Source organism: Myotis daubentonii, chromosome 11, assembly GCF_963259705.1.
Source record: "Myotis daubentonii chromosome 11, mMyoDau2.1, whole genome shotgun sequence".
In the NCBI taxonomy this organism is placed as follows: Eukaryota; Metazoa; Chordata; class Mammalia; order Chiroptera; family Vespertilionidae; genus Myotis; species Myotis daubentonii.
In genome coordinates this window covers 66,000,559-66,072,647 of record NC_081850.1, presented here as the reverse complement: position 1 = coordinate 66,072,647, position 72,089 = coordinate 66,000,559, and the positions used below count along the sequence as shown (strand labels likewise).

Below are 72,089 nucleotides of genomic sequence, written 5' to 3'. Positions count from 1 at the left end.
CCCCCCTGGGTTTCCGATCACTGTCAGTGGCAGGGGGCTTCTTCCTGCTTTCCCTTTCGCCTCCCTGCATTGTGCCTACATATGCAAATTAACCGCCATCTTGTTGGCAGTTAACTGCCAATCTTAGTTGGCAGTTAACTGCCAATCTTAGTTGGCAGTTAATTTGCATATAGCCCTGATTAGCCAATGAAAAGGGTATCGTCGTACGCCAATTACCATTTTTCTCTTTTATTAGATAGGATGGCCAAAATGTTATCCAAAGTTATTCTATGATTTTACATTTCCAGCACCAATATATAAGACTTTGAGTTGTTCCAAATCCTACTGAAATTTTGTATTGTCTTAAATTGTAGTCATGCTATTGAGTGTTTGGTGGTACAGCATTGTGGCTTTAATTTGCCTCTTTCTGATCAGTAATGATGTCAAGTCCCTGTTTACACTGGATCTTGGCCATTTGAGTTTCTCCTTTTGTAAAATGTCTGTTTACGTTTTTTGCCCATTTGAAAAAAACGAGTTGTATGCTTTTGCTTATTGATTTGCATGAGCTCTTTATATATATTCTGAATATGTCCTGTAGCAGATATATGTACTGTAAATATTTTTATCTTTTCACTTTCTTAAGGGGTCTTTTGACTAGCAGAAGTTTTAAATTTTTATAAAAGGCAATTGAATAATTTTTCTTTTGTGGTTAGTCCTTTTTTAATTGACCTATCTATAGTGCAGGGCAAACTTCTAATTACTGAGCATCTCTTTTTCTTGTCCTACTAGAGTCCCAATGCATGAATGTCGTGCACTATGTGGGGGAAGGGTAGATCCCTCAGTCTGGCCTGTGCCCTCTCACAGTCCGGGACCCCTCAGGGGATGTCCAACTGCCAGCTTAGGCCCGCTCCGCACTGCTCGGAGGTGGGAGAGGCTCTGGCCACCACCACTGTGCACGCCAGCCATGAGCCTGGCTTCTGGCTGAGTGGCACTCCCCCTGTGGGAGCGCACTGACCACCAGGGAGCAGCTCCTGCATTGAGCGTCTGCCCCCTGGTGGTCAGTGTGCTTCACATTGACCAGTCTTTCCGCCGTTCGGTCTATTTGCACATTAGCCTTTTATTATATAGGATACATATATTCAATATACATTTGTGATAATATTTCAATATGTTAGATTTCTAAGGGTGGGAGTTTCTGGAATAAAATATTAAATCACATCTTTTTAAACATTAGCTTTAGGATAGATGGAGTGAAGAATGGTTCTAACCTCCCCACTGTGAAATGGATAATGTTATCACTCTTAATTCTTGTTATTCCTGGCCATTAGCATTTTTAAATTGTATGGTAAAAAATATGAGAGAAAATTTAAAATAAATAAAGCCATAGCAATATGGTAAAGTAAGGATAGACAGAAAAATGATGGCGTGAGAGGTTTCCCTAGACAGAAAGATAAAAGTTTTTAGAAAAAGTACAATAAAGCATTATAAAAATCCTCAAAATGATAAAATTATCTAAAATGAAACCTTTTACCTCCTCCTCTTTCCTCTCTCCATTCTTTCTCTCTACAAGTATTTGCAAAGGCATTCAATAGCTATACATTAACTAATGATTTTCAGCAATATATTGAAATGTGAAGGGCTTTGGAGAATGACTTAATAAAAAGAAAGAAATTCGTTTAGGAAATATTTGGAGGAAAAGAAATATAACAGTATTTGGAAGATGAGAAAGTGAAGAATCTACTTTGTAGGAAAGTGGAGGAATAGTGAGGAAGGGTATCATATGAGCGGAGGCAGGGCCAATTGGTGGGGTTGTCATCAATGGATGTAATTGCCCACAATAGCCTCGTCTCACATAGGTTAAGGGTGCTAACCTCCAACAGTGTGACTGTTCATCAAGAGCCAATAGAAGCCAGATCCAAGGGGAGCAGATACCAGTGGGTTTGTCAGGAGGGAGCTGCCTGGGCTTTCCTCTTGCCCATCAGCTTCCTCAGGCCCTGTTTCAGGTCTTTGTTTCTCAGGCTGTAGATAAAAGGATTTAGCATGGAGGTTAAAACTGTGTAGACAATTGTTGCTATGTGGTCCTGGACAGTGTAGGTGGAGAGGGGCTGTAAGTAGACATAAAAGATGCTTCCATAAAAGAGTGTTACTGCGGTGAGGTGAGAACCACAAGTGGAGAAGGCTTTGTGTTTCCCAGCTGCTGAGGGGATTTTGAGCACTGTGATGAGGATTCGCAGGTAAGAGAAAGTAATGAATAGAAAAGGGGTCACCAAAACAATAGGTCCCTCTGTCATTATCACAATTTCATTGATAAATGTGGAGGAGCAGGACAATTTCATCAGGGGACTAAGGTCACAGAGGAAGTGGTGGATAACATTGGAGTCACAGAAGATGAGATGATTCAACAGAAGTGTGTGTAGGAGTGAGTGCATGTGCGTAAATGAGCAGGAAAAGGCCACCAGCAGAACACAGCGGTGATGGCTCATGGTGGTGACATAGTGGAAGGGGTCACAGATGGCCACATAACGGTCAAAGGCCATGACTGCTAGGAGGAAGCTGTCGGTGTTGCCCAAAGCATAGATAAAATACATCTGAGTTAGACACCCAGCATAAGAGATGGTCTTCTCTGATAGGAAGTTAACTAGCATCCTGGGGACAATGGTTGTTGCGAAGCAAATGTCAGTGAAAGACAGGAAAGTCAAAAAGAAATACATGGGGGTCTGGAGTTGGGGGTCAGAGTGGATGGCCAAAATGATGAGTAAGTTCCCTGTTAGAGTGATGAGGTATATGATGAGGAACAGAATAAAGAGCGGCTTCTGGCCTTCGGGCCTGGAGGAAAGTCCCAGGAGGATGAACTCAGAGACACTGCTGGTTTGGTTGACTCTTTCCATTGACTTGGGTCTAGTTATGTACAAGAAGTTTTGTTATTTAACATGCTCCGATTCCATAACCCAAATCTTGAGAACCCAGAAAAGTCTTTGCTTCCTCTATTTAATCACAATTAGCTGCTGTGCAGGGACAGCTTGTCAACCTCATAGTTCTTGATGTGGTCCTTCCTTTCCAAGCCCATGAGCATCACAAAGTCTTTATACAGAAAGCTGGAGGGAAAGAATAAGAGTTTTCCTTTAGAAACCATCAGAGATGGACCTCTCAGATTCAAGTTCATTCATTCCTATTCTTCCCTTGCGGGGACATAGCAGTAAAAACAAGTCCTTGCCTTTGTGTAGTTCATGTTCTAGTTGGAAAGATAGATGATCAACAAACAAAATACAGGATGTAACATAAAGTAGGGATAAAATCTGTGAAGAAAATAAAGTAGTATTTAAAGGAATGGAGATGGATGGGGAGTGTTGATGGAGGTGTTTTAGATAGAAAAGTCTCAGGACACTCGGTCCTCTATCAAAGCAAATTTAGGTGTGTCTTGGGAAAAACAAGGGTTTGCCAAAATTGCCTACAGGGCAAATCTAAGGGGAATGGTGAGCCCAGTTCAATAAAGTGTTGATTTTTTTTTCCTCCTCTGGTTACAGAGTGAGAGGTTCAGCCTCCGTAACTCATGACAATCTATCATCATCAGTCTGTGTAAGTCTCCCCTTTTTTGTTAATTGTTTTTCCTTTCTTTAACCTCCTGTCCTAAATCACATTTATACAGGATGGGCATCAACTGTTGAGTATTCAAGTCATGTTTTAAAGTTCATCTTTCATATATGTATCTAAAAATATCAATGAGAAACATGTTAATTTTTAAGCTACAGTATATATGTTTTTTTTTTCTAGTCATTTCTAGCTACCTGGATGGACATCAAAATGGTCTCTGTTTCTTGCTACCACAAAAACTCTGCAATGAGAGATCTGGTATCAGCAAAGTGTTTTAAGTCAATTTTTTAGAGTCACCATATTCATCCATACCTTTGAATGGACACATTACATAGGGAATTTCCAATATTTTGAGACATTAGTTATTTATATATTCTTGGTTACCATAAAAATTTCTACAGGGAACATATTCTTATCACCAAAGTGTTTAAAATAATTTATTTAGGGATAGCATATTCTTTCACACACTTTGAATGGAGCATATTACACTGAAATTTTCATGCATTTAAAAACACCTCCTACAGCCCTAACCGGTTTGGCTTAGTGGATAGAGCGTCGGCCTACGGACTGAATGGTCCTAGGTTCGATTCTGGCTAAGGGCATGTACCTTGGTGCGGGCACATCCCCAGTAGGGGGTGTGCAGGAGGCAGCTGATCGATGTTTCTCTCTCATCTATGTTTCTAACTCTCTATCCCACTCCCTTCCTCTCTGTAAAAAAATCAATAAAATATAAAAACAAAAAACACCACATATAATATATAATAATATATTAATTCATTTAACACTGATATATTAATATATTAACTCATTTAACAATTAAAGGCTGTAATTTTATTAACAATGAAATGATAGTTAATAATACTAATTACATATTTGAAAGTTGCTGAGAGAGTAAAACAAAGCAAAAAAAAAATGATTACAGTTTAGTTGTAAGACATTAAACATCTTTAGACCTCAGTTTCTTCCTGTGAGATACTGGACACATATCCACATTCTCATGAGAACCTACTGAGATAATGCATTTAAAGCACTTAGAGATGCCGAAACCGGTTTGGCTCAGTGGATAGAGCGTCAGCCTGTGGACTGAAAGGTCCCAGGTTCGATTCCGGTCAAGGGCATGTACCTTGGTTGCGGGCACATCCCCAGTAGGAGATGTGCAGGAGGCAGCTGATCGATGTTTCTCTCTCATCGATGTTTCTAACTCTCTATCTCTCTCCCTTCCTCTCTGTAAAAAATCAATAAAATATATTAAAAAAAATAAAAAAATAAAGCACTTAGAGAGAGAGAAGCATATTGGAAACACTCAGGAGAAACTGTTGATCCTCATCAGTCCCAGCATCACCTTCCTTCTCTACGATTCCTGATGTTCTCAAAATCAATGATATTACACGCTTAAAATATCATATCCCTCACTGCCAAATCATCAGACTAATTTCATGATTTTGCAGATTTTATATAAGGAATATTTGCACTGAATGATTTGAGTGCATCAGTAATTAAAGTTAATAATAATGACCAATATTTATTGAAAATTTATTACATCTCACTAAATCCATGATGAGGGATTATGAGGCATGTGTTGCTATCAGGAGACGGAGGCTTACAGAGGTTACAGAGGTAAAGTGCTTTGCTCAAGATCACTAAGGAAGTGAGTAGCAATCAAACTTGAACCCCAAGCTGGACTCACTCTGAAGCTCATGCTTTTAAACCTGATGATCCACCTCCTTGTGTTTTGGTGTCTATGTTGTTTTCCTCACTGTGGTCATTTCCCCATGAACTACCCTTCCATCCCCCTCGACTAACAAGCTTTCTACTCCCATGTTCAGAATCTGTGTCTGTAGTTCTAAGAGAAGTGACCTATGTTTCTGTGTTGTACAGATGGTGGAATTTGAAAACTTGAATATCCATGATTAACTGGCCAAAACTGGGTGGAAAAAATTGGCCATGCATGGGGTGTGTCTAGTGTATGGAATTATGGTCATGCACTGGACAGTGCCCTGGACTTACTACAAAAAATGGGGGGGGGGGAGGAAGGGGTCACCTGTCCACAAGCTGATGCCTGAAGTTTTATGACTAGTGAGGGAGACTCCATGTCTGAAAATCAGTTTGTCAAACCCAGGTCAGTTCACAAATGAGCCAATTGTGAAAGGGCTGCCTGGGGAATGCAAAAAATGAGCAGAGATTTGGGTTCATTAATGAAGTCGAGTGCTCTGATTGTAGATGTGAGGCTCACCCATGCTGATGACTAGGAAAAAGGGAAGAAGGTCTTGGATCTGAGGATCAGAAAGAACAGTTCTAAAAGCACTGGTGAGTGGATAAGGCTGAGAATACAATCGTTTTTTTGTTGTTTTTGTATATACTGATGGGGTTTTGCCTCCACAGAAAGGTACAGCGTAGACGGCCTAGAGATCCAACTGGATGGACTTAAAACCTAAAGCCAGATGGAGGCTTTAGTTGCACCCTATGACTTCTTAAACCATGACATATTTGAAATTTTCAGGGAGGGAAGAATAAGCACCAAAGTGAATACTGCATAACCAGCTTCCTGAAGCTCACCTCCATATCCAGATGCTTTTCTTTCCTTCCCAGTCCAGAAGCTGATCTGTACCACCTCCGCTAATCAGCTCCGAGTCTGCTCTCAGCCGAAGCTCAGCTCCCTTATGTTTCTCCCATGAAATCCTGAGCTGATTAACCCAGAGAGAAACAGGAAAGGAGGGAGGAGCTGGTGGACTACTCTAAAGGGATAAGACAGTTCCACTCGCTGGCCTCAAACCCCCATTTCTTTCCTAAAGTCTGGTCCGAAGCATGTGGCTGCTTTTCTCAGCTCCACATCTCAGAAGGCAGAGATGCCCTCATTCAATGGCAAGGACTCTTCACTCAGTCAGCTCCTCATGAGTTTGAGCTCCATTCTGCTGGCCTCTGGGGCTCCTGTTAGGGAAGGGAGTTGTGCTGTGAGCTCTCTCAGGGGAGTTTCTCCTGTGATCTCTCGGGGCAGAGAAAGCGGACAGGGAATCACAGTTAGAGCTGACTCCAAAGGGGAAAGGGGACCTCCGAGACTTCCCGTTTAGATGTTTAGATGTTGGAGCTAATCTCAGAGCTTCTTAACCTCTTAACATCTCAAGGGCATGCAAATGGACCTATCTGTATTTCAAATGAATGCCATAATTAGACTAAAGGGGGAAATGAAATAAGTAACTAAGTTAATTTTTGAACCCCACATTTTGTCTATATACTCTCACAAGTTAAAAACAACACTTGAAATAAAGTTTTAAGCCGTATTTAATGTCATTGACAGTGGTGTGAGTTCAAGATTCTGAAACAACTCACCATGTATCCAAAGATTCAGCAAATAAGTAAACATTGAGGAAAAAGTAGTCCCTCTCACTCTGGGGGAAAGGAGCTCTGTACATGGGAAAGGAGAGGCTGCAAAGAACTCTGTGGCGTTAAACTAGAATTACAGATATCAATTCGAAATTATGGGTTTAAAATGTATAAACAGATTGCAACTTATAGCTTATATGTCAACATCTATACTGTTCCCATTCCCCATTCTTTCTGTCCCACTCCAGACCCACCTCCTGTGAGTAAACTTTCCTTTAGTTTCTTAGTTTCTAGTTTCTATTCCTTGTGTTTCTTTTATATATATTTCCAGTTGGCTTCTCTGAGATCATTTAGAATCCTTGCAGGCAATAAACACACCTAAGGCTTCAAAATGAATAACTACAGTAATGGATTATAACTTAGAGAATAAGAATACACAAGTCCATAATGAAATAAATAAATAAATAAATTAAAATAAATGAGGGTGGAATATGGGCAAGTTCCTTCTTATAGGAGAATACAACTAATAAATATATAAGAAATGATACAATTGGAACAATCACTATTTGGCCACCATATTTGTAATCATTTTCTCATGAAAATCACCAATGGATGTTAAGTATAGTAGGTGAAATTTTAATGAGCAAAAAGTTATGGTTACATAGTATCAAAATATGTACCTAACTGATACCTACCCTATATAATAAAGAGATAATATGCAAATTGACTGCACAAGATGGCCACCCCTATGTCGGCACAAGATGGCCACCACAAGATGGCCAGCAGGGGGGGGCAGTTAGGGGTGACCAGGCCAGGAGGGGAGTGCAGTTGGGGGGGACCAGGCCAGCAGGGAAGGGCAGTTAGGGGTGACCAGGCCAGCAGGGGAGAGCAGTTGGGGGGACCAGGCTGGCATGGGAGGGCAGTTGGGGCAATCGAACTGGCATGGGAAGGCAGTTGGGGGCGATTGGGCTGGCAGGGGAGGGCAGTTGCAGGGTATCAGGCCTGCAGGGGAGAGAAGGCAACTGGGGGTGATCAGGCCAGCAGGGGAGGGCAGTTGTGGGCGACCAGGCAGGCATGGGATGGCTGTTAGGGGTGACTGGGCCAGCAGGGGAGGGCAGTTGGGGGCAACCAAGCTGGCAGGGGTGGGCAGTGGGGGTGACCAAGTCGGCAGTGGAGGGCAGTTGGGGGCTACTGGGCCAGCAGGAGAGCAGTTAGGCATTGATCAGGCTGGCATGGGAGTGGTTAGGGTGTGATCAGGCTGGGAGGCAGGCGAGCAGTTGGGAGCCAGCAGTCCCAGATTGGAGAGGGTGCAGGCTGGGCTGAGGGACACTCCCGCTCCCAGTGCACAAATATCGTGCATCAGGCCTCTAGTTAAATATAAGGTTAAAATAGTAACTAAAAAAAAAATGGCAGGTTTACAGTAGAGAACCAGGCACATACTACCTTAGCTAACTGATCAAGGATAACTTTTTATGAATCCAGCATTATCCTAATTTCAAAACCAGATAAAGACACAACAAAAAAAGAAAATACAGTAAATATCCCTGGTGAACATAGATCCTAAAATCCTCAAAAAAATACTAGCAAATTGGATCCAGCAAACATATTAAAAAGATCATACACCATGACCAAGTGGGATTTATTCTAGGGATGCAAGGCTGGTAAAATATTGGCAAATCAGTAAATGTCAGCACATAAACTGAAAGACAAAAATCACATGATCATATCAGTAGATACAGAAAAAGCATTTGACTAAATCCAACACCCATCCTATCTAATAATAGACAAACACGGTAATTGACTGTACCATCGCTATGCCTCCCATTGGCTAATCAGCGTGATATGAAATTAACCGCCAACAAAGATGGCGGCTAATTTGCATACTGCAGGCAGGGCAGGACAGCACCATCCCGCCTTCCCTGCCGCTATCTGGGCCTGCTATCTGAGACCTGGGGCATCAGGCATACCAGGGCAGCCGGGTGGTGCAGCAGTGATGAGCTGGCCTGCCCGGCCTCCATCCAGCCTTCCCATGGCGGACCCGGGGCCGCCAGTTGGGACCGCAGCGATCCGCCACCCTCCTGGCCTCCATCAGGCTGGGCTGCAGGCCGGCGCCTGTGTGCACCCACAGAAGCCACCTGCCTACTGCATCCCACCATGATCCACTGAGTTATGAGGCCAGAGAGCAAGGAGAACTTCTGCTCCTGAGTCAAAGTGGGGAGCAGAGGACACGGCCTCCCCTCCTAAAGTCACCAAAGGACAGGACCTATCCTAAGCCACATCCTCTGAGACTGCCTGCAGGCACCACTGACCCTCCCTGCAGGCCGGGCCCCCCTCCTCCTTCCCCTGTCCCTGCACAGCTCCCATAGGCCCCACAACAGGTTTGCAGCCACAGGGGCGATTTAGCAGCTAATGAAAAATGCAAGAGAGAACAAATGAAGCAGCTACTGCGGTGGGGAAAAGACATTCATCAAATTCTTCTTCTCTGAGAAACTGAGGCAGCCAGCACAGGACCCTGCATGGGATGAGGCTTCTGCTTCTAAAGGAACATCCTGGGGTTAGAGGTGACAGTGTGCTGCCTTTCCTCTCTCAGAGCTCTTAGAGGAGTCTGTGCTCCCCCTCCTGGTATTCTTAACACCCAGAGACCCCTCCCCAATCCAGGGCAGGAATGTTCCACGCTGACTGCCTCCAGAAAGCAGAGAACAAAGAGGCACTTCTTGACTTCAAGCCTCTAAACCAGTGGTTCTCAACCTTGGCTGCACGTTAGAATCACCTGGGAATCTTTTTAAAATCCTGACTTCTGGGCCTCATCCTCTGGAAATTCTGTTTCTTTGTTATGGGGTGAGGCCACAACATTAGTAACAAAGAAACAGAATTTCCGGAGGATGAGGCCCAGAAATCAGGATTTTAAAAAGATTCCCAGGTGATTCTAATGTGCAGCCAAGGTTGAGAACCACTGTTCTAAACAGACTTGACCACTGCGAGCAAAGACCTGCAGCTGAGAGGGGACAGGTTCTGGGTGTCGAGGTCCAGAGCGTGGAAGGCCTCCTGGGGGAGTAGTGGATTTGGAAGCCTGTGTGCTGGGTCAGAGACACCCCTGCCTCCTACCCTCCCCTGCCCTGCACATAGACGTGCCTGGACTGGGGTGAGGAGGAGAAGGAGAGCTAGAGGGAAGGAACACTGAGTGTTTGTTGGCAGCCATGTAAAAAGGACTGTGACCCTCCACTCCCACTGAGTCACTCCCTAAGGCAGCAGGAGACAGAGGGTCTGAGAGCAGCCACACAGCGTTGTGGCCGTGACCCAGGCACCAAGATGGTGTCCATGCAACAGGGCTGAGGAGGTGTCAGAGGACCTCACCCCAGAAAGCCCAATACCTCTTTGTGTGAGAGAGAGAAGGTGGCAGGGAGGGAGGGAGAGAGAGAATTGGACTCAAGAGGCCTCAAGGCCCAGATGAGGAGAATATACCAGGGATCAGCATGGACTTGAGCTCTGAGGTGAGGGTCAAGGGCAGCTGGGTGGGGGCCAGCCCAGACAGAAGACTGAGGTCCAAATGTCCTTGACCCTGCTCGGTTCTTTGGCACCTCTGCCTGAGATATAAACTGTCTGACATGGAAGTACAAATCCAGAGAAGGGAGTGGGGAACCTAAGTTAAATAATATTTTTTTTTTTTTTTCACTTGGCAGAATGGGGCCTGAAGTTGAAGTTAGGTTTGGTTACTAAACAATAAAGAAAGCAACATTTCTTGCACACCCGACTGTGTGGTCTGAGTTTGCTGCTGTCTATAAACTGAGAAAAAGTTATAATACTAATCTCTAGGGTTTAGGTCAGACTGAGGAGTAGTGCCACTCAGCCAGTGCAGAGGTGGTGGCAGGAGCCTCTCCCACTTCCGTGGCAGCACTAAGAATGTCCAACTAATGGACATTAGGCCCCTTGGGGGCCTAAGCCGTTAGTCAGACATCCCCCGAGGGCTCCCTGGCTGCCAGAAGGATGTCTGACTGCAAGCTTAGGCCTGATCCCACGGGGAGTGGGCCTAAGTCAACAGGTGGACATCTCCCAAGGGGTCCTGGACTTTGAATGGGTGCAGGCCAGGTTGAGGGACCCACCCCCGAGTGCACAAATTTTTGTGCACCGGGCCTCTAGTTTTTAATAAAAACTCAGCATGGTGAAGGCCTGGGCTAGAAAGGGTCCTTAGGGAAAAAAGGGGATATATGTAATACTTTCACCAATAAAGATTAAAAAAAACTCAGCAAAGTGAGAATAGAGGCATCATACCTCAACATAATAAAGGCCACATATGACCAACTTATAGCCAAAATTATACTCTATGGGCAAAAACTAAAACCATTTCCCCTAAGGACAGGAAGAAGACAGGGATGTCTGCTTTCATCACTCTTATTCAACATAGTACTGGAGTTTTAATAGCCACAGCGACCAGACAAGAAGAAAAAATAAAAGGCATCCAACTTGGAAAGGAGGAAGTAATAAAAGGAAGCAAGACATATGTAATACCCTTTGTAATACTTTAAGCAATAAAATAAATAAATAAATAAAAAGCATAGAAATGAAAAAAAAAAAGGAAGCAAGAGCATACAATGGAGTAAAGATAGTCTTTTTGTTAATCTTTAATTTCTTTATTGGTTAAGGTATTACATATGTGTCCTCCTCCCCCCATTATACCCAAACCGCACCCCGCCACTCATGCTCTCATCCCCCTGTTGTCTGTGTCCATTGGTTGGGCTTGTATGCATGCATACAAGTCCTTTGGTTGATCTCTCCCCTTACCCCCACCCTCCCCTACTTTCCCTCTGAGGTTTGACAGTCTGATTGCTGCTTCTCTGTCTCTGGATCTGTCCATGTTCATCAGTCTATGTTGTTCACCATATTCCACAAATGAGTGAGATCATGTGGTATTTATCTTTCTCTCACTGGCTATTTCACTTAGCATAATGCTCTCCAGGTCCATCCATGCTGTTGCAAATGGCAAGAATTCCTTCTTTTCTACTGCAGCATAGTATTCCATTGTGTAGATGTACCACAGTTTTTTTTTTTTAAATCCACTCATCTGCTGATGGGCACTTAGGCTGTTTCCAAATCTTAGCTATGGTGAATTTAAATAAATGGTGCTGGGAAATTGGACAGATAGATGCAAAATAAAACACAAAAAAGAACTACTAACTTACACAACACACAAGAGTAAACTCAAAATGTATAGAGTACTTAAATATAAGTCATAAAACCATAAAAATATTAGAAGAAATCATAGACAGCAAACTCTCAGATATCTCTTGTAGCATTATGTTTGTAGAGACATCTCCTAGGGAAGAGAAACAAAAGAGAAAATAAACAAATCGGACTACATCAAAATAAAAAGCTTCTAACAGCAAAAGAAATCATAAACATAATGAAAAGGGAGCCTACTGCATGGGAGAACATATTTGCCAATGATACATCTGATAAAGGATTAATATCCAAAAAATATAAGGAACTCATACAATTAAACAAAAGGAAGACAAACAATCCAATTAAAAATGGGCAAAAGCATCAAAAAGCTTCCATCAAACAAAAGCCCAGGACCAGACGGCTTCACAGGGGAGTTTTACCAAACATTCAAGGAAGAACTAAAACCTATCCTCCTCAGACTACTACAAAAAATTCAAGAGGAAGGAACACTTCCAAGCTCATTCTATGAAGCCAGCATCACCCTAATACCAAAACCAGGTAAAGTCAACACAATGAAAGAGAATTACAGGCCAATATCCCTCATGAACATAGATGCCAAAATCCTCAACAAAATCTTAGCAAATCGGATCCAGCAGTACATCAGAAAGATCATACACCATGACCAAGTAGGATTTATCCCAGGGATGCAAGGATGGTACAATATCCGCAAATCAATAAACGTGATACATCACATAAACAAATTGAAAGAAAAAAACCACATGGTCATATCAATTGATGCAGAAAAAGCATTTGACAAAATTCAACACCCATTTTTGATAAAAACTCTCAGCAAGGTGGGAGTAGAAGGATCATACCTCAACATAATAAAAGCCATATATGACAGGCCCACAGCCAACATCATACTCAACGGACAAAAACTAACACCATTTCCCCTAAGAACAGGAACAAGACAGGGATGCCCCCTCTCACCACTCCTGTTCAACATAGTACTGGAAGTGTTAGCCATTGCAATTCGGCAAGAAGAAGAAATAAAAGGCATCCAAATTGGAAAAGAGGAAGTAAAACTGTCCTTATTTGCAGACGACATGATATTATACATACAAAACCCTAGAGATTCCATCAAAAAGCTACTAGACTTAATACATGAATTTGGCAATGTAGCAGGATACAAAATTAACCCCAAGAAATCTGAGGCATTTCTATACACCAATAGTGAACTTTCAGAAAGAGAGATTATAAAAACAATCCCGTTTACCATTGCACCGAAAAAACTAAGCTACCTAGGAATAAACTTAACTAAAGAGGTAAAAGACCTCTACTCAGAAAACTACAGGACGTTGAAAAAAGACATAGAGGAAGACATAAACAGATGGAAGAACATACCGTGTTCATGGATTGGTAGAATCAACATCACTAAAATGTCCATACTACCCAAAGCAATCTATAAATTAAACGCACTTCCCATTAAAGTACCAACAGCATACTTCAGAGATCTAGAACGAACTTTCCAAAAATTCATCTGGAATAAAAAAAGACCCCGAATAGCTGCAGCAATCCTGAAAAAGAACAAAGTAGGTGGGATCTCAATACCAGATATCAAGTTGTATTACAAAGCCACTGTTCTCAAAACTGCCTGGTACTGGCACAAGAATAGGCATATAGATCAATGGAATAGAATAGAGAGCCCAGAAATCGGCCCGAACCAATATGCTCAATTAATATTTGACAAAGGAGGCAAGAACATACAATGGAGCCAAGATAGTCTCTTCAATAAATGGTGTTGGGAAAATTGGACAGATATATGCAAGAAAATGAAACTAGACCACCAACTTACATCATACACAAAAATAAACTCAAAATGGATAAAGGACTTAAATGTACGACAGGAAACCATAAAAATTCTAGAAGAATCCAAAGGCAAGAAAATCTCAGACATATGCCGAAGCAATTTCTTCACTGATACAGCTCCTAGGGCACTTGAAACTAAAGAAAAAATGAACAAATGGGACTACATCAAAATAAAAAGCTTCTGCACAGCAAAAGAAACCATCAACAAAACAACAAGAAAACCCACTGTGTGGGAAAACATATTTGCCAATGACATATCTGATAAGGGCCTAATCTCCAAAATTTATAGGGAACTCATACAACTTAACAAAAGGAAGATAAACAATCCAATCAAAAAATGGGCAAAGGATCTAAATAGACACCTTTCAAAAGAGGACATTCAGAAAGCCAAGAGACATATGAAAACATGCTCAAAGTCACTAATCATCCGAGAGATGCAAATCAAAACAGCAATGAGGTACCATCTCACACCTGTCAGACTGGCTATCATCAACAAATCAACAAACGACAAGTGCTGGAGAGGATGTGGAGAAAAAGGAACACTTGTGCACTGCTGGTGGGAATGCAGACTGGTGCAGCCACTATGGAAGACAGTATGGAGTTTCCTTAAAAAACTGAAAATGGAACTCCCATTTGACCCTGTGATCCCACTTCTAGGAATATATCCCAAGAAACCAGAAACACCAATCAGAAAGGATATATGCACCCCTATGTTCATAGCAGCACAATTCACCATAGCTAAGATCTGGAAACAGCCTAAGTGCCCATCAGTAGATGAATGGATTAGAAAACTGTGGTACATCTACACGATGGAATACTATGCTGCTGTAAAAAGGAAGGAACTCTTACCATTTGCAACGTCATGGATGGAACTGGAGAACATTATGCTAAGTGAAATAAGCCAGTCAATAAAGGAAAAATACCACATGATCTCACTCATTCATGGACAATAGAGACCATTCTAAACTTTTGAACAATAATAGATACAGAGGCAGAGCTGCCTCAAACAGATTGTCAAACTGCAGCGGGAAGGCCGGGGAGGGTTGGGGGGCAGGAGGTAGGGGGGTAAGAGATCAACTAAAGGACTTGTATGCATGCATATAAGCATAACCAATGGACATAAGACACTGGGTGATAGGGGAGGCTAGGGGACTGTCTAGGGCGGGGGGATAAAATGGATACATATGTAATACCCTTTGTAATACTTTAAGCAATAAAAAAAAAATTAAAAAAATAAAAAAAAAATGGGCAAAAGACCTAAATAGACACTTTTCCAAAGAGGACACACAGATAGCCAGGAGACATAGGAAAAAATGCTCAAAGTCACTGATCATCAGAGAGATGAGATTCAAATTCAAATACAATAAGGTATCACCTTATACCTATCAGAATGGCTACCATCAACATATCAACAAATGAGAAGTGCTGGCGAGGATGTGGAGACTAGGGAACCCAAATACACTGCTAGTGGGAATGCAGATCGGCACAGCCGTTATGGAAAATAGTATGGAGTTTCCTTAAAAATTAAATATGGAACTACCATTTGACCCCGCAATTCCACTTTTAGGAATATATCCTAAGAAACCCAAAACACCAATCAGAAAGAATATATGCACCCCTATGTTCATAGCAGTGCAATTCACAATAGCTAAGATCCAGAAATAGCCCAAGTGCCCACCAGTAGATGAGTGGATAAAAAAGCTGTGGTACATTTATACCATGGAATACTATGCAGCTGTAAAAACGCAGGATCTTTTACCCTTTGAGACAGCATGAAGGGACCTTCAGAGTATAACACTAAGCAAAAAGCAAGTCAGAGAAAGACAAGTATCATATGATCTCACTTAAATGTGGAATCCAATCAACAAAATAAGCTGATGAACAAAATAGATCCAGCGACATAGAAGTATGGAACATACTGTCTAATCTCAGAGGGAAGATAGGCATGGGTGGGTGGGTGGGAAGAGATCCACCAAAGAACCTGTATGCATGTATGCATAATCAATGGACTCAGATATTAGTATGGTGAAGGTCTAGGGTAGGGAGTGGGGCAAGCTAGAAGGGTTAATGGGGGGAAAAAGGGATATATGTAATACTTTCAACAACAAATTTTTTTTGAAAATTTGTTAAAAAAGGATAAAAACACTAGCTACTGGAAACATTATCATATGCCTTCTGATAATATGCACTGTGGTATATCAGCTATAAATCTAAGTCTGAAATATACATACAAACATACATACATATATAAATATACACACACAGAAGGTAGAATGTTAACCATTGGGGAATTGGCTGAAGATTGCCCAGGAATTCTTAATATCATTATTACAACTTTTCTATCTCTTTAAAATAATTTCAAAATAGAAAGTTGAAAAATCTTTCTTCCCAGCAGGAGCAATGCCCAAGAACAAAGCAGTCCAGGGCATGACTGGAATCAGGGACACTGTCCCCTAGGACCCCAGTCCCTCTGGCTTTGGACACACAGCTCCCAAAGGGCAGTCAGAAATCAGCCACAAGCTTGGGGACTTGGCTGCAGTCTCTCATTAGCAGTTAACTGTCATTTGTGGACTCATTTTTCTGGAGTCAGATAAGGAAAAGGAAAGTCTGTAGAAGTGCAAAGGCCCCAGGTATTTCCTCTGTGTCTGGATGTTAGGTCTCCTGAAGATAACTGAGGAGATGGGCAATAATTTGGAGCAGAAGGTGTCTGAACTCACCAATGACGAGCCCAGGTGAGAGGAGCTGGAAATCTGCCCTTGGCTATGGACCTGCCTGTGTGCTAGTGGGTTCATGTGTGAGACTCTGAGTCCATGGCCCTGTGTGTGTGCATGTATTGTGTATGCTTGTATATGTGCTGTTTGATAGTTGTATGTATGTGCTATGGATCTGACTCACAGTCTCATTTTAGTGTTTGTAGACCAAGTTCTCAGCCTCCTGGTGTGTGATTAAGGACTCCTGATTCAGGTCTGTCATAGTAAACACTGGCATCACAGCTGAGCACCGGGAGTGAGACTGTGGTCTCTGTTCCTGGACAAGGAGATGCCGACCTCATAAGGTACCAAGGTCAGCTCAGAGGGAGCTCAGACCTCAGCTCAGCAGTGTGTTGTGGTGCACATGTGAGCAGTACGTGTAGGTGACACTTTTGTGTATGAGAGCTGGAAGTTATGTTATTGATTTTCTCTGTGTGTATGTGACCATGTGTGTGTGAGACCATATGCATGGGTGTTGGTGGTGGTTTAATGACTGTGCCTGTGACTGAATAGACTTAACAGTCCCATGCTGACTGCCCTCCCCCAGCAAGGGGAAGGTCAGAAGGAAGGAAGCTCATTAATACACTCTCATTAATAGGAGAGTATATACTGTTTGTTGTAGCGAGTGTGGCTGGGTGTGCATATGTGTTGTGGTGTGGTTGTCTTGTAAGATTTTTGAATTGTTTGTGGTCTTGTGTGTTTTTGGTGAAGTGTGTGTAGTGTTTGAGTTATGTATATGTGGTGAGTTGAGTGTTCACCAGGTGAATCATGAAGCAGGTGTGTTGATGTGCTTTGTGAGTGTGTTTGGGGGTGAGAGGTATATTATTGTATGTGTGTATGTCCGCTTTGTGTAAATTCTGACTTGTATGTATGCATATGGGTGTTTAGGAGGTGAGCCACATATTGGCTATTCTTCCTTTAGGATGGAAATTTGGTCAGGAGTGACTTACATTCTGCAATCAGCAGTGTGTGTGCGTGTGTGTGCGTGTGTGTGTGTGTGTGTGTGTGTGTGTGTGTGAGATCTGTATCCATGACTCAAGTATTTCCTGAAGTGTCCTCCTTCTGGGGCAACATTACCTGAGGTACTCAAATTCTAAGTAACACCTTGTTTCTTGAAATGGATCTGCTATCATTTTTATGTACCTGGATGTGACTGAGTTGTTCAGAATTTTCCAACCTTTCTTTATTTTTTACTGAACATTCCAGGGAAGCAAACAAACAAAAAAGTAAGCATAAAATCCAGGCATCATGATACGTGGAAGGTATTGGGTAGAATTAGATTTAAATAGTGATGAGACCTTAGGGAAGTTATATAAAGCATTGGTCTCACTTTCACATTATTAAAATGGAAAGAATGAATCAAGTTTTGTGAATCTTGCAGACACTCTTAGTAAATAGTTATTGCATAAATAGACCTTAATGTATTTGAGAATTCTTTGTTAGTAGGAAAGTAAATAAATATGAAGGACTATAATTATCTAGTAAAGGGAATTAAAAAATTTTGGACAACTCTGGGTCCTCACAGCTCTAAAGTAATATATTGTGCTTTGCTCCTAAGCAAGAAAAGGGGACTTTCCCTGTGTAACACTTAAGAGCATGGGTTCTGATCACACAGATATATTAGACTGAACCCCATGAAGTAGCCAACAGTTGGTGATTTTTAATTTATAGAAAATTGTAATACATATATATCAAGTTATAAACATCACATATCACATATGTAATAGATACTGATATACACAATGTGTATTTGTGTACCATTCTGTCCCTGCTGCACTGCTGTGTGCCTACAGAATTTGTGTCATTTATGTTTCTATTTCTTAAAAACTAAAATAGGTCAAAGAATACAAATCCTTAGAGCAGCTGTGAAGAGGTTTTAAAATCTGGGAATGTAAGGCTGAAGTGTGAATTTAATTGGGAAATGTAGGTAAAGTCCTTAGCCTGGTACCCAAATATTCATCTAAATGTTCAGCATTATTATGAAAGACTAGAGGCCTGGTGCATGAATTTGTGCACATTGAAAGGAAATTAATTAGAAGAAATATTTTAATATCGCTATTTGCCCTTTCTCTATAATAGATGTGTCAACCCAAATCATGATCGGTAATGACAGATAGAAACACAGGTGTGCTATAGGTGCCAGTGAGAGCTTTATATTTATATATATAAACTTGCTTAATTAGACCTGTTTTCTATTTAAACTTTTTCCAGACCAGTGAAGCACTTCAACTTCTCTTTCAGGTAATTGTAAGCAACACAGCAAGAAATATCAACACGAAGCAGATTATTAATGTATATCACACAGGGAGAACAAAGAGTAAAATATGTAACTGCTGCAGTGTTTGACTATATTCTGCGCAGAGAGAAAACCTAAAGTCATTTTATTTATTTACTTATTTTATTATTTATTTATTGATTAAGTTATTACATATGTGTCTTTCTCCCCACGTTATCCCCTATCCCCTCCCACTCATGCCCTCATCCCCCTGTTGTCTGTGTCCATTGGTTAGGCCTATATGCTTGCATATAAGTACTTTGGCTCATTTCTCCCCCTTATCCCCACCCTCCCTTACCTTTCCTCCAACCTGAAGTCATTTTAAAGTTCTACCATTTATTACTTCTTTTTAGTTGGGTCAAGTTTCTAAACTTTCTAAATCCCCATTATCCAGCTAATGAAAAGAAAATAGGATTCTACCAAGTCTCCTATCTACCTACTCCAGGACTTCTGTGCTGATCAAATGAGATGAGGTCCCTGAAAAAGCTTCACAGACATTTGGTTAAAGTGTAAAATGTTTCCACCTGGCTATAAAGCAAGTTGTGCTCCTGCGCTGAAGAAACTCCAAGGAGGCTAGTCCCTGGGAAGAGGAAGCCAGGTGTTGCTACGTGACATCATTAAGTCGGGTGTTGCTACGTGACATCATTACCCAGCGCCCACAGCCACCATTTCCGGGCTCATCTGGACTGGGCTGGGCTGTGGGCTGCAATTTGCACCTTAGGGTCTCAGCAGCTTTGGCCGCAATTTGGTGGGCTGTCACTCTGGGGTGGTGGCGGGGCCTGTATCCCACTTGGGGGAAGCCAAGTGTTGCTTTGTTGGTGCCAGGTCCCTGGAGCCATTTCTTTGGAAATGGCCAGTGCACATCACAGCAGCTCTGGTATTGAGCGTCTGCCCTCTGGTGGTCAGTGTGCATCAAAGAAACCAATCACATGGTCAGAAAGACACTTAGCATAGCAGCCTTTTATATATATAGATATTTTGTGAACTATCCTGGTTTTGCAGATATTCTGGCATCCAGTGGCTTTCAATAGCCACCTATTTCCAGAGTGTTCCTGAGTTTACAGCTGAGGGTCACTGGGTGCCAGCAGGTTCACAGGAGGTCTGGCAATGCTCCAACAACACCCACTCAGCACTGGAGTCTCACATTACTTTCAGGCAGAAACAACTGACACTGGTTTGCAGGGGCTCACCTTCTATTCCTGCCACAGTGATTCATTATGGTTAGGCTCTGGCTGGTGTAGAAATAATCTCTCCATGTTCATCAAGATATAAACTCATAGAAGTGGGCACCTTGCTTTTCTTGTTCACTGCTGCCTTTCAGTCCTTAGTAGAGGTCTCAACTCAGTCTTAATGTTATTAGTAGTATTTGAATGAACAGTGAACCCCTCTTACTTCTATGTGATGAGGTCTTGATGATTACTTTGGGGTTCAATGTTTTCCTGGAGCCAGACTAGAATAGAGGGAAGATGCATACATCCACAAGTGTGTGATATTAATATGAAAGTATTTAAAATGATTACTTTGGGGTTCAATGTTTTCCTGGAGCCAGACTGGAAAAGAGGGTAGATGCATATATCCACAAGTGTGTGATATTAATATGAAAGTATTTAAAAATTAATTGTTTTCCCAGAGAATGACAGTATGAGATGTGATGGTTCTGGTCTTCTTTCTAGGTTCCTGAGATTCTGACACTTTTTTCATCCCCAGCAGACAGAAGAGCAGCATGAGGCCTGAGAACCAGAGCAGCGTGTCCGATTTTCTCCTCCTGGGGCTCCCCATCCCGCCAGGGCAGCAGGGCGTGTTCTTCACCCTGTTCCTGGGCATGTACCTGACCACGGTGCTGGGCAACCTGCTCATCATCCTGCTCATCAGGCTGGACTCTCGCCTGCACACGCCCATGTACTTCTTCCTCAGCCACCTGGCCTTCTCTGACCTTTCTTTTTCCTCTGTCACTGTCCCTAAGATGCTCATGAACATGCAGACTCGGCAACAATTCATCCCCTATGTGGGATGCTTTTCTCAGTTGTATTTTTTCATGCTTTTTAGTACTCTTGACAGTTTTCTTCTGGCTGTCATGGCATATGACAGGTATGTAGCCATCTGTCAGCCTCTGCACTACACCACCATCATGAGGGAGGGGCTGTGTGTAATGCTAGTGGCTGGATCCTGGATTCTCTCCTGTGGCCAATCCCTGTTGTACACCCTCCTCTTGGTCCGACTGTCTTTCTGTGCTGACAATGCCATCATTCACTACTTCTGTGACCTTGCTGCACTCCTGAAGCTGAGCTGTTCAGACACCTCCCTCAATGAGCTGGTCATATTCACCGAGGGAGCAATGATTTTGTTTTTGAGTTTTGGTATTATTTTGGGCTCCTATATTCGTATAGGGACCACCATCCTGAGGGTGCCCTCCACTAAGAGACTCTTTAAAGCCTTTTCTACCTGTGGCTCCCATCTCTCTGTGGTGTCTTTATACTACGGGACACTTGCTGGTGTTTACTTTTCCTCCTCATCATGGGGTTCCAAAGACATAATTGCTTCAGTCATGTATACAGTAGTTACCCCCATGCTGAACCCCTTCATCTACAGCCTGAGGAACAGAGATATAAAACAGGCCTTAGAGATGTGTGTCAATAGGGTTAAGTTCTTTAAGCAGCAATCACTAGATCCTCCTGTTGCAGTCAGGAGCACAGTGAGACAGATCTTCTAAAATTATTGTATGGTTGACATCTGCATATAACTTTTATAGAATATACTTTCTGTCATATATACAGTGTTTTTAATCTGTCATCTATGTAAGTTTGCTACTTGGATTATTAATAATTCTTTATTCCAAATCAATATTTTTCACATGCCTATCATCTCTTATAATATATATATATATATATATATATATATATATATATATATATATATATACATAACCTTATGGAAAACATGTTGTATGATTATAACTGTGGTTTTGTCTCATTCTGTTTTGAGATATGTCACTTTTTGCTTACGCATTTTTAAAAATTTCATGTTATCAAATAGCCACTTATTAAGCATCAGGATCTGCTCCTTGTAATCTTCCCTTTTTATTACCTGATTTTTTTAATGCTGCCTTTTGTTGGCTTCTGGCTGACTGTGCACATCTCTTCCTAATGTTGGCTGACTGCCATCAGGCATGATAAGAATAATTACACTATGAAAATTGGTATGTTCTACAAAGCAAGGATGTTGGAGAAAGAGACTTTTAGGAATGCATTTAAGAGCACACCACTAGTTTTATAATTAGGAAGAGTTTCTAGCAATGGGTCTTACCTTAATACCTCATCTACTTCTGATATTAATATAAATATGTTATATCTGTATAGAGGTAGATACATATACAGATAGACATACAGCTAGATATATAGATACTACTATAGCATAGAATAGTAAAGTATAGTATAGTATAGTATAGTATAGTATGGTATGGTATGGTATGGTATGGTATGGTATGGTATGGTATGGTATGTTAAGGTATGGTATGGCATGGCATAGTATAGTATAGTATACTATAGTATAGTATAGTATAGTATAGTATAGTATAGTATAGTATAGTATAGTGTTAGTAGAGTGTAGTGTAGTGTTGTGTGGCATGCTATGGCATGGTATAGAGTAGTATAGTGTATTGTAGCATAGCATAGCATAGCACAGCATAGCGTAGTGTAGTGTAGTATAGTAAATATGGTATAGTATAGTCAGGATGCAGCTTTCTCCTTGTTGGTGTTTAAATGGTATTTCTTTTCCATCAATTTAAACATTTCTTTTTTCCTTATATCTGTGAGGTGTGCATTGTTCAATATGTAATGCTGGATATTGTTCATTTTATGTAAAACAACAATTATATTTCTGGATATACTGTCTATGGACATCTACTATAATTATAATACATTAGAATTTATATTTTCCTTATTACTATATTTTCCATTTGATCCATCTGTTTCACATATACTCCTCTTGTCTTCCTCTGTTTTAAGTAAATACATATATTCAGTTCCATTTTCCCTCTATTAACATATTAATCATACATTATTATTATGGTTTTATAATTCTTTTCTGCGCTGTATGCAGGCATCACTTTTTACTTTCTACTTAGGTATTTGAGGTATACAATTCAGTGGCATTTAGGACACATATCAACAATATCTCATTTCATGACCATTAAAGAAAACTATAAAATATCAACTGAGTATTTTTCAACTGTGAGGAAATAAGAACAAAGATATCTATAAGTCAATGTGGAGAAATATTAGAACATATTGCTGGATGAATAAAGCAATGTGTGAAAGAGTATAGCATGCTACTTCTTATGTAAAAACAAAGGGGAATAAAATATACATGTGTCTGCCTATTTGAGCAGAAAGAAGAACAGGAAGAATGAATTAGAAACTGATGAAATTGTCTACCGACAGGAGTTGTGGCAGAAGAGATGAGGAGATGAGTAAAATTATTTGTGTAGTCTGGACTATGCTACTTTTGCAAGTAAAACATAAATATTAAAGGTGTTTAATAATGCAAAGTGGATTAAAACAAATCAAATGTACTTAAGTATTTTTCAAACTCCAAAATTAGAGTAACAGGGAAAATTAAATAAATACCCTAAGATATTGTTGAGTCCAGAATTTATATTTATCTTTCAATTAAAAATAAAACACTGAAAACAATGTCTTAAGTTGTACATTGTATGGCATTAACAGTTCAAGGTTCTGAATCAAGTCACCATGTATCCAACAATTCAGTGCATAATCAACCATTGAGGAAAAGGAAGTGACCCTCACTCTGGGAAAGGAGCTCTGTACATGGAAAAGGAGAGGCTGGAACGGACTCTATGGTGTCAAGCTAGAATTGGAGCTATCAATTCAAACTCCTGGGTTTTAAATGTATAAACAGATTGCAATTTATATGTTATATATCATCGTCTATACTGTTCCCATCCTCATACTTTCTGTCCTGCTCTGACCCACCTGCTATGGGCAAACATGCTTTTAGGTCTTAGTTTCCAGTTTTTCCTTCCTGTGTTTCTTTTATATATATTTCCCAGTTCGCTTCTCTGTGACCATTTAGAATCCTTGAAAACAATGAACTCACCCAAACCTATAAAATGAATAAAAACAGTAATAGATTATAACTTAGAGAATACGAATCAAAAAATACATAACAATATAAATGAATAAATAAAAAACTAACAGGTGTTGGATAAGAATAATTTCCTTTTTTAGGATAGCACAACTAATAAAGAAGAAATGAAAGAATTAAAAAATCACCATTTGGCCTTCACATTTGCAATAATTTTCTCACATAAGAAGCACCAATGACGGCTTCACAGGGGAGTTTTACCAAACATTCCAAGAAGAACTACTAACACTTTGTCTTCAAACTAGTCCAAAACATTCAAGAGGAAGGAACACTTCCAACCTCTTTTTATCAGGCCAGCATTATCCCAATTCTAAAACCAGATAAAGACACTACAAAGAATGAAAATTATAGGCCAGTATTCCTGGTGAACATAGATGCTAAAAATCACAATAAAATATTAGCAAATCGGATCCAGCAATATATTAGAAAGATCATACACCATGACCAAATGGGATTTATCCCAGGGATGCAAGGCTGGTACAGTATTCACAAATTAGTAAAACTGATACATCGCATAACCAAACTGAAAGACAGAAATCACATGACCATATCAATACAGGTAGAAAAAGCACTTGACAAAATCTAACACCCATTTTTGACAAAAACTCTCAGCAAAGTGGGATAGAGGGATCATACCTGAACATAATAAAGGCCATATATGACCACCTACAGCCAAAATTGTACTCAATGGGCAAAAACTAAAACCATTTCCAGTAAGAACAGAAGCAAGAGGGGATTTACACTTTTACCACTCTTATTCAACACTAGAGGCCTGATGCATGAAATTCATGCAAGAGTAGGCCTTCCGGCCCCCTGCTTCCAACACCAGCTCCCTCTGGCTCCTGGGACCCGGGCTTCCCTCATCTTGAAGGTTGTCTGGAAGGTCGTCTGGTCAAATTAGCATATTAGATTTTTATTATTATACATAGTACTGGAAGTGGTAGGTCAGTGATCAAACAAGAGGAAAATATAAAAGTCATCCAAATTGAAAGGGAGGAAGTATAATTCTCATTATTTACAGATGACACAATATTGCACATAGAAAACTGTAAACAGTCCACAAAAAAACTACTAGATTTAATAAATTAATTAGGCAATGTAGCAGGATAAAAAATTAACACCCAGAAATCCATAGCATTTTTATACAACAATAATGATCTATCAAAAAGAGAAACTTAAAAACAATCTCATTTACCATTGCAAGAAAAAGGTAAGGATTTATTAATAAAAATTTGTTAATAAACTTAACCAAGGACGTAAAAGACTTGTCCTTGAAAAGCTACAAAACAATGCAAAAAGATATAGAAAAAGATATAAACAAGTGGAAGAATATATTGTATACATAGATCCGTCGAATTAACATTATTAAAATGTCCAATCTACCCAAAGCAATCTATAAATTCAATGCAATACTTATTAAAACACCAACGGCATATTTCGCAGATCTAGAACAAACACCCCAAAAAAACTATGAATAGCTGCAGCAAACTTGAGAAAGAAGAACAAAGTTGGAGAGATCAAAATACCAGATACCAAGTTATATTACAAAGACTCTGTAATCAAATCAGCCTGGTACTGGCACAAGTACAGGTATACAGATATGGAACAGAACAGAGACCCCAGAAACTGACTCAAGCTGTTATGCTCAATTAAAATTTGACAATGGAGAAAAGAGCATAAAATGGAGTCAAGACAATCTCTTCAATAAATAGTGTTGGCAAAATTGGAGAGATGCGTGAAAAAAGAAAAAGAAAGAAAAGAAACTAGATCACCAACTTACATTATACATAAAAATAAACTCAAACTGGATAGAAGACTTAAATGTGAGTCATGAAACCAAAAAATCCTAAAAGAAAACAAAAACATAGGCATCAAAATCTCAGACATTTCACGTAGCAGAAATTTCACAGGTAGAGAGCCAAGGGCAGTGGTCGGCAAACTGCGGCTCGGCAAACCCAGGCTCGCGAGCCACATGCGGCTCTTCGGCCCCTTCAGTGTGACTCTTCCACAAAATACCGATTCTTCCACAAAATACCGACTTCTGCACATGGGCCACAAAGTTTCAATTGCACTGTACATGTGTGCCCACACGTGGTATTTTATGGAAGAGCCACAATGAAGGGGATAAAGAGCTGCATGTGGCTCGCCAGCCACGGTTTGCCAACCATGGGCCTAGGGCAAAAGAAATAAGGAAAAAATAAACAAATCAGACTACATCAAAATAAAAAGCTTTTGCACAACAAAGGAAACTAGTGTCAAAATAAAAAGGGACCCCATTGTATGGGAGAACATATTTGCCAATGATACATCTGATAAGGGGTTAATTTCCAAAATATATAATGTACTCATGCAACTCAACAAAAGGAAGCAAACAATCCAATTGAAAAATGGGCAGGAGACCCTAATAAACACTTCTCTAAAGAGAATATGCAAATGTCCAAGGGATGTGTGAGAAAGGTTCATTAGAGAGATGCAAATTAAAACGACAATGAGGTACTACGTCACACCTGCCAGTATGACTATCATCAGTAAGTCAACAGACAGCAAGTGCTAGTGAAAATGTGGATAAAAGAAAAACCCTAGTGGGAATGTAGACTGGTATAACCACTATGGAAAACAGTGTGGAGTTTCCTAAAATAATTAAAAATGGAACTGTCATTTGACCACATGATCCCACTTCTAGGAATATATCCTAAGAAGCCTAAAACACCAATGAGAAACAGTATGTGCACCCCCATGTTCATAACAGCATTGGTTATAATAGCTAAGATCTGGAAACAGCCCAAGTGCCCCTCAGTAGATGAATGAATTTAAACAAACAAAACACAGTCACATATTTCACAATGGAATACTATGCAGCTGTGAAAAAGAAGGATCTCTTAATCTTTGAGACAGCATGGAGAGACCTGGAGAGTATTATGCTAAGTAAAATAAGCCAGTCAGAGAAAGATAAGTAATACATGATCTAACTTATATGTGGAATCTATTAAACACAATAAGCTGACTAGCAAAAGAGACCCAGGGACATTGAAGCATGCCGCAGACAGATGTATTTCAGAGGGAATGGGGGACAGGGAGAGATTAACCAAAGAAGTAATATGCATATGTGCATAACCATGGACACAGACAATAGTGCAGTGAAGGCAAGGGGAGGGGGTGGCAGTGGGGTGGAGGAGATCAATTGGGGAAAAGGGGACACCTGTAATACTTTCAACAATAAAGATAAATTTAAAAAATAAAATAAAATAAAAAAGAAGTTACAAAATAGTCATGAAGATATAATTTACAGCATAGGGAATATAGTCAATAATATTGTGATTAACTGTGTGTTGCCCGTTGAGTACTGGAAATATCAGGATGAACACTTTATAAAGTATATGATTGTCTAACCACTATGCTGTACATGTGAAAGTAATACAAAATCATATTGAATATAAACTGTAATTTAAAATTTTAATTAAATTATTAGTAAAATAAAAATAGGTATCATATGATTTCACTCAGATGTGGACTCTAATGAACAAGATAAACTAATGAACAAAATAGATCCAGAGATATAGAAGCATGGAATAGATGATGTATCTTAGAGGGAAGGTGGGGGTGGGGCTTGTGGGAGTTAAGAACCAGGGACCTTATATGCATATATGCATAGCCCATGGACACAGACAATAGTGTGGTGAAGGCCTGGGAGGGGTGGGTGTGGGGTGGAGGGAGTCAATGGGGGGGGGGAAGGTGACAACTGTAATACTTTCAAAAATAAGGATACATTTAAAAAATAAAGAGTTTTTTTTGAGGTTTAAGTGAATACAAAATACTTCATATATTTAAAATACACAATTTGAATACTTATGACTTATGTATACACCCATTAAGCTGTTAGGACCAGGAAGTTTCCCCAAGCCTACCTCCTGCTCCTTCTTTGCTCCTCACCTCTGTCCCCCGGGGGAACCACTGATCTGTTTCTGTCACATCAATTAGTTTGCACCTTCTAGAAGTTTATGTAAATGGGATCATACAGAATCTATTCTTTTATTGCTGCCTTCTTTCACTCAGCATAAGCATTTTGAGATTGTTTAATGATGAATATGTATCAAGACATTTTTATATTCTTTTTGCTCTTTAGATGATTCTTTTATTGGCAAGTACTATTCCACGGTACAGATATACTACAGCTTTTTTGTTCACTCACTTGTTGAAGGGGCTTTGTGTTCTAACAGAGGTCTGTATAGGTTTTGGGAGCCTGCTGAATGACATACATTGAAATTGTGATGCAGAGGCCATGGGCAACTGGGAACCTTCTGCTTGCCATCTGGAGACTTGGGCAGAGGCCCTAGGTATCAATGACATTACGGACACTGTCTGCTGGGATTTCAGTTGCAGTTCAGTCTCTCTGGCCCCTAACCACGTTCCTTCCAAGGGGCCTGCAGGAAGTTGGGCTATTATCCTAATTGACTGTGAGTCTTGGGGCTGTCTCCCTCTGGGGTCTCTTTCTGAAGCTAAAAGGAGATCACCTGCTCACTGTTTTGATGCTGGTTAAGAGACATGAGAATCTGTAAAGGTCCTGGACCACGGAAAGTTGTTCCCTTCCCTTTAAGCCTGGGTCTCCTGCACAGAAACTGAAGATTTGGGAAACAGCACAAAGCACAAAGTATCAGAACTCATAGCTCTGGTATAGATTAGAAGGGACCCAGATATCTCCATAGTTGTGTGTGTGTGTGTGTGTGTGTGTGTGTGTGTGTTGTGTTGTATGACTTTGTGTGTGTGTCACTGACTCACATTCTGAATATCTCCACTGAGGATAAGTATAAGTCAGGGAAGCCTGGAGTTTCCTCTGCAATGTCTGCCTTATTTTCCTTGGGTTTTGTTGCCTGTTGTGTTGCATGGAAGACCTTGTGCATCACTTGTGATTTAAATGTGTGACTGCCCTTGACTGCAATGTGTGTGGTGCAGGATACTTGATAGTTATGTGTGTGCAACTGTGTTGCACACATGTGAGTGTATTTTGTGTGAGGTTTGCATAGATTTGAGTGACATTGACTCACACTCTGGCTGTATTTACCTAGCTTGAGTGTAAGCCAGGGAAGTCTTTAAGTCTCCATCTGGCAAGGCTGTGGCTGTGATAGTGTGTGAGTGCTCTTGTGTGTAACAAACTCACACCTTGACTTCCTTCACACAGAAGATATGTAGGATGGAGACTTAAAACCAAGATACTGAAAAATGCCAACAAATATCTTGCTTTCATATGTTTGGATTCACCATAGCTACAGACCAGAACCCACACAGGCAGCTCCAAGAAAAGCCCATTTGGAAGATGTGATGGGGGCCATTTTTTAGTGATTTGAATACAGGAGCATCCCTGGAAGCCCAATGTTTTTGAACTTCTTCTTCAACTTTGTTACATAGTTTAGAAACTAAATGCTCATATCTGAGGTTATATATGTCTACACTCAACTTAATAGCTCTGTGGTCATAGATGCTCAGCAACCTCCACTGTCAAATGGGAATAATGACAATTACTGGAATCTTGTCTGAAAGGTGCTTAAGTTCTAGCACATTGTAAGCACTTAGTAATTTGTAGCCTGTAGAGGCCATGACACCTGACTGTCCATTTCTTGAATGCTAGGAGATAATACCTGGTACACTGAAAGGAAAATTATCCAACCAAAGACTCCCCTGGACCTCCAGGCAGCCGCTTCTCCTCTCTATTACTGAGTGTCTCCCAGCCACCTCTTTCACTCATGGTGCTGACAGAATCAAGGTACCATTTCTGTATTGTTCCCGTCCCTCAAAATGGGTGTCTTCCAGGAGGTATTTGAGATCCTAGTTATTTACTGAGATTACTTACATTTGTCACACACACACAAGATTAATGCCAAGTTCCTCTTCCAAGCTTATGGGTATTTTTACATTCAACTTTAGCTTAACCTTTCTACCTCCCATGGGAAGAAATGAGTGGATTCCTTTCCTAATGAAAAGATGACTAGAAAATCTACCTTAGAGACCAGGTTCTGCTGGGTAATGTCTATGTGAAATTGTGTAAGCCATCTCACTACTGTTAGTAAATGAAGGAACAAAAATCACAGTCTTCTCTACTTCCCAGACACAGAATAAATAATGGTAGATTGAGTGAAATTGAAGGTACATGAAAGCCATTTGCAAAATACTGGGCTGCAGAAATATGAGTACTGACTGCTATCTGAGCAGAAGGACATCCTGAAATCCTCAGACTATATTTCTTAAGGTCCTGGCTCTTTTGTCTAATTAAAAAGAGGGAGAGAGAACAAACCAAGATGGCGGCATAGGTGAACACCGGAGTTTGCTGCCTCGAACAACCACTTCAAAAACACAACTAAAAGACAGAACGGACATCATCCAGAACCACAGGAAGGCTGGCTGAGTGGAAATTCTACAACTAGAAGGAAAGAGAAAAGCATACCACCGAGACTCAGAGGAGGCGCAGTGCAGAAGTAAAATACTAAGGTACAGAGGAGCACACAGAGCGGGCTGGCGGCTGAGGGCATGGTTGCCGTTTTCAATCGGGAGGGAGTCTCAGGCTCTGAGCTCTAGTTCTGGGTGAGTCTCTGGGGACCCAGACTCATACGGGAGAAGCGGGACTTTCTGGAACTGGCCAGAACTCGAGGGCAGCTTCCTCTCAGAGGGGCTTACAGCAATTGCTGGGACACTGAGAAGTGGGGCCTCTGAGAGCAGCCATAACTGCTAGTCCTGCCCTGTTGATCCCGTGGGACCTGCCCCCCGCCCAAGCCCTGCAAAGAGGCTTTTGCTGGATAGCCTAAGGCAGAGGCTAGATTAGCACCTCCCTAGAGATCCAGGAGCCAGTGTACCCAGAGGTCATAGTGGGACCATCCAGTTTGCAGCTCCATGGAACCATAAAGGACACACTCAGGGGGCAGACTCAGTGAGCACCAAAGCCCCACTGAAGCAAGTCTTGCCCCGGAGGGGTGTCTCCAGCACAGAAGTTCTCCCACTGCAGACACAGCTGATTCTCACAGCCAATTGGCCTGGAGGTCAATTCCTCCCAGTGATACCTACAACAATCAAGGCTTAACTACAACAAGACTGTGCACAAAGACCACAAGGGTGTGCACCAAAAGTGTCCTCCTCAGGTAATTGGGGAGGCTGAACCACTGGGCCCTAGAGGACACTTAGCACAGAAAACGACTTTATCAACACAGGGAAGCATAAAAAATGTGTAGACAAAGAAAAAGGACACAAATGACAGAAATGGAGGAAAGCAAACTACTGGATATAGAGTTCAAAACCACACTTTTAAGGTTTTTCAAGAATTTTCTAGAAACTGCTGATAAACTTAATGAGGCCTACAAGAAATCTAATGAGACCCTCGAGGTTGTGATAAAGGACCAACTAGAAATTAAGCAAACACTGACTGAAATAAAGAATATTATACAGACTCCCAACAGCAGACTAGAGGATCGCAAGAATCAAGTCAACGATTTGAAATACGAAGAAGCAAAAACACTCAACCGGAAAAGCAAAATGAAAAAAGAATCCAAAAATACGAAGATAGTGTAAGGAGCTTCTGGGACAGCTTCAAGCATACCAACATCCGAATAATAGGGGTGCCAGAAGATGAGAGAGAGCAAGATATTGACAACCTATTTGAAGAAATAATGACAGAAAACTTCCCCTACCTGGTGAAAGAAATAGACTTACAAGTCCAGGAAGCGCAGAGAACACCAAACAAAAGGAATCCAAAGAGGACCACACCAAGACACTTCATCATTAAAATGCCAAGAGCAAAAGACAGAGAGAGATTCTTAAAAGCAGCAAGAGAAAAACAGTCAGTTACCTACAAGGGAGTGCCCATATGACTCTCAGCTGATTTCTCAACAGAAACTATGCAGGCCTGAAGTGAGTGGCAAGAAATATTCAAAGTGATGAACGCCAAGAACCTACAACCAAGATTACTTTATCCGGCAAAGCTATCATTCAGAATTGAAGGTCAGATAAAGAGCTTCACAGATAAGAAAAAGCTAAAGGAGTTCATCACCACCAAACCAGTATTATATGAAATGCTGAAAGGTATCCTTTAAGAAGAGGAAGAAGAAGAAAAAGGTAAAGATAGAAATTATGAACAACAAATACACATCTATCAACAAGTGAATCTGAAAATCAAGTGAATAATCTGATGAACAGAATGAACTGATGATTATAATAGAATCAGGGGCTAGAAAGGGAGTGGACTGACTATTTTGGGGGGCGGGGAAGGAGTGAGGGAGATATGGGAAGAGACTGGACAAAAATCATGCACCTATGGATGAGGAGAGTGGGTGGGGAGTGAGGGAGGAGGGTGGGGTGGGAACTGGGTGGAGGGGAGTTATGGGGGGTAAAAAGAGGAACAAATGTAATAATCTGAACAATAAAGATTTAATTAATAAAAAAATCCTTAAGAATCTTCAAAAAAAAAAAAAGAGAGGGAGAAACAGGGTCATAGGAGCAGAGATTGTAATCAATCTCAGAAACATGAGAGAGTTGACACTACAGCAGTTACTGTGTGATCCTGATAGTTCTCATTCCTTCTGAGTATGTATATAATGAAGTTTTATAACACCCAGCTCCTAGGACTATTGAAATTTAATGTGTCAATGAATGCAAAAATGTATTGGTTTGACAGAGTGTGCACTAAATGTCAATTATTATAAGCTAGGAGCCCAGTGCATGAATTTGTGCACCTTGAAAGGAACTATGGGTCATTAGGCTGCAGTGGGCATGGGGTCGGGTCTCGACCCATCCTCGGAGCCCCTGCCATGCCCCCCCTGCCACATGCTCCTGGTCCCCTGTTGGCAGCAGCCCCTCTCCCACCACCACTGACAGCATGGAGCGATTTGGGCCAGCGCCAGCTTCTGATATGAGCAGGGCCAGTGCTAGCAACAGATGAGAGCAAAGAATTTTCAGTAACCACCAAAGCCTCGCCCCAATGACAGCAACTGGTGGCACACCTTGGTCTGTCACTCCCACTCACCTGGTTCATCATCCTGCCGTGGCCGATGCCCACCATATTCTGTGCCCTGCTGCCTGGTGGTCAGCGCAAGTCATAGCGATCAGTTGTTCGGTTGTTCCACCATTCAGTCTATTTGCATTGTAGCCTTTTATTATATAGAATGTGAAGATCGGTACTAGAAATAGTGATGGTTATTCAGGTAACTGTGAATCATAATGGGCATTTCCCATGCTTCAGGGTCCCCAGTTCTTGCATGCCAGATCTCAGATCTCAGGTGTTTCCTGCCAGTGGATCCTCATTTCTGAGCCAGCATGAAGCAGCAGATGCAGATGGAGACAGATGCACTGAGGTAAGTTTATTTCTTTGCAAAAAGATGAATGTGCATTTAGACTTCTTTCACCAGAATATTTACCCAATGACCGGATGTGAGCTCCGAAATGCCTCTTGAGAGGGTGAGAACTCAGATAAGGTAGCACAAGGACTAGGTCAGCTCTTTGGCCCTTTGTGCTGATCTTCTCAAGATGCTGTCTGATTAAATTCCTACATTTGATCTTGGCTTTTTTGGGGTAGTTAGCATATCATAAAAATAATGGCTAAAATTTTGTGTGTTCATTTTACACAGGCACTGTTCTTAGATATTCATGTGTCTTGAATTAGAACCCTCTTATTGACTCTAGGAATGTGTGATATTGGTATCTTCACATACTGTGGCACAACATGTAACCACGATGGAATCAGCTCCTTAAGTCAGCCAACCAGAGAGCGATGCCACCAGACTCCCAGCACAAGGAATCTGGCTGCAGAGCCTTACCTTTACTCAGTCCTCTGTCAGGTGTGCCCAGAGGGTCAGGGGGCAGAGGAAAGAGTTCCTGTGTTTACCATTTATTCCTGCATCTCTAATCGGTAACCCAAAGCCAGGAACCTGGGTGATTAAAAAAATAAGGATGAATTCGTTGTGGTTTCATTCGAAAGAAGCCATATTGGGCATTGAAGGTGTGTTGCTTGCAATGAAAGCTCTAGCAGATTATATGAATGCAAGGAGGTGTTATTTTTCTCCAGGAGAAAGTAGGAACCCCTACAGTAGGAAACCCATAATCACACTTTAAAAGTCTCTGGCCTTTTTCACTGTCCTTTCATCCCCAGGAGAGAGAAGAGCAGCATGAGGCCTGAGAACCAGAGCAGCGTGTCCCAGTTCCTCCTCCTGGGGCTCCCCATCCCGCCAGGGCAGCAGGGTGTGTTCTTCACCCTGTTCCTGGGCGTGTACCTGACCACGGTGCTGGGCAACCTGCTCATCATCCTGCTCATCAGGCTGGACTCTCGCCTGCACACGCCCATGTACTTCTTCCTCAGCCACCTGGCCTTCTCTGACCTTTCTCTCTCCTCTGTCACTGTCCCTAAGATGCTCATGAACATCAGGACTCGGCAACAATCCATCTTCTATGAGGGATGCTTTTCTCAGTTGTATTTTTTCATTCATTTTTCTGGACTTGACAATTTTCTTCTGGCTGTGATGGCATATGATGGGTATGTAGCTATCTGTCACCCTCTGCACTACACCACCATCACGAGGGAGGGGCTGTGTGCATTGATGGTGGCTGGTTCTTGGATAGTTGCCTGTGTCGATTCATACCCTCCTCTTGGTCCGACTGTCTTTCTGTGCTGACAATACCATCACCCACTTCTTCTGTGACCTCACTGCACTCCTGAAGCTGAGCTGTTCAGGCACCTTCCTCAATGAGCTGGTCATATTCAGCGAGGGAGGAATGATTTTATTTTTGTGTTTTGGTATTATTTCGTGTTCATCCTGAGGGTTCCCTCCACTAAGAGACTCTATAAAGCCTTTTCCACCTGTGGCTCCCATCTCTCTGTGGTGAATTTATACTATGGGACAGCTACAGGTGTTTACCTTTCCTCCTCATCATGGGGTTCCAAAGACCTAATTGCTTCTGTCATGTATACAGTAGTTACCCCCATGCTGTTAGCCCCTCTCACTCTGGGGAAAGGAGCTCCGTCCATGGAAAAGGAGATGCTACAAAGAACTCTATGGTGCCAAACTAGAATTAGAGATATCAATTCGAAATTATGGATTTAAAATGTATAAATGGATTGCAACTTATAGCTTATATGTCAACATCTATACTGTTCCCATTCCCCATTCTTTCTGTCCCACTCCAGACCCACCTCCTGTGAGTAAACTTTCCTTTAGTTTCTTAGTTTCTAGTTTCTATTCTTTGTGTTTCTTATATATATATTTCCAGTTGGCTTCTCTGAGATCATTTAGAATCCTTGCAGGCAATAAACACACCTAAGGTTTCAAAATGAATAACTACAGTAATGGATTTAAACTTAGAAAATAAGAATACACAAGTCCATAATGATATAAGTAAATAAATAAATAAATTAAAGAAATGAGAGTGGAATATGGGCAAGTTCCTTCTTATAGGAGAATACAACTAATAAATATATAAGAAATGATACAATTGGAAGGATCACTATTTGGCCACCACATTTGTAATCATTTTCTCATGAAAATCACCAATGGATGTTAAGTATAGTAGGTGAAATTTTAATGAGCAAAAAGTTATGGTTACATAGTATCAAAACATGTACTTAACTGATACCTACCATATATAATAAAGAGGTAATATGCAAATTGACTGCACAAGATGGCCACCCCTATGTCGGCAAAAAATGGCCACCACAAGATGGCCAGCAGGGGAGGGCAGTTAGGGGTGACCAGGCCACGATGGAGGGCAGTTAGGGGTGACCAGGCCTGCAGGAGGGGTCAGTTGGGGGGGACCAGACCTGCAGGGGAGGACAGTTAGGGGCGACCAGGCTGGCAGGGGAGGGCAGTTGGGGTGATCGAACTGGCAGGGGATGGCAGTTGGGGTAATCAGGCTGGCAGTGGAGGGCAGTTGGGGGGTACTAGGTTGGCAGGGGAGATAAGGCAAGTGGGGGTTACCAGGCCAGCAGGGGAGGGCAGTTGTGAGCAACCAGGCCAGCAGGGGAGGGTAGTTGGGGGCGATTGGGCCAGTAGGAGAGCAGTTAGGCATTGATCAGGCTGGCATGGGAGTGGTTAGGGGTCATCAGGCGGGGAGGCAGGTGAACAGTTCGGAGCCAGCAGTCCCAGATTGTGAGAGTGATGTCCGACTGCAGGTTTAGGCCTGATCCCAAAAGGGCCTAAACAGGCAATCGGACATACCACAAGGGGTCCCAAATTAGAGAGGGTGCAGGCCAGGCTGAGGGACACTCCTGCTCTCAGTGCACAAATATTATGCACCAGGCCTCTAGTTAAATATAGGTTGAAACAGTAACTAAAAAAATGGCAGGTTTACAGTAGAGAACCAGGCACATACTACCTTAGCTAACTGATCAAAGATAAATTTTTATGAATCCAGCATTATCCTAATTTCAAAACCAGATAAAGACACAACAAAGAAAGAAAATACAGTAAATGTCCCTGGTGAACATAGATGCTATAATTCTCAAAAAAACCAAACAAACTACCAAATTGGATCCAGCAACATATTAAAAAGATCATACACCATGACCAAGTGGGATTTATTCCAGGGATGCAAGGCTGGTAAAATATTTGCAAATCAGTAAATGTCAGCACATAAACAAACTGAAAGACAAAAATCACATGATCATATCAGTAGATGCAGAAAAAGCATTTGACAAAATCCAACACCCATTTTTAATAAAAACTCAGCATGGTGAAGGCCTGGAGCAGAGGGGGGACAGGCTAGAAAGGGTCCTTGGGGAAATAAGGGGATATATGTAATACTTTCAACAATAAAGATTAAAAGAAAACTCAGCAAAGTGAGAATAGAGGTATCATACCTCAACATAATAAAGGCCAAATATGACCAACTTATAGCCAAAATTATACTCTATGGGCAAAAACTGAAACCATTTCCCCTAAGGACAGGAAGAAGACAGGGATGTCTGCTTTCACCACTCTTATTCAACATAGTACTGGAGTTTTAATAGCCACAGCAATCGGACAAGAAGAAAAATTAAAAGGCATCCATCTTGGCAAGGAGGAAGTAATAAAAGGAGGCAAGGGCATACAATGGAGTAAAGACAGTATTTTTTATAAAATCTTTAATTTCTTTATTGGTTAAGGTATTACATATGTGTCCTCATCCCCCCATTAATCCCCAACCCCCTTCGCCTCACTCATGCTCTCATCCCCCTGTTGTCTGTGTCCATTGGTTGGGCTTGTATGCATGCATACAAGTCCTTTGGTTGATCTCTCCCCTTACCCCCACCCTCCCCTACTTTCCCTCTGAGGTTTGACAGTCTGATTGCTGCTTCTCTGTCTCTGGATCTGTCCATGTTCATCAGTCTATGTTGTTCACCATATTCCACAAATGAGTGAGATCATGTGGTATTTATCTTTCTCTCACTGGCTATTTCACTTAGCATAATGCTCTCCAGGTCCATCCATGCTGTTGCAAATGGCAAGAATTCCTTCTTTTCTACTGCAGCATAGTATTCCATTGTGTAGATGTACCACAGTTTTTTTTTTTTAAATCCACTCATCTGCTGATGGGCACTTAGGCTGTTTCCAAATCTTAGATATGGTGAATTTAAATAAATGGTGCTGGGAAAATTGGACAGATAGATGAAAAATAAAACACAAAAAAGAAAGAACCAATAACTTACACCAGGCACAAGAGTAAACTCAAAATGTATAGAGTACTTAAATATAAGTCGTAAAACCATAAAAATATTAGAAGAAACCATAGGCAGCAAACTCTCAGATATCTCTTGTAGCATTATGTTTGTAGAGACATCTCCTAGGGCAAGAGAAACAAAAGGGAAAATAAATAAATTGGACTACATCAAAATAAAAAGCTTCTAACAGCAAAAGAAACCATAAACATAGTGAAAAGGGAACCTACTGTATGGGAGAACATATTTGCCAATGATACATCTGATAAAGGATTAATATCCAAAAAATATAAGGAACTCATACAATTAAACAAAAGGAAGACAAACAATCCAATTAAAAATGGGTGAAAGACCTAAATAGACACTTTTCCAAAGAGGACACACAGATAGCCAAGAGACATATGAAGAAATGCTCAAAGTCACTGATCATCAGAGAGATGAGATGCAAATTCAAATACAATAAGGTATCACCTTATACCTATCAGAATGGCTACCATCAACATATCAACAAATGAGAAGTGCTGGCGAGGATGTCGATAATAGGGAACCCAAATACTCTGCTAGTGGGAATGCAGATCGGCACAGCCGTTATGGAAAATAGTATGGAGTTTCCTTAAAAATTAAATATGGAACTACCATTTGACCCCGCAATTCCACTTCTAGGAATATATCCTAAGAAACCCAAAACACCAATCAGAAAGAATATATGCACCCCTATGTTCATAGCAGCGCAATTCACAATAGCTAAGATCCAGAAATAGCCCAAGTGCCCACCAGTAGATGAGTGGATAAAAAAGCTGTGGTACATTTACACCATGGAATACTATGCAGCTGTAAAAAAGAAGGATCTTTTACCCTTTGAGACAGCAGGAAGGGACCTGCAGAGTATAACACTAAGCAAAAAGCAAGTCAGAGAAAGACAAGTATCATATGATCTCACTTAAATGTGGAATCTAAAACAAAATAAGCTGATGAACAAAATAGATCCAGCAACATAGAAGCATGGAACATACTGTCGAATCTCAGAGGGAAGACAGGCATGGGTGGGTGGGTGGGTGGGTGGGTGGGAAGAGATCCACCAAGAACGTGTATGCATGTATTCCTAAGAAATGGACCCAGATATTAGTATGGTGAAGGTCTAGGGTAGAGAGTGGGGCAGGCTAGAAGGGTTAATGGGGGGAAAAGGGATATATGTAATACTTTCAACAATAAATTTTTTTTGAAAATTTGTTAAAAAAGGATAAAAACACTAGCTACTGGAAACATTATCATATGCCTTCTGATAATATGCACTGGTATATCAGCTATAAATCTAAGTCTGAAATATACACACAAACATACATACATATATAAATATACACACACAGAAGGTAGAATGTTAACCATTGGGGAATTGGCTGAAGATTGCCCAGGAATTCTTAATATCATTATTACAACTTTTCTATCTCTTTAAAATCATTTCAAAATAGAAAGTTGAAAATTCTTTCTTCCCAGCAGGAGCAATGCCCAAGAACAAAGGAGTCCAGGGCATGACTGGAATCAGGGACACTGTCCCCTAGGACTCCAGTCCCTCTGGCTCTTGGACACACAGCTACCAAAAGGCAGTCCTAAATTAGCCACAAGCTTGGGGACTTGGCTGCAGTCTCTCATTAGCAGTTAAGTGTCATATGGTGACTCATTTCCTTGGAGTTGGATAAGGAAAAGGAAAGTCTGTAGAAGTGCAAAGGCCCCAGGTATTTCCTCTGTGTCCGGATGTTAGGTCTCCTGTAGAAAACCTGAGAAGATGGGTGATAATTTGGAGCAGAAGGTGTCTGAACTCACCAATGAGGAGCCCAGGTGAGAGGAGCTGGAAATCTGCCCTTGGCTATGGACCTGCCTGTGTGCTACTGGGTTCATGTGTGAGACTCTGTGTCCATGACCCTGTGTGTGTGCATGTATTGTGTATGCTTGTATATGTGCTGTTTGATAGTTGTGTGTATGTGCTATGGATCTGACTCACAGTCTCATTTTAGTGTTTGTAGACCAAGTTCTCAGCCTCCAGGTGTGTGATTAAGGACTCCTGATTCATGTCTGTGATCGTAAACACTGGCATCACAGCTGAGCACCGGGAGTGAGACTGTGGTCTCTGTTCCTGGACAAGGAGATGCCGACCTCATAAGGTACCAAGGTCAGCTCAGAGGGAGCTCAGGCCTCTGCTCAGCAGTTGTGGTGCACATGTGAGCTGTACCTGTGGTTGACACTCTCGTGTGTGAGAGCTGGAAGTTATGCTATTGGTTTTTCTCTGTGTGTATGTGACCATGTGTGTGTGACCATATGCATGGGTGTTGGTGGTGGTTTGATGACTGTGCCTGTGACTGAATAGACTTAACAGTCCCATGCTGACTGCCCTCCCCCAGCAAGGGGAAGGTCAGAAGGAGGGAAGCTCATTAACACACTCTCATTAATAGGAGAGTGTACACTGTTTGTTGTAGCGAGTGTGGCTGGGTGTGCATATGTGTTGTGGTGTGGTTGTCTTGTAAGATTTTTGAATTGTTTGTGGTCTTGTGTGTTTTTGGTGAAGTGTGTGTAGTGTCTGAGTTATGTATATGTGGTGAGTTGAGTGTTCACCAGGTGAATCATGAAGCAGGTGTGTTGATGTGCTTTGTGAGTGTGTTTGGGGGTGAGAGGTATATTATTGTATGTGTGTATGTCTGCTTTGTGTAAATTCTGACTTGTATGTATGCATATGGGTGTTTATGAGGTGAGCCACATATTGGCTATTCTTCCTTTAGGATGGAAATTTGGTCAGGAGTGACTTACTTTCTGCAATCAGCAGTGTGTGTGTGTGTGTGTGTGTGTGTGTGTGTGTGTGTGTGTGTGTGTGTGATCTGTATCCATGACTCAAGTATTTCCTAAAGTGTCCTCCTTCTGGGGCACCATTACCCAAGATACACAAATTCTAAGCAACACCCTCTTTCTTGAAATGGATCTGCTATCATTTTTATGTATCTGAGTGTGACTGAGTTGCTCAGAATTTTCCAACCTTTCTTTATTTTTACTAAACATTCCAGGGAAGCAAGCAAACAAACAAACAAAAAATTAAGCATAAAATCCGGGCATCATGATATGTGGAAGGTATTGGGTAGAATTAGAATTAAATAGTGATGAGACCTTGGGGAAGTTATATAAAACATCTGTCTCACTTTCACGTCTATAAAATGGAAAGAATGAATCAAGTTTTGTGAATCTTGCAGAGACTCTTAGTAAATAGTTATTGCATAAGTAGACCTTAATGTATTTGAGAATTCTTTGTCAGTTGGAAAGTAAATAAATATGAAGGACTATAAATATCTCATAAAGGGAATAAAAAACAACTCTGGGTCCTCACAGCTCTAAAGTAATATATTGTGCTTGGCTCCTAAGCAAGAAAAGGGAACTTTCCCTGCGTAACACTTAAGAGCATGGGTTCTGATCACACAGATATATTAGACTGAACCCCATGAAGTAGCCAACAGTTGGTGATTTTTAATTGATAGAAAATGGTAATACATACATATCAAGTTATAAACATCACATATCACATATGTAATAGATACTGATATACACAATGTGTATTTGTGTGCCATTCTGTCCCTGATGCACTGCTGTGTGCCTACAGAATTTGTGTCATTTATGTTTCTATTTCTTAAAAACTAAAATAGGTCAAAGAATACAAATCCTTAGAGCAGCTGTGAAGAGGTTTTTTTTTTTTTAATTAAATCTTTATTGTTCAGATTATTACATTTGTTCCCTTTTTTCCCCCCCCATAACTCCCCTCCTCCCAGTTCCCGCCCCACCCTCCGCCCTCACTCCCCACCCACTGTCCTCATCCATAGGTGCACGATTTTTGTCCAGTCTCTTCCCACATCTCCCACACCCCTTTCCCCCCAAGAATAGTCAGTCCATTCCCTTTCTATGTCCCTGATTCTATTATAATCAACAGTTCATTCTTTTCATCAGATTATTTATTCACTTGATTCTTATATTCACTTGTTGATAGATGCATATTTGTTGTTCATAATTTGTATCTTTACCTTTTTCTTCCTCTTCCTCTTCTTAAAGGATACCTTTCAGCATTTCATATAATCCTGGTTTGGTGGTGATGAACTCCTTTAGCTTTTCCTTATCTGTGAAGCTCTTTATCTGACCTTCAATTCTGAATGATAGCTTTGCTGGATAAAGTAATCTTGGTTGTAGGTTCTTGGTATTCATCACTTTGAATATTTCTTGCCACTCCCTTCTGGCCTGCAAAGTTTCTGTTGAGAAATCAGCTGACAGTCGTATGGGTATTCCCTTGTAGGTAACTGAGTTTCTTTCTCTTGCTGTTTTTAAGATTCTCTCTTTATCTTTTGCTCTTGGCATTTTAATTATGATGTGTCTTGGTGTGGTCCTCTTTGGATTCCTTTTGTTTGGGGTTCTCCGCGCTTCTTGGACCTGTAAGTCCATTTCTTTCACCAGGTGGGGGAAGTTTTCTGTCATTATTTCTTCAAATAGGTTTTCAATATCTTGGTCTCTCTCATCTTCTGGCACCCCTATAATTCTGATGTTGGTACGCTTGAAGCTGTCCCAGAGGCTCCTTACACTATCCTCGCATTTTTGGATTCTTTTTTCATTTTGCTTTTCCGGTTGGATGTTTTTTGCTTCCTCGCATTTCAAATCATTGACTTGATTCTTGCGCTCCTCTGGTCTGCTGTCGGGTGTCTGTATAATATTCGTTATTTCAGTCCGTGTTTGCTTAATTTCTAGTTGGTTCCCCAATATAAGATCGAGGGTCTTATTAGTTTTCGTGTAGATCTCATTAAGTTTATCGGCAGCTTCTAAACAGTTCTTGAGAGACCTTAAAAGTGTGGTTCTGAACTCTATTTCTTCCATTGACAATTTTGTCCTGTTTCTTTGTCTCCGCATTTTGTTATGCTTCCTTGGTGCACCCCCTAGTGGTCTTTGTTCTGTCCTCTAGGGAGGTGCTAATCTAGCCTTTGCCTGAGGCTATCGGGCAAATGCCTCTGTGCAGGGCGTGGGCAGGGCGGGTCGCACAGGATCAACAGGGTGGGCCGGAGAGAGCAGTTATGGCGGCTCTCAGTCCTGTCCCCAGGGGCTCTGCCTCTCTGAGTCCCAACACCCGCTGCAAAGCTGGGAGAGAAAGCTGCACTCGCTCTGACCGAAGCCAGACAGTCCCGCTTCTCCCGTTTGAGTCTGGGTCCCTAAAGACTCGCCCGGATCTGGAGCTCAGAGTCTGCGACTCCCTCCCGATTGAAAACGCCAACCGCGCCCTCCACCGCCAGCCCGCTCCGCGCACTCCGCACCTCAGAATTTGACTTCAGCACTGCGCCTCCTCTGAGTGTCCGTATGCGTTTCTCTTTCCTCTTAGTTGTAGGACTTCCACTCAGCCAGCGTTCCTGTGGTTCTGGGTGATGTCCGTTCCGTGTTTTAGTTTCACTTTTGAAGTAGTTGTTCAAAGCAGCAAACTCCGGCGTTAACCTATGCTGCCATCTTGGTTCTCCTCTGTGTGAAGAGGTTTTAAAATCTGGGAATGTAAGGCTGAAGTGTGAATTTAATTGGGAAATGTAGGTAAAGTCCTTAGCCTGGTACCCAAATATTCATCTAAATGTTCAGCATTATTATGAAAGACTAGAGGCCTAGTGCATGAATTTGTGCACACTGAAAGGAAATTAATTAGAAGAAATATTTTAATATCACTATTTGCCTTTTCTCTATAATAGACGTGTAAACCCAAATCACAATTGGCAATGAAAGATGGAAACACATGCATGCAATAGGCGCCAGTGATAGTTTTATATATATAGATAAACTTGCTGAATTAGATCTGCTTTCTATTTAGCTAAACTTTTTCCAGCCCAGTGAAGCACCTCAACTTCTCTTTCAGGTAATTGTAAGCAACACAGCAATAAATATCACCATGAAGCAGATTATTATTGTATATCACACAGGGAGAACAAAGAGTAAAATATATAACTGATGCAGTGTTTGACTATATTCTGCACAGAGAGAAAACCTAAAGTCATTTGTTTACTTATTTTATTATTTATTGATTGATTACGTTATTATATGTGTCCTTATCCCCACGTTACCTCCTATGCCCCCTCCCCCACTCATGCCCTCATCCCCCTGTTGTCTGTGTCCATTGGTTAGGCCTATATGCTTGCATATAAGTACTTTGGTTCATCTCTCCCCCTTATCCCCACCCTCCCTTACCTTTCCTCCAACCTAAAGTCATTTTAAAGTTCTACCATTTCTTACTTCTTTTTAGTTGGGTCAAGTTTCTAAACTTTCTAAATCCCCATTATCCAGCTAATGAAAAGAAAATAGGATTCTACCGAGTCTCCTATCTACCTACTCCAGGACTTCTGTGCTGATCAAATGAGATGAGGCGCCTGAAAAAGCTTCACAGACATTTGGTTAAAGTGTAAAATGTTTCCACCTGGCTATAAAGCAAGTTGTGCTCCTGCACTGAAGAAACTCCAAGGAGGCTAGTCACTGGGAAGAGGAAGCCAGGTGTTGCTACGTGACATCATTAAGCCGGGTGTTGCTACGTGACATCATTACCCAGCGCCCACAGCCACCATTTCTGGGCTCATCTGGACTGGGCTGGGCTGTGGGCTGCAATTTGCACCTTAGAGTCTCAGCAGCTTTGGCTGCAATTTGGTGGGCTGTCACTCTGGGGTGGTGGCGGGGCCTGTATCCCACTTGGGGGAAGCCAAGTGTTGCTTTGTTGGTGCCAGGTCCCTGGAGCCATTTCTTTGGAAATGGCCAGTGCACATCACAGCAGCTCTGGTATTGAGCGTCTGCCCTCTGGTGGTCAGTGTGCATCAAAGAGACCAATCACATGGTCAGAAAGACACTTAGCATAGCAGCCTTTTATATATATAGATATTTTGTGAACTATTCTGGTTTTGGAGATATTCTGGCATCCAGTGGCTTTCAATAGCCACCAATTTCCAGAGTGTTCCTGAGTTTACAGCTGAGGGTCACTGGGAGCCGGCAGGTTCACAGGAGGTTGGGCAATGCTCCAACAACACCCACTCAGCACTGGAGTCTCACATTACTTTCAGGCAGAAACAACTGACACTGGTTTGCAGGGGCTCACCTTCTATTCCTGCCACAGTGAATCATTATGGTTAGGCTCTGGCTGGTGTAGAAATAATCTCTCCATGTTCATCAAGATATAAACTCATAGAAGTGGGCGCCTTGCTTTTCTTGTTCACTGCTGCCTTTCAGTCCTTAGTAGAGGTCTCAACTCAGTCTTAATGTTATTAGTAGTATTTGAATGAACAGTGAACCCCTCTTACTTCTATGTGATGAGGTCTTGTTTATTACTTTGGGGTTCAATGTTTTCCTTGAGCCAGGCTGGAATAGAGAGAAGGTGCATACATCCACATATGTGTGATAATCATATTAAAGTATTTAAAAATTAATTGTTTTCCCAGAGAATGACAGTATGAGATGTGATGGTTCTGGTCTTCTTTCTAGGTTCCTGAGATTCCGACACTTTTTTCATCCCCAGCAGACAGAAGAGCAGCATGAGGCCTGAGAACCGGAGCAGCGTGTCCCAGTTCCTCCTCCTGGGGCTCCCCATCCCGCCAGGGCACCAGGGCGTGTTCTTCACCCTGTTCCTGGGCATGTACCTGACCACGGTGCTGGGCAACCTGCTCATCATCCTGCTCATCAGGCTGGACTCTCGCCTGCACACGCCCATGTACTTCTTCCTCAGCCACTTGGCCTTCTCTGACATTTCTCTCTCCTCTGTCACTGTCCCTAAGATGCTCATGAATATGCAGACTCAGCAACAATCCATCTCCTATGTGGGATGCATTTCTCAGTTGTATTTTTTCATAATTTTTAGTACTCTTGACAATTTTCTTCTGGCTGTGATGGCATATGACAGGTATGTAGCCATCTGTCAGCCTCTGCACTACACCACCATCATGAGGGAGGGGCTGCGTGCAATGCTAGTGGCTGGCTCCTGGACTCTCTCTTGTGGCCAATCCCTGTTGCACACCCTCCTCTTGGTCCGACTGTCTTTCTGTGCTGAAAATGCCATCATTCACTACTTCTGTGACCTTGCTGCACTCCTGAAGCTGAGCTGTTCAGACACCTCTCTCAATGAGCTGGTCATATTCACTGAGGGAGCAATGATTTTGTTTTTGTGTTTTGGTATTATTTTGTGGTCCTATATTCGTATAGGGACCACCATCCTGAGGGCGCCCTCCACTAAGAGACTGTTTAAAGCCTTTTCTACCTGTGGCTCCCATCTCTTTGTGGTGTCTTTATACTATGGGACACTTGCTGGTGTTTACTTTTCCTCCTCATCATGGGATTCCAAAGACATAATTGCTTCGGTCATGTACATGGTAGTTACCCCCATGCTGAACCCCTTCATCTACAGCCTGAGGAACAGAGATATCAAACAGGCCTTAGAGATGTGTGTCAATAGGGTTAAGTTCTTTAAGCAGCAATCACTAGATCCTCCTGTTGTAGTCAGGAGCATAGTGAGACAGATCTCCTAAAATTATTGTATGGTTGACATCTGCATATAACTTTTATAGAATATACTTTCTGTCATATGTACAGTGTTTTTAATCTGTCATCTAAGTAAGTTTGCTACTTGGATTATTAATAATTCTTTATTGCAAATCAATATTTTTCACATGCCTATCATCTCTTATAATCCTATCTAATAAAAGAGAAACATGGTAATTAGCATACAACCGCTACCTTTCCCTTTGGCTAATCAGGGCAATATGCAAATTAACTGTCAGCCAAGATGGTGGCTGGCAGCCAGGCAGCTTGAAACTAACATGAGGCTTGCTTGCTTCAGTGAGGGAGGACTCCAACGTTCCCCGCCTGCCGCTGCAGGCCTCTGAGCTGCAACTCTAAGCAACTATGTTACAAATATAGAAGCTCAACAAAACCCCAGAAACCTGCTTTAGTCGCCAGGATCGCAACATTGTTTCAAATACAGAAGGTAAACAAAGGCCAGAAACCTGATTTCAGCAGCGGAGGCCTAAGACCTGAAGCCAAGCCTCAGAGCTAAAGCTGGCCCAGAATAAAAAAGAAAAAGAAAAAAAGAAGCGGTTGGGAGCTTCAGTCACCCACCAGCCTGAAAACAACCCTCAGCTCCTCACCCAGACTGGCCAGGCACCCCAGTGGGGACCCCCACCTTGAAGGATGTGTGACCAGCTGCAAACAGCCATAATCCCCTCATCCAGGCTGGCTAGGCACCCCAGTGGGGACCCCCACCCTGATCCAGGACACCCTTCAGGGCAAACCAGCCAGCCCCCACCCATGCATCAGGACTCTATCCTATATAGTAAAAGGGTAATATGCCTCCCAGCACCGGGATCAGCAGAGCTGAGAGGCCTCCCGGCACCGGGATCAGCGTGACAGGGGGCAGCGCCCAAACCCCCTGATGGCCCTGCGGCTCTGTGCGTGACAGGGGGTGGGGCCACAACCTCCCTATCCGCCCTGCTCTGTTCGTGACAGGGGAAGGCGCCCCAACCCCCTGATCAGCCCTGCTCTGTGCCTGATAGGGGGGAGCTCCCAAACCCCCTGATTGCCCTGCAGCTGTGTGTGACAGGGTGCAGCGCCCCAATCCATCCCCCCCTCCACGGGCCCTGCTCTGTGTGTGACGGGGTAGAGCCATAACCTCCCCATCGGCCCTGCCCTGAGTGTGACAGTGGCGGTGCCCTAACCCCCTGATCGGCCTTGCTCTGTGGGTGATAGAGGGCGACGCCCCAACCACCCCCCACGGGCCCTGCTCTGTGTGTGATGGGGTAGAGCCATAACTTCCCCATCGGCCCTGCCCTGAGTGTGATAGGGTGCGGCGCCCGAACCCCCTGATCCGCCCTGCTCTGTGTGTGACAGGGGGCGGTGCCCCAACTCCCCTATCGGCCCTACTCTGTGAGTGACAGGGGGGAGATCCCCAACCCCCTGATTGCCCTGCGGCTCTGTGTGTGACAGGGTGCGGTACCCCAATCCACCCCCCCACCATGGGCCCTGCTGTGTGTGTGATGGGGTAGAGCCATAACCTCCCCATCGGCCCTGCCCTGAGTGTGACAGGGTGCGGCGCCCCAACCCCCTGATCCGCCCTACTCTGTGTGTGACAGGGGGCAGTGCCCCAACTCCCCTATCTGCCCTACTCTGTGAGTGACAGGGGGGAGCTCCCCAACCCCGTGATGGGCCCTGCTCTGTGTGTGACAGGGGGGAGCTCCCCAACCCCCTGATCGACCTTGCTCTGTGCGTGACAGGGTAAGGAGCCCCAACCACCCTGATGGACCCTGCTCTGTGCGTGACAGGGGGCAGCGTCCCAACCCCCCGATCGGCCCTGCTCTGTGAGTGACAGTGGGTGGCGCTGCAACCTCCCTATCGACCCTGCCTTGAGTGTGACAGGGGGTGGTGCCTCAGCCAGAGGCATCCTGCAGGGGCAGGGGCGGAGCCCGTGTGATCGTGGCGCCCCCCGCTGCCACTGAAGGTCCCCGCTGCCCGGGCCAGATGCCTAGGCCAGAGGCATCAGGCCTGGGCTGGGGGCAGAACCAGTGATGGGGGGAAATGAGGGTCCCCTGCCCAGGCCTGATGCCTCTGTCAGAGGCGTCAGGCCTGGGCAAGGGGCCGATCCTGCGATTGGAGGGTGATGGGGGTCAACACCTGAGGGCTCCCAGTATGTGAGAGGGGGCAGGCTGGGCTGAGGGACACTCCCCCCCGCCCCACACCCAGTGCACGAATTTCGTGCACCGGGCCCCTAGTATATATCCTATCTAATAAAAGAGTAATATGGAAATTAACCCTCACTCCATCACAAAGATGGTGGCAGCCACGGAGCTGGAGCAAGCAGGATGCTTGGGTTGCCCCCAGCAATGGAGGAAGCCAAGCTTCCCACCTGCCCTGGCCGGCCCTGAGCTCTGCTCAAGGCTACAAAGTTTCAATTATAGAAGATAAATAAATCCCAGATACCTGCTTCCAGCTGGCATGGCCTCTGCTCAAGGAGGAGCTGGGAACATGGGTTGCCAGGGGCAACCCAGGCTTCGAGTGGGACCAAGGCTACCAAGTTTCAATTATAGAAGTTAAATAAAATCCTAGATACCTGCTTCCAGCCTGCAGCCATGGCCAGCCTGAAAATGGCCATCAGCTCCTCACCCAGGTTGGCCAGGCACCCCAGCAGGACCCGCACCCTGATCCGGGACACCCTTCAGGGCAAACCAGCCAGCCCCCAAACATGCACCAGGTCTCTATCTACACTAATAAAAAACAAACATGCAAATTGACTGTACCTTTGCTATGTCTTAAGCCACGTCCACCAGCCAATCAGAGCAACTATATGCAAATTAACCCAACCAAGATGGCGGCCAGAAGCCATGGACCTGGAGCAAGCAGGAGGCTTGGTTGCCCGAATGATGGAGAAATCCAAGCTTCCTGCCTGCCTCACCGGCTCTGAGCTCCACTCAAAGCAACAAAGTTTCAATTATAGAAGGTAAATAAACCCAAGATACATGCTTTCAGCCGGCTGTGGCCACGGAGCTGGAGTGAGCAGGAGGCTTCCCTCCCACCCACCCTGGCCAGCTCTGAGCTCCTCTCAAAGCTACAAAGTTTCAATTATAGAAGGTAAATAAATCCTAGAATAACAAAAAAGAAAAAGAAAAAAAGGAGAGGCTTGGAGCTTCCATCACCGGGGCCTTGGCCAGCCTGAAAACGGCTCTCAGCTCCTCTCCCAGACTGGCCAGGCACCCCAGTGGGGACCCCCCACCCTAAAGGGGATGTGGCCAGGCTGAAAACAGCCATCAGCCCCTCACCCAGGCTGGCCAAACCTCCATATGGTGAGGGTCCCCACTGGGGGGGCTTGACCAGCCTGCAAACAGCCATCAGCCCCTCACCCAGTCTGGCCAGGTACACCAGTGGGGACCCCAACCCTGAAGGGGGTGTGACCAGCTGCAAACAGCCATCAGCCCCTCACCCAGGCTGGCCAGGCACCCCACAGAAGACCCCCACCCTGAAGGGGGTGTGACCAGCCTGCAAACACCCATGAGCCCATCACCCAGGCTGGCCAGGTACCCCAGCGGGACCCCCACCCTGATCTGGGACACCCTTCAGGGCAAACCAGGCGGCTCCCACCAGTGCACCAGGCCTCTATCCTATATAATAAAAGGGTAATATGCAAACTAACCCTAACAGCAGAACGACTGGGAATGACTGGTCACTATGACACACACTGACCACCAGTGGGCAGACGCTCAATGCAGGAGCTGCCCCTGGTGGTCAGTGCGTTCCCACAGGGGCAGCTCTGCTCAGCCACAAGCCAGGCTGACGGCTGCCAGCATAGCGGTGGTGGTGGGAGCCTCTCTCACCTCCTCAGCAATGCTAAGGATGTCTGACTGCAGCTTAGGCCTGCTCCCTGCTGGCAAGTGGACATCCCCCAAGGGCTCCCATGCTGCCAGAGGGATGTCTAACTGCCATCTTAGGCCCATTTCCCGGGGAGTGGCCCTACGCCAGCAGGTGGACATCCCCCAAGGGGTCCCAGACTGTGAGAGTGCATAGGTCGGGCTGAGGGACCCCTCAAAATGCACAAATTTTTGTGCACTGGGCCTCTAGTATATATATATAATCTTATGCAAAACATGTTGTATGATTATAACTGTGGTTTTGTCTCATTCTGTTTTGAGATATGTCACTTTTTGCTTATGCATTTTTAAAAATTTTATGTTATCAAATAGCCACTTATTAAGCATCAGGATCTGCTCCTTGTAATCTTCCCTTTTGATTACCTGATTTTTTAAATGCTGCCTTTTGTTGGCTTCTGGCTGATTGTGCACATCTCTTCCTAATGTTGGCTGACTGCCATCAGGCATGATAAGAATAATTACACTATGAAAATTGGTATGTCCTACAAAGCAAGGATGTTGGAGAAAGAGACTTTTAGGAACGCATTTAAGAGCACACCACGAGTTTTATAATTAGGAAGAGTTTCTAGCAATGGGTCTTACCTTAATACCTCATCTACTGCTGATATTAATATAAATATGTTATATCTGTATAGAGGTAGATACATATACAGATAGACATACAGCTAGAAATATAGATACTACTATAGCATAGAATAGTAAAGTATAGTATAGTATCGTATGGTATGGTATGGTATGTTAAGGTATGGTATGGCATGGCATGGCATTGCCTGGCATGACATGGCATGGCATAGTATAGTATAGTATAGTATAGTATAGTATAGTGTAGTGTAGTGTTGCGCGGCGTGCTATGGCATGGTATAGAGTAATATAGTGTATTGTAGCATAGCATAGCACAGCATAGTGTAGTGTAAGGTAGTATAGTAAATATGGTATAGTATAGTAGGATGCAGCTTTCTCCTGGTTGGTGTTTAAATGGTTTTTCTTTTCCATCAATTTAAACATTTCTTTGTCCTTATATCTGTGAGGTGTGCATTGTTCAATATGTAATGCTGGATAGTGTTCATTTTATGTAAAACAACAATTATTATATTTCTGGATATACTGTCTATGGACATCTACTATAATTATAATACATTAGAATTTATATTTTCCTTATTGCTATATTTTCCATTTGATCCATCTGTTTCACATATACTCCTCTTGTCTTCCTCTGTTTTAAGTAAATACATATATTCAGTTCCATTTTCCCTCTATTAACATATTAATCATACATTATTATTATGGTTTTATAATTCTTTTCTGCGCTGTATGCAGGCATCACTTTTTACTTTCTACTTAGCTATTTGAGGTATACAATGCAGTGGCATTTAGGACACATATCAACAATATCTCATTTCATGACCATTAAAGAAAACTATAAAACATCAACTGAGTATTTTTCAACTGTGAGGAAATAAGAACAAAGATATCTATAAGTCAATGTGGAGAAATATTAGAATATATTGCTGGATGAAAAAAGCAATGTGTGAAAGAGTATAGCATGCTACTTCTTATGTAAAAACAAAGGGGAATAAAATATACATGTGTCTGCCTATTTGAGCAGAAAGAAGAACAGGAAGAATGAATTAGAAACTGATGAAATTGTCTACCGACAGGAGTTGTGGCAGAAGAGATGAGGAGATGAGTAAAATTATTTGTGTAGTCTGGACTATGCTACTTTTGCAAGTAAAACATAAATATTAAAGGTGTTTAATAATGCAAAGTGGAATAAAACTAATCAAATGTACTTAATAAAACAAATTAAATTTACTCCAAAATTACAGTAACAGGGAAAATTAAATAAATACCCTAAGATATTGTTGAGTCCATGGAGCTCCAGTGGCGCAATCGGTTAGCGCGCGGTACTTATACAGATATTGTTGAGTCCAGAATTTAAATTTATCTTTCAATTAAAAATAAAACACTGAAAACAATGTCTTAAGTTGTACATTGTATGGCATTAACAGTTCAAGGTTCTGAATCAAGTCACCATGTATCCAACAATTCAGTGCATAAGCAACCATTGAGGAAAAGGAAGTGACTCTCACTCTGGGAAAGGAGCTCTGTACATGGAAAAGGAGAGGCTGGAACGGACTCTATGGTGTCAAGCTAGAATTGGAGCTATCAATTCAAACTCCTGGGTTTTAAATGTATAAACAGATTGCAATTTATATGTTATATATAAAGGTCTAAACTGTTCCCGTCCTCATACTTTCTGTCCTGCTCTGACCCACCTGCTATGGGCAAACATGCTTTTAGGTCTTAGTTTCCAGGTTTTCATTCCTGTGTTTCTTTTATATATATTTCCCAGTTGGCTTCTCTGTGACCATTTAGAATCCTTGAAAGCAATGAAATCACCTAAAGCTATAAAATGAATAACAACAGTAATGGATTATAACTTAGAGAATATGAATCAACAAATACATAATAATATAAATGAATAAATAAAAAACCAACAGGTGTTGGACAGGAATAATTTCCTTTTTTTTAGGATAGCACAACTAATAAAGAAGAAATTATAGAATTTAAAAATCACCATTTGGCCTTCACATTTGCAATAATTTTCTCACATAAGAAGCACCAATGACGGCGTCACAGGGGAGTTTTACCAAACATTCCAAGAAGAACTAACACTTTATCTTCAAACTACTCCAAAACATTCAAGAGGAAGGAACACTTCCAACCTCTTTTTATGAGGACAGCATTATCCCAATTCCAAAACCAGATAAAGACACTACAAAGAAAGAAAATTACAGGCCAGTATTCCTGGTGAACATATCTGCTAAAAATCACAATAAAATATTAGCAAATCGGATCCAGCAATATATTAGAAAGATCATACACCATGACCAAGTGGGATTTATTCCAGGGATGCAAGGCTGGTACAGTATTTGCAAATTAGTAAAACTAATACATCACATAAACAAACTGAAAGAAAAAAATCACATGACCATATCAATAGAGGCAGAAAAAGCACTTGACCAAGTCCAACACCCATTTTTGACAAAAACTCTCAGCAAAGTGGGATAGAGGGATCATACCTGAACATAATAAAGGCCATATATGACCAGCCTACAGCCAAAATTGTACTCAATGGGCAAAAACTAAAACCATTTCCAGTAAGAACAGGAGCAAGAGGGGATTTACACTTTTACCACTCTTATTCAACACTAGAGGCCTGATGCATGAAATTCATGCAAGAGTAGGCCTTCCGGCCCCCTGCTGCTGGCACCAGCTTCCCTCTGGCTCCTGGGACCCAGGCTACCCTCGTCTTGAAGGTTGTCCGGAAGGATGTCTGGTCTAATTAGCATATTAGATTTTTATTATTATGCATAGTACTGGAAGTGCTAGGACAGTGATCAAACAAGAGGAAAATATAAAAAAGTCATCCAAATTGAAAAGGGGGAAGTAAAATTCTTATTATTTGCAGACAACACAATATTGCACATAGAAAACTGTAAACAGTCCACAAAAAAAACTACTAGATTTAATAAATTAATTAGGCAATGTAGCAGGATAAAAAATTAACACCCAGAAATCCATAGCATTTTTATACACCAATAATGATCTATCAGAAAGAGAAACTAAAGACAATCTCATTTATCATTGCAAGAAAAAGGTAAAAATTTATTAATAAAAATTTATTAATAAACTTAACCAAGGAGGTAAATACTTGTCCTTGGAAAACTACAAAACAATGCAAAGAGATATAGAAAAACAAGTGGATATATATAAACAAGTGGAAGAATATATTGTATACATAGATCTGTCGAATTAACATTATTAAAATGTCCAATCTACCCAAAGCAATCTATAATTTCAATGCAATACTTATTAAGACACCAACGGCATATTTCGCAGATCTAGAACAAACACTCCATAAAGACCATGAATAGCAGCAGCAAACTTGAGAAAGAAGAACAAAGTTGGAGAGATCACAATACCAGATACCAAGTTATATTACAAAGACACTGTAATCAAATCAGCCTGGTACTGGCACAAGTACAGGTATACAGATATGGAAAAGAACAGAGACCCCAGAAACTGACTCAAGCTGTTATGCTCACTTAAAATATGACAACGGAGAAAAGAGCATACAATGGAGTCAAGACAATCTCTTCAATAAATAGTGTTGGGGGGCGGGTAAGAGATCAACCAAAGGATTTGTATGCGTGCATATAAGCATAACCAATGGACACAAGACACTGTGGGGTAGGGGAGGTCAGGGGGATGTCAAGGGGGAAAAAAAAGGAGACATATTTAATACTCTTTGTAATACTTTAAGCAATAAAACAAAATAAAAAAAATGGTGTTAGGAAAATTCGAGAGATGCATGCGAAAAAAAAAAAAGAAAAGAAAGAAAGAAACTAGATCACCAACTTACACTATACATAAAAATAAACTCAAACTGGATAGAAGACTTAAATGTGAGTCATGAAACCATAAAAATCCTAAAAGAAAACAAAAACATAGGCATCAAAATCTCAGACATTTCATGTAGCAGAAATTTCACAGGTATATAGCCTAGGGCCGTGGTTGGCAAACTGCGGCTTGCAAACCACACGTGGCTCTTTGGCCCCTTGAGTGTGGCTCTTCCACAAAATACCACGTGTGGGTGCACACGTACAGTGCGATTGAAACTTCGTGGCCCATGCACAGAAGTCAGTATTTTGTAAAAGAGCCACACTGAAGGGGCCAAAGAGCCACATGTGGCTTGAGAGCCACAGTTTGGTGACCACTGGCCTAGGGCAAAAGAAATAAGGAAAAAGTAAACAAATGAGACTACATCAAAATAAAAAGCTTTTCCACAACAAAGGAAACTAGCATCAAAATGAAAAGGGTTCCCACTGTATGAGAGAACATATTTGCTAATGATACCTCTAATAGGGGGTTAATTTCCAAAATATATAACGTACTCGTGCAACTCAACAAAAGGAAGACAAACAATCCAATTGAAAAATGGGCAGGAGACCCTAATAAACACTTCTCCAAAGAGAATATGCAAATGTCCAAGAGACGTGTGAAAAGGCTCAATGTTACTGTTCATTAGAGTGATGCAAATGAAAACGACAATGAGGAAGGGATTCATCAAAGAACTTGTATTCATGTATGCATTATCAATGGATCCACATAATAGTATGGTGTAGGTCTGGGGTAGGGAGTGGAGGCAGGCTAGAAACGTTAATGGTGGAACAAAGGGGACATATATAATGCTTTCAACAATAAATTATTTTTGAAAATTTGTTAAAAAAGGATAAAAACACTAGCTACTAGAAACATTATCATATCACTTCTGATAATATGCACTGGTATATCAGCTATAATTTTAAGCCTGTAATATACACACAAACATGCATACATATATACATATCGACACAGAGAAGGTAAACATAGTAGAATGTTACCATTGGGGAATTGGCTGAAGATTTCCCAGGAATTCTTAATATTGTTATTACAATTTTTCTATATCTTTAAAATCATTTCAAAATAGAAATTTGAAAAATCTTTCTTCCCAGCTGGAGCAATGCCCAGGAACAAAGCAGTCCAGGGCATGACTGGAGTCAGGGACACTGTCCCCTAGGACTCCAGTCCCTCTTACTCTTGGACACACAGCTCCCAAAGGGCAGTCAGAAATTAGCCACAAGCTTGGGGACTTGGCTGCAGTCTCTCATTAGTAGTTAAGTGTCATTTGTGGACTCATTTTCCTGGAGTCAGATAAGGAAAAGGAAAGACTGTAGAAGTGCCAAGTCCCCAGATATTTCTTCCATGTGTCCAGATATTAGGTCTTCTGAAGGAAACCTGAGGAGATGGGCTATATTTTGGAGCAGAAGGTGTCTGAACTCACCAATGACGAGCCCAGGTGAGAGGAGCTGGAAATCTGCCCTTGGTTATGGACCTGCCTGTGTGCTAGGGGGTTCATGTGTGAGACTCTGTGTCCATGACCCTGTGTGTGTGCACGTATTGTATATGCTTGTATATGTGCTCTTTGATAGTTGTGTATGCTTGTGCTATGGATCTGACTCATAGTCTCGGTTCAGTGTATGTAGACCAAGTTATCAGCCTCCTGGCATGTGGTTGGGACTCCTGATTCAGGTCTGTGACTGTAAACACTGGCATCACAGCTGAGCATCGGGAGAGAGACTGGTCTCTGCTGCTGGACAAGAAGATGCCGACCTCATAAGGAACCAAGGTCAGCTTTGGGGAGCTCAGACCTCTGCTCGGCAGTTGTGGTGCACATGTGAGCTGTACCTGTGGGTGACACTCTCGTGTGTGAGAGCTGGAAGTTATGCTATTGGATTTTCTCTGTGTGTATGTGACCATGTGTGTGTGACCATATGCATGGGTGTTGGTGGTGGTTTAATGACTGTGCCTATGACTGAATAGACTTAACTGCCCCATGCTGACTACCCTCCCCCAGCAAGGGGAAGGTCAGAAGTAGGGAAGCTCATTAATACACTCTCATTAATAGGAGAGTGTATACTGTTTGTTGTAGTGAGTGTGGCTGAGTGTGCATGTGTTGTGTTGTGTTGTGTGTATCTGTAGATTTTTGAATTGTTTGTGGTCTTGTGTGTTTTTGGTGAAGTGTGTGTAGTGTTTGAGTTATGTATATGTGGTGAGTTGAGTGTTCATCTGGTGCATCATAAAGCAGGTGTGTTGATGTGCATTGTGAGTGTGTTTTAGGGTGAGAGGTGTATTATTGTATGTTGTGTATGTCCAACTTTGTATTGATTATGACTTGTATGTATGCATATGAGTGTTTATGAGGTAAACCACATATTCACTATACTTCCTTTAGGATGGAAATTTGGTCAGGGGTGACTTACATTCTCAAATCAGCAGTGTGTGTGCATGTGTGTGTGTGTGTGTGTGTGTGTGTGTGTGTGTGTGATCTGTATCCATGACTCAAGTATTTCATAAAGTGTCCTCCTTCTGGGGCACCATTACCTAAGATACTCAAATTCTAAGCAACACCCTGTTTCTTGAAATGGATCTGCTATCATTTTTATGTACCTGAGTGTGACTGAGGTGCTCAGAATTTTCCAACCTTTTCTTTATTTTTACTAAACATCCCAGGGAAACAAACAAACAAACAAACAAACAAACAAGCAAACTAATCATAAACTTCAGGCATCATGATATGTGGAAGGTATTGGGCAGAATTACCATTAAATAGTGATGGGACCTTGGGGAAGTTATATAAAACATCTGTCTCACTTTCACGTCTATAAAATGGAAAGAATGACACAAATTTTGTGAATCTTGCAGAGGCACTCAGTAAATCATTATTGCATAAATAGACCTTAATGTATTTGAGAATTTTTGTCAGTTGGAAAGTAAATAAATATGAAGGACTATAATTATCTAGTAAAGGGAATAAAAAAATTTTGGACAACTCTGGGTCCTCACAGCTCTAAAGTAATACATTGTGTTTGGCTCCTAAGCAAGAAAAAGGATATTTTCCTGTGTAACAGTTAAGAGCATGGGTTCTGATCACACAGACATATTAGACTGAACCCCATGAAGTAGCTAACACTTGGTGATTTTTAATTACAGAAATGGTAACACATACATATCAAGTTATAAACATTACATGTCACATATGTAATATATACTAATATACACACGTGTATTTGTGCGCCATTCTGTCTCTGCTGTACTGCTGTGTGCCTACAGAATTTGTGTCATTTATGTTTCTATTTCTTAAAAACTAAAATAGGTCAAAGAATACAAATCCTTAGAGCAGCTTTGAAGAGGTTTTGAAATCTGGGAACATAAGGCTGATGTCTGAATTTAATTAGGAAATGTAGGTAAAGTCCTTAGCCTGGTACCCAAATATTCATCTAAATGTTCAGCATTATTATGAAAGACTAGAGGCCTGGTGCACGAATTTGTGCACATTGAAAGGAAATTAATTAGAAGAAATATTTTGATATCGCTATTTGCCCTTTCTCTATAATAGACGTGCCAACCCAAATCACGATCGGCAATGACAGAAACACAGGTGTGCGATAGGCGCCAGCGAGAGGTTTATATATATAAACTTGCTTAATTAGACCTGCTTTCTGATTTAGCTAAACTTTTCCCAGCCCAGTGAAGCATCCCAACTTCTCTTTCAGATAATTGTCAGCAATAGAGCAGTAAATATCAACATGAAGAAGGTTATTATTGTAGTTCACACAGGGAGAACAAAGGTTAAAATATTTAACTGCCAGTGTTTGATTATATTCTGTGCAGTGAGAAAACCTAAAGTCATTTTCAAGTTATACCATTTCTTACTTCTTTTCAGTTGGGTCATATTTCTAAACTTTCTAAATCCCTGTTTTCCAGCAAATAGGATTCTACTGAGTCTCCTATCTACCTATTCCAGGACTTCTGTGTGGATCAAATGAGAGGAAGCATGTGAAAACACTTCACAGACATTTGGTTATAGTGTAAAATGTTTCCAACTGTCTATAATGCAACTCATGTTCCTGGGCTGAAGAAACTCCAAGGGGGCTAATGGCTGGGGAGAGGAAGCTGGATGTTGCTATGTGACATCGTTACCCAGCACTGACAGCCACTATTTCTGGGCTGGTCTGCCGGGAGTCGGTCCATCCTTGCTGTTTCAAGGGACCTGGCATATATGGCATATGGTTCTTAATATGTTTGCTCACCTTCTTGGCGCTGTGTTTTGACCAAGGTCACCTCTCCGAGAAAGGTTGTTTCTCCAGGTAGGAATTTTTCCCTGAAGTCAGGGAGGGGATGAAACTCCTTAACTAAGTGCCAGGCGGGTAGTTAATCACTACAAACAATCATGCTTAAACTACATAATCTTTACTCCCTGGATTGGAGATAAGAAACGCCCTAACCTTTGTAATAGAGATTGATAGGATTGAATCAACTGGTATAAATACAGATGTAACAAGACAGCAACACACAGAACTTAGAACACAGAACTCATGAGACAGAATTCAGAAGACAGAACCTACACGGAGCCTGGAGACAGAAGAACTTCGCTGGAGAGAACATGGCAATAGACGCTGGACTGAACCTGACTATAGAAATTGGCAAGAGAACCTGACTAGAACCTGGTGACGGAACCTGGCTGGAGATCTCAGACAGAACCTGGCTGGAGAACCTAGCGAGGGAACATGGCCACAGAACCTGGCTGGAGATCCTAAGCAGAACCTCTCTGGAGATCCAGACCAGAACTTGGCTGGAGATCCTGACTAGAGATCCTGGCTGGGCTGCTGATCAACTGAACGCTGTCTCCGTGTCATTCCTTCTTCGCCGACTCCGTCCACACCTTTGGGGACCCCTGGACCTGCTGGGGTTGGACCCCAGCACTGGTCTGACCGGGGCTGGGCTGTGGGCCTCATTTTGTGCCATGGGGTCTCGGCAGCGATGGCTGCGATTTGGTGGGCTGTCACTCGGGGTGGTGGCGGGCCTGTGTCCCATTTGGGGGAAGCTGAGTATTACTTTGTTGGCGCCAGGTCCATGGTGCCATTTTTTGTAAATGGCCAGTGCACATCACAGCAGCTCCTGCCTTGAGCATCGGCCCCCTGGTGGTCAGTGTGCATCACAGAGACCGGCTGGATGGTCAGAGGGACACTTAGCATATTAGCCATAGATAGATAGATAGATAGATAGATAGATAGATAGATAGATAGATACTTTGTGAACTATTTTGGTTTTGGAGATATTCTGGCATCAAGTGGGTTTCAATAGCCACCCATTTCCAGAGTGTCCCTGAGTTTACAGATGAGGGTCAATGGGAGCCGGCAGGTTCACAGGGGGTCTGACAATGCTCCAACAACGCCCACTCAGCACTGGAGTCTCACATTACTTTCAGGGAGAAACAACTGACACCACTTTTCAGGGGCTCACCTTCTATTCTTGCCACAGTGGATCATTATGGTTTGGCTCTGGCCTTGTGTAGAAACGATCCCTCCATGCTCATCAAGATGTAAATTCATAGAGGTGGGCACCTTGCTTTTCTTGTTCACTGCTGCATTTCAGTCCTTATTAGAGGTCCCGACTCAGTCTTAATGTTAATAGTAATATTTGAATGAACAGTAAACCCCTCTTACTTCTATATGATGAGGTTTGTTGATTACTTTGGGGTTCAATGTTTTCCTGAAACCAGGCTGGAATAGAGGGAAAATGCATACATCCACAGGTGTGTGATATTAATAAGAAAAGTTTTAAAAATTAATTGTTTTCCCAGAGAATGACAGTATGAGATGAAATGTCCTGGTTGTCTTTCTAGGTTCCTGAGATTCCCAAACATTCTTCATCCCCAGCAGACAGAAGAGCAGCATGAGGACTGAGAACCAGAGCAGCGTGTCCCAGTTCCTCCTCCTGGGGCTCCCCATCCCGCCAGGGCAGTAGGGCGTGTTCTTCACCCTGTTCCTGGGCATGTACCTGACCACGGTGCTGGGCAACCTGCTCATCATCCTGCTCATCAGGCTGGACTCGCGCCTGCACACGCCCATGTACTTCTTCCTCAGCCACCTGGCCTTCTCTGACCTTTCTCTCTCCTCTGTCACTGTACCTAAGATGCTCAGGAACATGCAGACTCGGCAACAATCCATCTCCTATGGGGGATGCATTTCTCAGTTGTATTTTTTCATACTTTTTGGGGCTCTTGACAGTTTTCTTCTGGCTGTGATGGCATATGACAGGTATGTAGCCATCTGTCACCCTCTGCACTACACCACCATCATGAGGGAGGGGCTGTGTGTGCTGCTGGTGGCTGGATCCTGGATTCTCTCTTGTGGCCAATCCCTTTTGCATACCCTCCTCTTGGCCCGACTGTCTTTCTGTGCTGACAATGCCATCATCCACTTCTTCTGTGACCTTGCTGCAGTCCTGAAGCTGAGCTGTTCAGACACCTCTCTCAATGAGCTGGTCATATTCACCGAGGGAACAATGATTTTGTTTTTGTGTTTTGGTGTTATTTCGTGCTCCTATATCCGTATAGGGACCACCATCCTGAGGGTGCCCTCCACTAAGAGACTCTTTAAAGCCTTTTCTACCTGTGGCTCCCATCTCTCTGTGGTGTCTTTATACTACGGTACATCTGCAGGTGTTTACATTTCGTCCTCATCATGGGGTTCCAAAGACATAATTGCTTCGGTCATGTACATGGTAGTTACCCCCATGCTGAACCCCTTCATCTACAGCCTGAGGAACAGAGATATCAAACAGGCCTTAGAGATGTGTGTCAATAGGGTTAAGTTCTTTAAGCAGCAATCACTAGATCCTCCTGTTGCAGTCAGGAGCACAGTGAGATAGATCTCCTAAAATTATTATATGGTTGACATCTTCATATAACTTTTATAGAGTATACTTTCTGTCATATGTACAGTGTTTTTAATCTGTCATCTATGTTAAGTTTGCTACCTGGATTATTAATAATTCTTTATTCCAAATCAATATTTTTCACACGCCCATCATCTCTTATAATATATATCCATAATCTTATGCAAAACAGGTTGCATGATTATAACTGTGGTTTTGTCTCATTCTGTTTTGAGATATGTCACTTTTTGCTTATGCATTTTTAAAAATTTTATGTTATCAAATAGCCACTTATTTAGCATCATGATCTGCTCCTGGTAATCTTCCCTTTTTATTACCTGGTTTTTTTAATGCTGCCTTTTGTTGGCTTCTGGCTGATTGTGCACATCTCTTCCTAATGTTGGCTGAATGCCATCAGGCATGATAAGAATAATTACATACACTATAAAAATTGGTATGTGCTACAAAGCAAGGAAGTTGGAGAAAGAGACTTTTAGGAATGCATTTAAGAGCACACCACTAGTTTTATAATTAGGAAGAGTTTCTAGTAATGGGTCTTACCTTAATACCTCATCTACTTCTGATATTAATATAAATATGTTATATCTGTATAGATGCAGATACATATACAGATAGAGATACAGCTAGATATGTTGATACTACTATAGCATAATATAGTAAAGTATAGTATAGCATCATATGGTATGGTATGGTATGGCATGTTATAGTATGGTATGGTATGGTATGGTATGCTATGTTAAGGTATGGTATGGTATGGTATGGCATAGCATAGCATAGCATAGCATAGCATAGTATAATATAGTGTAGGGTAGTTTAGTGTAGCATGGCGTGGTATGGCATGGTATAGTGTAGTATAGTGTACTGTAGCATAGCATAGCGTAGCGTAGCATAGCGTAGCGTAGTGTATTGTAGTATAGTACATATGGTATAGTATAGTCAGGATGCAGCTTTCTCCTTGTTGGTGTTTAAATGGTATTTCTTTTCCATCAATTTAAACATTTCTTTGTCCTTATATCTGTGAGGTGTGCATTGTTCAATATGTAATGCTGGATAGTGTTCATTTTATGTAAAACAACATTTATTATATTTCTGGATATACTGTCTATGGACATCTAATCCTATATAATAAAAGGCTAATATGCAAATAGACTGAAAGGTGGAACAACTGAATGCTATGATGTACACTGACCACCAGGGGGCAGATGCTCAATGCAGGAGCTGCCCCTGGTGATCAGTGCACTCCCACAAGGGGAAGTGCTGCTCAGCTAGAAGCCAGGCTGATGGCCGTGGCTGGCAAGCGCAGCCTCTCACGTCTCCTCGGCAGAGCTAAGGATGTCCTACTGCTGGCTTAGGTCTGCTCCCTGGGCCTAAGTCAGTGATGGCGAACCTATGACATTTTTTTGGTTGATTTTTCTTTGTTAAATGGCATTTAAATATATAAAATAAATATCAAAAATATGTCTTTGTTTTACTATGGTTGCAAATACCAAAAAATTTCTATATGTGACACGGCACCAGAATTAAGTTAGGGTTTTTCAAAATGCTGACACGCTGAGCTCAAAAGGTTCACCATCACTGGCCTAAGTCATCAGTCAGACATCCCCCAAGGGCTCCCGGACTGCGAAAGGGTGCAGGCTGGGCTGAGGGATGCCCCCCTCCCCACTGTGAGTGCATGAATGTCATGCACTGGGCCTCTAGTATAATTATAATACATTAGAATTTATATTTTCCTTATTACTGTATTTGCCATTTGATTCATCTGTTTCACATATATCCTCTTGTCTTCCTCTGTTTTAAGTAAATACATATATTCAGTTCCATTTTCCCTCTATTAACATATTAATCATACATTATTATTATTGTTTTATAATTATTTTCTGTGCTGTATGCAGGCATCACTTTTTAATTTCTACTTAGCTATTTGAGGTATACAATACAGTGGCATTTAGACACATATCACCAATATCTCATTTCATGACCATTAAAGAAATCTCTATAAAACAACAACTGAGTATTTTTCCACTGTGAGGAAATAAGAACAAAGATATCTATAAGTCAATGTGGAGAAATATTAGAATATATTGCTGAATGGAAAAAGAAATGTGTAAAAGATATTTATAGCATGCTACTTCTTATGTAAAAACAAAGGGGAAAAATATACATGTGTCTGCCCATTTGAGCAGAAAGAAGCACAGGGAAAATGAATTAGAAACTAATGAAATTGTTTACCGACAGAAGTTGCGGCAGAAGAGATGAGGAGATGAGTAGAATTATTCATGTAGTTTTGACTGTGCTGTCTTTTGCAAGTAAAACATAAATATTAAAGGTGGTTAATAAAGCAAAGTAGAATAAAACAAATCAAATGTACTTAACTACATTTCAAATTAGCTCCAAAGTTAGAGTAACGGGGAAAAATAAATAAAGATCCTAAGATATTTTTGAAACCAGATTTTGTATTTATCTTTCAATCAAAAATAAAACACTGAAAACAATGTGTAAAGTTGTACATCGCATGGCATTAACAGTTCAAGGTTCTGAAACAAGTCACCATGTATCCAACAATTCAGTGCATAAGCAACCATTGAGGAAAAGGGAGTGACCCTCACTCTGGGAAAGGAGCTCTGTACATGGAAAAGGAGAGGCTGGAACGGACTCTATGGTGTCAAACTAGAATTGGAGCTATCAATTCAAACTCCTGGGTTTTAAATGTATAAACAGGTTGCAATTTATATGTTATATATCATCAACTATACTGTTCCCATCCTCATACTTTCTGTCCTGCTCAGACCCACCTGCTATGGGCAAACATGCTTTTAGGTCTTAGTTTCCAGGTTTTCATTCCTGTGTTTCTTTTATATATATTTCCCAGTTGGCTTCTCTGAGAGCATTTAGAATCCTTGAAAACAATGAACTCACCCAAACCTATAAAATGAATAACAACAGTAATGGACTATAACTTAGAGAATATGAATCAACAAATACATAATAATATAAATGAATAAATAAAAAACTAACAGGTTTTATATAGGAATAATTTCCTTTTTTTAGGATAGCACAACTAATAAAGAAGAAATTATAGAATTTAAAAATCACCATTTGGCCTTCACATTTGCAATAATTTTCTCACATAAGAAGCACCAATGATGGCGTCACAGGGGAGTTTTACCAAACATTCCAAGAAGAACTAACACTTTATCTTCAAACTACTCCAAAACATTCAAGAGGAAGGAACACTTCCAACCTCTTTTTATGAGGACAGCATTATCCCAATTCCAAAACCAGATAAAGACACTACAAAGAAAGAAAATTACAGGCCAGTATTCCTGGTGAACATATCTGCTAAAATTCACAATAAAATATTAGCAAATCGGGGGAGAACCAAGATGGCGGCATAGGGTAACGCCGGAGTTTGCTGCTTTGAACAACTACTTCAAAAGTAAAACTAAAAGACGGAAGGGACATCACCCAGAACCACAGGAACGCTGGCTAAGTGGAAGTCCTACAACTAGGAGGAAAGAGAAACGCATACGGACACTCAGAGGAGGCGCAGTGCTGAAGTCAAATTCTGAGGTGCGGAGTGCGTGGAGCGGGCTGGCGGCGGAGGGCGCGTTGGCGTTTTCAATCGGGAGGGAGTCGCAGACTCTGAGCTCCAGATACAGGCGAGTCTCTAGGGACCCAGACTCAAACGGGAGAAGCGGGACTGTCTGGCTTCGGTCAGAGCGAGTGCAGCTTTCTCTCCCAGCTTTGCAGCAGGTGCTGGGACTCAGAGAGGCAGAGCCCCTGCGGACAGGACTGAGAGCCGCCATAACTGCTCTCTCCAGCCCACCCTGTTGATCCTGTGCGACACGCCCTGCCCAAGCCCTGCACAGAGGCATTTGCCGGATAGCCTCAGGCAAAGGCTAGATTAGCACCTCCCTAGAGGACAGAAATTCTCTCACTGCTGACACAGCTGATTCTCATAGCCACTTGGCCTGGAGGTCAAACCCTCCCTGGGATTAGCTACAACAATCAAGGTTTAACTATAAGACTGTGAACAAAGACCACTAGGGGGTGCACCAAGGAAGCATAACAAAATGCGGAGACAAAGAAACAGGACAAAATTGTCAATGGAAGATATAGAGTTCAGAACCACACTTTTAAGGTCTCTCAAGAACTGTTTAGAAGCCGCCGATAAACTTAATGAGATCTACAAGAAAACTTATGAGACCCTCGATGTTATATTGGGGAACCAACTAGAAATTAAGCATACACGGACTGAAATAACGAATATTATACAGACTCCCGACAGCAGACCAGAGGAGCGCAAGAATCAAGTCAATGATTTGAAATGCGAGGAAGCAAAAAACATCCAACCGGAAAAGCAAAATGAAAAAAGAATCCAAAAATGCGAGGATAGTGTAAGGAGCCTCTGGGACAGCTTCAAGCGTACCAACATCAGAATTATAGGGGTGCCAGAAGATGAGAGAGACCAAGATATTGAAAACCTATTTGAAGAAATAATGACAGAAAACTTCCCCCACCTGGTGAAAGAAATAGACTTACAGGTCCAGGAAGCGCAGAGAACCCCAAACAAAAGGAATCCAAAGAGGACCACACCAAGACACATCATAATTAAAATGCCAAGAGCAAAAGATAAAGAGAGAATCTTAAAAGCAGCAAGAGAAAGAAACACAGTTACCTACAAGGGAATACCCATATGACTGTCAGCTGATTTCTCAACAGAAACTTTGCAGGCCAGAAGGGAGTGGCAAGAAATATTCAAAGTGATGAATACCAAGAACCTACAACCAAGATTACTTTATCCAGCAAAGCTATCATTCAGAATTGAAGGTCAGATAAAGAGCTTCACAGATTAGGAAAAGCTAAAGGAGTTCATCACCACCAAACCAGTATTATATGAAATGCCGAAAGGTATCCTTTAAGAAGAGGAAGAGGAAGAAAAAGGTAAAGATACAAATTATGAACAACAAATATGCATCTATCAACAAGTGAATCTAAGAATCAAGTGAATAAATAATCTGATGAACAGAATGAACTGGTGATTATAATAGAATCAGGGACATAGAAAGGGAATGGACTGACTATTCTTGGGGGAGAAAGGGGTGTGGGAGATTCGGGAAGAGACTGGACAAAATCGTGCACCTATGGATGAGGACAGTGGGTGGGGAGTGAGGGTGGAGGGTGGGGCGGGAACTGGGAGGAGGGGAGTTATGGGGGGGAAAAAGAGGAACAAATGTAATAATCTGAACAATAAAGATTTAATTAAAAAAAAAACAAAACAAACAAACAAACAAAAAAACCCCCCAAAACCAAAAAAACAAAAAAAACAAAAACAACAAAAAAATATTAGCAAATCGGATCCAGCAATATATTAGAAAGATCATACACCATGACCAAGTGGGATTTATCCCAGGGATGCAAGGCTGGTATAGTATTCGCAAATTAGTAAAACTGATACATCACATAAACAAACTGAAAGACAAAAATCACATGACCATATCAATAGAGGCAGAAAAAGCACTTGACCAAGTCCAACACCCATTTTTGACAAAAACTCTCAGCAAAGTGGGATAGAGGAATCATACCTGAACATAATAAAGGCCATATATGACCAGCCTACAGCCAAAATTGTACTCAATGGGCAAAAACTATAACCATTTCCAGTAAGAACAGGAGCAAGAGGGGATTTACACTTTTACCACTCTTATTCAACACTAGAGGCCTGATGCATGAAATTCGTGCAAGAGTCCGCTTTCCGGCCCCCTGCTTCCAACACCAGCTTCTCTCTGGCTCCTGGGACCGGGGGTTCCCTCATCTGGAAGGTTGTCCGGAAGGACCTCTGGTCTAATTAGCATATTATATTTTTATTATTATACATAGTACTGGAAGTGCTAGGACAGTGATCAATCAAGAGGAAAATATTAAAAAGTCATCCAAATTGAAAGGGAGGAAGTATAATTATCATTATTTGCAGACAACACAATATTGCACATAGAAAAGTGTAAACAGTCCACGAAAAAAACTACTAGATTTAATAAATTAATTAGGCAATGTAGCAGGCTAAAAAATTAACACCCAGAAATCCATAGCATTTTTATACAACAATAATGATCTATCAAAAAGAGAAACTTAAAAACAATCTCATTTACCATTGCAAGAAAAAGGTAAGGATTTATTAATAAAAATTTGTTAATAAACTTAATCAAGGAGGTAAAAGACTTGTCCTTGAAAAACTACAAAACAATGCAAAAAGATATAGAAAAAGATATAAACAAGTGGAAGAATATATTGTATACATAGATCCGTCGAATTAACATTATTAAAATGTCCAATCTACCCAAAGCAATCTATAAATTCAATGCAATACTTATTAAAACACCAATGGCATATTTTGCAGATCTAGAACAAACACTCCAAAAAGACCATGAATAGCCACAAGAAACTTGAGATAGAAGCACAAAATTGGAGAGATCACAATACCAGATACCAAGTTATATTACAAAGACACTGTAATCAAATCAGCCTGGTACTGGCAGAAGTACAGGTATACAGATATGGAACAGAACAGAGACCCCAGAAACTGACTCCAGCTTATATGCTCAATTAAAATTTGACAATGGAGACAAGAGCATACAATGGAGTATAGACAATCTCTTCAGTAAATTGTGTTGGGAAAATTGGAGAGATGCTTGAAAAAAATAAAAAAGAAAGAAAGAAAAGAAACTAGATCACCAACTTACATTATATATAAAAATAAACTCAAACTGGATAGAAGACTTAAATGTGAGTCATGAAATCATAAAAATCCTAAAAGAAAACAAAAACATAGGCATCAAAATCTCAGACATTTCATGTAGCAGAAATTTCACAGGTAGAGAGCAAAGGGCAGTGGGCGGCAAACTGCGGCTCGGCAAACCGCGGCTCGCAAGCCACATGCGGCTCTTTGGCCCCTTCAGTGTGGCTCTTCCACAAAATACCAATTCTTCCACAAAATACCAACATCTGCACATGGGCCACAAAGTTTCAATTGCACTGTACGTGTGTGCCCACACGTGGTATTTTGTGGAAGAGCCACACTGAAGGGGCCAAAGAACCGCATGTGGCTCGCGAGTTGCGGTTTGCCGACCACGGGCCTAGGGCAAAAGAAATAAGGAAAAAATAAACAAATCAGACTACATCAAAATAAAAAGCTTTTGCACAACAAAGGAAACTAGCATCAAAATAAAAAGGGACCCCACTGTATGAGAGAACATATTTTCCAATGATACATCTGATAAGGGGTTAATTTCCAAAATATATAACGTACTCATGAAACTCAACAAAAGGAAGCAAACAATCCAATTGAAAAATGGACAGGAGACCCTAATAAACACTTCTCTAAAGAGAATATGCAAATGTCCAAGGGACGTGTGAAAAAGGCTCAATGTTACTGTTCATTAGAGAGATGCAAATTAAAACGACAATGAGGTACTACGCCACACCTGCCAGTATGACTATCATCAGTAAGTCAACAGACAGCAAGTGCTAGTGAAAATGTGGAGAAAAGAAAAACCCTAGTGGGAATGTAGACTGGTATAACCACTATGGAAAACAGTGTGGAGTTTCCTAAAATAATTAAAAATGGAACTGTCATTTGACCACATGATCCCACTTCTAGGAATATATCCTAAGAAGCCTAAAACCAATGAGAAACAGTATGTGCACCCCCATGTTCATAACAGCATTGGTTATAATAGCTAAGATCTGGAAACAGCCCAAGTGCCCCTCAGTAGATGAATGGATTAAAACAAACAAAACACAGTCACATATTTCACAACGGAATACTATGCAGCTGTGAAAAAGAAGGATCTCTTAATCTTTGAGACAGCATGGAGAGACCTGGAGAGTATTATGCTAAGTAAAATAAGCCAGTCAGAGAAAGATAAGTAATACATGATCTAACTTATATGTGGAATCTATTGAACACAATAAGCTGACTAGCAAAAGAGACCCAGGGACTTTGAAGCATTCCGCAGACTGATGTATTTCAGAGGGAATGGGGGACAGGGAGAGATTAACCAAAGAAGTAATATGCATATATGCATAACCATGGACACAGACAATAGTGCAGTGAAGGCATGGGGATGGGGTGGCAGTGGGGTGGAGGAGATCAATTGGGGAAAAGGGGACATCTGTAATACTTTCAACAATAAAGATAAATTTAAAAAATAAAATAAAATAAGAAGTTACAAAATAGTCATGAAGATATAAGTTACCGCATAGGGAATATAGTCAATAATATTGTGATTAACTGTGTGTTGCCCGTTGAGTACTGGAAATATCAGGATGAACACATTATAAAGTACATGATTGTCTAACAACTATGCTGTACATGTGAAAGTAATACAAAATCATATTGAATATAAACTGTAATTTAAAATTTTAATTAAAATATTAGTAAAATAAAAATAGGTATCATATGATCTCACTCAGATGTGGAATCTAATGAACAAGATAAACTAATGAACAAAATAGATCCAGAGATATAGAAGCATGGAATAGATGATGTATCTTAGAGGGAAGGTGGGGGTGGGGCTTGTGGGAGTTAAGAACCAGGGACCTTATATGCATATATGCATAGCCCATGGACACAGACAATAGTGTGGTGAAGGCCTGGGAGGGGTGGGTGTGGGGTGGAGGGAGTCAATGGGGGGGGGGAAGGTGACAACTGTAATACTTTCAAAAATAAGGATACATTAAAAAATAAAGAGATTTTTTTGAGGTTTAAGTGAATACAAAATACTTCATATATTTAAAATATACAATTTGAATACTTTTGACTTATGTATACACCCATTAAGCTGTCAGGACCAGGAAGTTTCCCCAAGCCTACCTCCTGCTCCTTCTTTGGTCCTCACCTCTGTCCCCCAGGGGAACCACTGATCTGTTTCTGTCACATCAATTAGTTTGTACCTGCTAGAAGTTTATCTAAATGGGATCATACAGAATCTATTCTTTCATTGCTGCCTTCTTTCACTCAGCATAAGCATTTTGAGATTCTTCTATGTTTAACGATGAATATGTATCAAGACATTTTTATATTCTTTTTGCTCTTTAGATGATTCTTTTATTGGCAAGTCCTATTCCACGGTACAGATATACTACAGCTTTTTTGTTCACTCACCTGTTGAAGGGGCTTTGTGTTCTAACAGAGGTCTGTATAGGTTTTGGGAGCCTGCTGAATGACGTACATTGAAATTGTGATGCAGAGGACATGGGCAACTGGGAACCTTCTGCTTGCCACCTGGAGACTTGGGCAGAGGCCCTAGGTATCAATGACATTATGGACACTGTCTGCTGGGATTTCAGTTGAAGTTCAGTCTCTCTGGCTCCTAACCATGTTCCTTCCCAAGGGGCCTGCAGGAAGTTGGGCAATTATCCCAATTGACTGTGAGTCTTGGGGCTGTCTCCCTCTGGGGTCTCTTTCTGAAGCTAAAAGGAGATCACCTGCTCACTGTTTTGATGCTGGTGAAGAGACATGACAATCTGTAAAGGTCCTGGACCACGAAAGTTTGTTCCCTTCCCTTTAAGCCTGGGTCTCCTGCACAGAAACTGAAGATTTGGGAAACAGCACAAAGCACAAGGTATTAGAACTCATAGCTCTGGTTTAGATTAGAAGGGACCCAGAAATCTCCATATTCGTGTGTGTGTGTGTGTGTGTTGTGTTGTATGACTTTGTGTGTGTGTCACCGACTCACATACTGAATGTCTCCACTGAGGATAAGTATAGGTCAGGGAAGCCTGGAGGTTCCACAGCCATGTCTGCCTTATTTTACTTGTGTTTTGTTGCCTGTGTGCTGCATGGAAGACCTTGTGCGTCACTTGTGATTTAAATGTGTGACTGCCTGTGACTGCAATGTGTGTGGTGCAGGATACTTGATAGTTACGTGTGCACAACTGTGTTGCACACATGTGAGTGTGTATTGTGTGAGTTTTGCATATATTTGTGTGATGTTGACTCACACTCTGGCTGTATTTACCTAGCTTGAGTGTAAGCCAGGGAAGTCTGTAAGTCTCCATCTGGCAAGTGCTCTTGTGTTGTACAAACTCACACCTTGACTTCCTTCACGCAGAAGATACATAGGATGGAGACTTAAAACCAAGATACTGAAAAGGCCAACAAATATCTTGCTTTTATATGTTGGGATTCACCATAGCTACAGATTAGAACCCACACAGGCAGCTCCAAAAAAAGCCCATTTTGAAGATCTGTTGGGGGCCATTTTTCAGTGACTTGAATAATACAGGAGCATCCCTGGAAGCCCAATGCTTTTGAACTTTTTCTTCAACTTTGTTACATAGTTTAGAAACTAAATGCTCATATCTGATATCACATAGGTCTACACTCAATTCTATGTCTTTTCCCCACTTAACAGCTTTGTGGTCGTAGATGCTCAGTAGCCTCCACTGTCAAATGGGAATAATGACAATCACTGTGGAATCTGGTCAGTAAGGTGCTTAAATACTAGCACATTGTAAGCACTTGGTAATTTGTAGCCTGTAGAGGCCAT

General features: G+C 41.7%; 3 protein-coding genes across 3 annotated transcripts; 2 read left to right on the top strand and 1 right to left on the bottom strand.

Moving 5' to 3' along the window:
* Positions 1 to 1,922: 1,922 nt before the first annotated feature.
* LOC132212300 (olfactory receptor 1L8-like) lies at positions 1,923 to 2,867 on the bottom strand. The gene has a single exon (XM_059657731.1). It carries the CDS (start codon positions 2,865 to 2,867, stop codon positions 1,923 to 1,925), a length of 945 nt encoding a protein of 314 aa, XP_059513714.1.
* A 17,798-nt stretch (positions 2,868 to 20,665) lies between these two features.
* On the top strand, positions 20,666 to 22,009 carry LOC132211732 (olfactory receptor 1J4-like). Its single transcript, XM_059656231.1, has 2 exons — positions 20,666 to 21,567; positions 21,976 to 22,009. The coding sequence occupies exons 1-2, from the start codon at positions 20,666 to 20,668 to the stop codon at positions 22,007 to 22,009; spliced, it is 936 nt and encodes a 311-aa protein (XP_059512214.1).
* Positions 22,010 to 45,321: 23,312 nt separating this feature from the next.
* LOC132212298 (olfactory receptor 1J4-like) lies at positions 45,322 to 61,512 on the top strand. Its single transcript, XM_059657728.1, is given in 2 exon segments — positions 45,322 to 45,818; positions 60,534 to 61,512. Coding segments are annotated over 2 exon segments (1,476 nt in total).
* The last annotated feature ends 10,577 nt before the right edge of the window (positions 61,513 to 72,089 follow it).

What these genes read in the sequence shown, in the direction of transcription:
- LOC132212300 (XM_059657731.1), bottom strand. Translation starts at nt 2,867, where the DNA reads ATGGAAAGAGTCAACCAAACCAGCAGTGTCTCTGAGTTCATCCTCCTG.
- LOC132211732 (XM_059656231.1), top strand. Translation starts at nt 20,666, where the DNA reads ATGAGGCCTGAGAACCAGAGCAGCGTGTCCGATTTTCTCCTCCTGGGG. An exon ending in ATAAAACAGGCCTTAGAGAT is followed by an intron (nt 21,568 to 21,975) that starts GTGTGTCAATAG and finishes GTTATCAAATAG; the next exon opens with CCACTTATTAAGCATCAGGA.